Below are 72089 nucleotides of genomic sequence, written 5' to 3'. Positions count from 1 at the left end.
AGTGAATGCTACAACCCAATTGTGCTCACATCTATGACATCACAGATAGCTCTGAACTGCATATCTATTTATTCCCTTCACTTCACAAGCAAAATCGCAGTATAAAAAGCGGCATTGTGCAATGGATGACTAGAGTACAGCTCTCTTAAAGCAGCCATCTGGTGAATTTTGTCACAATATATCTCAAAACCTAAAGTTATCATGAGCAGCACTGTGCTGTACATCTACCATTCCCCTCCCTTAAGACATCACAGGCAGCATTGTACTCTGCATTTAGAGAATTCCCATTTATGACAACACAGCACCCTTGTGTGCCTATTGGAGCCATCCTGTGACATCACCGGAAGAACTGCACAGTGCAGCTTGTGAAGCCCCCATTTGTACATGTCGGGCAGCATTGTCCTTTCCACAGTGCCTTTCCCTTAAGTCATTACAGGCAGCATCTTCTATAAGTCTACAGTACCTCTACCTTAAGCCATTATAGGCAGCATCGTCTATAAGTCTACAGAACCTCATCCTTAAGCCATCATAGTCAGCTTTGTCTATAAGTCTACAGTACCTCTACCTTAAGCCATCATAGGCAGCATGGTCTATAAGTCTACAGTCCCTCTACCTTAAGCCATCATAGGCAGCATCGTCTATAAGTCTACGGTACCTCTACCTTAAGCCATCATAGGCAGCATCGTCTATAAGTCTACAGTACCTCTACCTTAAGCCATCATAGGCAGCATCGTCTATAAGTCTACAGTACCTCATCCTTAAGCCATCATAGGCAGCATCGTCTATAAGTCTACAGTACCTCTCCCTTAAGCCATCATAGGCAGCATCGTCTATAAGTCTACAGTACCTCTACCTTAAGCCATCATAGGCAGCATCGTCTATAAGTCGACAGTACCTCTCCCTTAAGCCATCATAGGCAGCATTGTCTATAAGTCTACAGTACCTCTACCTTAAGCCATCATAGGCAGCAGCGTCTATAAGTCTACAGTACCTCTACCTTAATACGCAGCATCGTCTATATGTCTACAGTACCTCTACCTTAAGCCATCATAGGCAGCATTGTCTATAAGTCTACAGTACCTCTAACTTAAGCCATCATAGGCAGCATCGTCTATAAGTCTACAGTACCTCTACCTTAAGCCATCATAGGCAGCATCGTCTATAAGTCTACAGTACCTCTCCCTTAAGCCATCATAGGCAGCATCGTCTATAAGTCTACAGTACCTCTACCTTAAGCCATCATAGGCAGCATCGTCTATAAGTCTACGGTACCTCTACCTTAAGCCATCATAGGCAGCATCGTCTATAAGTCTACAGTACCTCTACCTTAAGCCATCATAGGCAGCATCGTCTATAAGTCTACAGTCCCTCTACCTTAAGCCATTATAGGCAGCATCGTCTAAAAGTCTACAGTACCTCATCCTTAAGCCATCATAGGCAGCATCGTCTATAAGTCTACAGTACCTCTACCTTAAGCCATCATAGGCAGCATCGTCTATAAGTCGACAGTCCCTCTACCTTAAGCCATTATAGGCAGCATCGTCTATAAGTCTACAGTACCTCATCCTTAAGCCATCATAGGCAGCATCGTCTATAAGTCTACAGTACCTCTACCTTAAGCCATCATAGGCAGCAGCGTCTATAAGTCTACAGTCCCTCTACCTTAAGCCATCATAGGCAGCATTGTCTATAAGTCTACAGTACCTCTACCTTAAGCCATCATAGGCAGCATCGTCTATAAGTCTACAGTACCTCTACCTTAAGCCATCATAGGCAGCATCGTCTATAAGTCTACAGTCCCTCATCCTTAAGCCATTATAGGCAGCATCGTCTATAAGTCTACAGTACCTCATCCTTAAGCCATCATAGGCAGCATCGTCTATAAGTCTACAGTACCTCTACCTTAAGCCATCATAGGCAGCATCGTCTATAAGTCTACAGTACCTCTACCTTAAGCCATCATAGGCAGCATTGTCTATAAGTCTACAGTACCTCTACCTTAAGCCATCATAGGCAGCATCGTCTATAAGTCTACAGTACCTCTACCTTAAGCCATCATAGGCAGCATCGTCTATAAGTCGACAGTCCCTCTACCTTAAGCCATTATAGGCAGCATCGTCTATAAGTCTACAGTACCTCATCCTTAAGCCATCATAGGCAGCATCGTCTATAAGTCTACAGTACCTCTACCTTAAGCCATCATAGGCAGCATCGTCTATAAGTCTACAGTCCCTCTACCTTAAGCCATTATAGGCAGCATCGTCTATAAGTCTACAGTACTTCATCCTTAAGCCATCATAGGCAGCATCGTCTTTAAGACTACAGTACCTCTACCTTAAGCCATCATAGGCAGCATTGTCTATAAGTCGACAGTCCCTCTACCTTAAGCCATTATAGGCAGCATTGTCTATAAGTCTACAGTACCTCATCCTTAAGCCATCATAGGCAGCATCGTCTATAAGTCTACAGTACCTCTACCTTAAGCCATCATAGGCAGCAGCGTCTATAAGTCTACAGTACCTCTACCTTAATAGGCAGCATCGTCTATATGTCTACAGTACCTCTACCTTAAGCCATCATAGGCAGCATCGTCTATAAGTCTACAGTACCTCTCCCTTAAGCCATCATAGGCAGCATCGTCTATAAGTCTACAGTACCTCTACCTTAAGCCATCATAGGCAGCATCGTCTATAAGTCTACGGTACCTCTACCTTAAGCCATCATAGGCAGCATCGTCTATAAGTCTACAGTACCTCTACCTTAAGCCATCATAGGCAGCATCGTCTATAAGTCTACAGTACCTCTACCTTAAGTCATCATAGGCAGCATCGTCTATAAGTCTACAGTACCTCTACCTTAAGCCATCATAGGCAGCATCGTCTATAAGTCTACAGTACCTCTCCCTTAAGCCATCATAGGCAGCAGCATCTATAAGTCTAAAGTACCTCTACCTTAATAGGCAGCATCGTCTATATGTGTACAGTACCTCTACCTTAAGCCATGATAGGCAGCATCGTCTATAAGTCTACAGTACCTCTACCTTAAGCCATCATAGGCAGCATCGTCTATATGTCTACAGTACCTCTACCTTAAGCCATCATAGGCAGCATCGTCTATAAGTCTACAGTACTTCTACCTTAAGCCATCATAGGCAGCATCGTCTATAAGTCTACAGTACCTCTACCTTAAGCCATCATAGGCAGCATCGTCTATAAGTCTACAGTACCTCTACCTTAAGCCATCATAGGCAGCATCGTCTATAAGTCTACAGTACCTCTACCTTAAGCCATTATAGGCAGCATCTTCTATAAGTCTACAGTACTTCTACCTTAAGCCATCATAGGCAGCGTTGTCTATAAGTCTACAGTACCTCTACCTTAAGCCATCATAGGCAGCATCGTCTATAAGTCTACAGTACTTCTACCTTAAGACATCATAGGCAGCATTGTCTATAAGTCTACAGTCCCTCTACCTTAAGCCATCATAGGCAGCATTGTCTATAAGTCTACAGTACCTCTACCTTAAGCCATCATAGGCAGCATCGTCTATAAGTCTACAGTCCCTCTACCTTAATCCATCATAGGCAGCATCGTCTATAAGTCTACAGTACCTCTACCTTAAGCCATCATAGGCAGCATCGTCTATAAGTCTACAGTACCTCTACCTTAAGCCATCATAGGCAGCATCGTCTATAAGTCTACAGTACCTCTACCTTAAGCCATCATAGGCAGCATCGTCTATAAGTCTACAGTACCTCTCCCTTAAGCCATCATAGGCAGCATCGTCTATAAGTCTACGGTACCTCTACCTTAAGCCATCATAGGCAGCATCGTCTATAAGTCTACGGTACCTCTACCTTAAGCCATCATAGGCAGCATCGTCTATAAGTCTACAGTACCTCTACCTTAAGTCATCATAGGCAGCATCGTCTATAAGTCTACAGTACCTCTACCTTAAGCCATCATAGGCAGCATTGTCTATAAGTCTACAGTACCTCTCCCTTAAGCCATCATAGGCAGCAGCATCTATAAGTCTAAAGTACCTCTACCTTAATAGGCAGCATCGTCTATAAGTCTACAGTACCTCTACCTTAAGCCATCATAGGCAGCATCGTCTATAAGTCTACAGTACCTCTACCTTAAGCCATTATAGGCAGCATCATCTATAAGTCTACAGTACCTCTCCCTTAAGCCATCATAGGCAGCAGCATCTACAAGTGTAAAGTACCTCTACCTTAATAGGCAGCATCGTCTATAAGTCTACAGTACCTCTACCTTAAGCCATCATAGGCAGCATCGTCTATAAGTCTACAGTACCTCATCCTTAAGCCATCATAGGCAGCATCGTCTATAAGTCTACAGTACCTCTACCTTAAGCCATCATAGGCAGCATTGTCTATAAGTCTACAGTACCTCTACCTTAAGCCATCATAGGCAGCATCGTCTATAAGTCTACAGTACTTCTACCTTAAGCCATCATAGGCAGCATTGTCTATAAGTCTACAGTCCCTCTACCTTAAGCCATCATAGGCAGCATCGTCTATAAGTCTACAGTACCTCTACCTTAAGCCATCATAGGCAGCATCGTCTATAAGTCTACAGTCCCTCTACCTTAATCCATCATAGGCAGCATCGTCTATAAGTCTACAGTACCTCTACCTTAAGCCATCATAGGCAGCATCGTCTATAAGTCTACGGTACCTCTACCTTAAGCCATCATAGGCAGCATTGTCTATAAGTCTACAGTACCTCTCCCTTAAGCCATCATAGGCAGCATCGTCTATAAGTCTACAGTACCTCTCCCTTAAGCCATCATAGGCAGCATTGTCTATAAGTCTACAGTACCTCTACCTTAAGCCATCATAGGCAGCATCGTCTATAAGTCTACAGTACCTCTCCCTTAAGCCATCATAGGCAGCATCGACTATAAGTCTACAGTACCTCTACCTTAAGCCATCATAGGCAGCATCGTCTATAAGTCTACGGTACCTCTACCTTAAGCCATCATAGGCAGCATCGTCTATAAGTCTACAGTACCTCTACCTTAAGCCATCATAGGCAGCAACGTCTATAAGTCTACAGTCCTTCTCTCTTAAGTTATTCCAGATGGCATTGTCTATAAATTGACAGTGCCTCTCTCGCAAGTCATCCCAGGCGGTATTGTCCATGAGGCTAGAGTGTCTATACCTTGAGTCGTCACAGGCAGCATCGTCTATAAGTCTACAGTGCCTTGCCCTGAAATCACCACAGGCGGCATAAGTCCACAGTGTGTCTCCCTTAAGCCATCCCAGGCAGTAGTGTGTTGAACTTCCACAGTGCCCCTCCCTTAAGTCATTACAGGGATCCTTGTCAGTACATCTACAGTCCTCTCCCCTAAGGGATCAGACGCTGTATCATGCTGGACATTTACAGTGCATCTCCCATAAGTCATCACAGGCAGCATCATCGAAAAGTCTACCGTAAAGTAATCAAAGGCGCTGCATGCCGTACGTCTACAACGCCCCTCCCTGAAATTTTCACAGGCTGCATTGCACAACACGGTACATTTAGCGACACCCCCTTTATGCATCACAAACAGCATTGTACTGTGTATCTATTGTACCCCTCATATGACATCACCGGAAGCACTGTATTGGAAGCCTATGAAGTCCATCACAAGCACCATCGTTCTGTACATCTGTTGTACGAACCCCTCCTATGACATCACCGGAAGCACTGAACGTACGACTAGTGAAGCCCCCTTTTTGTGACATCACAAGCAGCTTTATTCTGTAGATCCTTTCTATCTCTACTACAGTGCTTAATTTGAGCCAGTGGTTTCCGGTGCTGGCACTGGCACTTAATTGTCAACACCGACTCTTGTGACAGTCTGCCATAAGGTGCGCTGTCTGGCTAATTTAGAGATTACCACAACAAGAGGCAATTATTAATGTAATATACAATAAAAACAACCATTTCCTGCCGCCCAAGCCATTCTTATAACTTTGGAGGCCTGAAATACTGACTAATTGTCACACCTGTAGAAGTGGGATGGTTGGTAGTTGTTTTGGTACTATCATTGGCAGGACTGACAGGGGTAATGTGTGGTGAGAGCTGCAGTGGCCTCCTGACGAGAGCCTATTATTTTACAAATTAAGCACTGCTACTATATGACATCACACGAAGCCCCCCTTTCTGACGTCACAGCGGCATGCTTCTGCTGGCCCGTGGCGCCCCTCCCTCGCTGGATCACGAGCCCCGCCGCTGGCACGTTCCTGTGTTTTATTCCACCGCAGTAGTTCGTCACCCGTACATCATCGGAATCCGAGGGAGTGGCGGAAGGCGATAAAGGCCGTCCGTGGCAGTGCGGTCGTCCTTATCTCGGCTCGTGACCTCAGGCGCTGTTGAGAAACAGGGCAGTGACTTTCAGAGGTGCGATATCTTGCGAAACCAGGGCTGGCAGGAAGCGCGGACCTGCGAAAAGGAATAGAAACCGGATTGGAACTTGTGTGTGGCAATTCGAAGGATTGCAGGCGTAATTCACGCAATAATATAAACGCGTTTGCAGCGGAAACTCCTGGCGGTGCGCGTCTGTTGCTAAAGACCCTGGGTCCTTTCATCGCTGTAACAGGATAACAGAGCTCGATTCACGAAACACTTACGGTCATGAATCTACGTTTATAGCTGAAATTGCCAACATTTACAAATAATTTACAAAAAGAATCATGGCAGGCGTAAATGGTTTTACGACTGCGGAATTCCTTCTCACGAGTGTGGAGAAATCTACAGTAGAAATGTCATGTATGGCGCTAAGCCTGGTTATGTGTGTGAATTTGTGTACCTCCAGTACTTGTATGTGTCTCCAGGGCCGGATTTAGCGCTGGTGGCGCCCTGTGCGACAATGTCTGTTGGCACCCCCCCTCCCCACACACACACACAATGGCCACCTCTGCCACAGATTCCCTCACCATCTCCCTTTAACAGCGCCCCTCAAGTCTCCAGAACCACTGTCTCTCAGATTAATTCCGTTTTATAGCACTACTCATACCAGTGGAAGGTGTCAGAGCACTTTACACCACACACACATTGCACAGAGACAATCATAGGTGTGTAAATCAGTGTATAGAATTGTTACATCAGACAGGACTACAAGGTGTCGTGTATGAGTAACATGTCATTAATACTGGTAGGCAATACAGTTTACGAGTCCTTATTCTGGAAAAACACAAATTCAGAATTTAAAATGTAACATCATTGTTAAGGGTTCTCTTTAATAACAAGAATTGTTTTCTACCCAAATGAACCCTTTTAGCAAGATTAGGATAATGAAAGACTGGGCAAAAAAACATATAGCTCTAACATATATCTTACAGTTTACACACAGCTCTTTGAGGACAGTTAATAGCTCAATGTCCTAGATTACGATTTTGATTTACAAACGACAAGTAACAAAAGGAGCTCTCTTACAGAAGCAGTAACCCTTAGGGGAGAGGAGTTGGCCTAACGACTAGGGCACTCGGCCTCGGACCTGGGAACTGGGTTCCGAGTCTCGGTAATGTCACTGAACATCCTGTGATTCTGGGCAAATCACTTAATCTCCCCGTGCCTAACAAAGAATGAATGTGTGTCCTCATGTAATGTAACTGGTGCTATGTAAAGCGCTCTGATACCTGATTGGATTCGGGTCAAGTTCACGCTATATAAAACTCTGCAAAAAAAAAAAAAACCCACAGACCTATTTACATGCACTTAGTTATCTGCATGGTACATGTTCTTAGCAGCAGGCATTTTAACCCTCTGTGCTATCTTTGGATGAGTCAAAACTTCCGCTAGACAAACCTCAGGTCTCTTTCCAGGAAGATGATAAATCACTGGAGTTATTTTGATGTTTTAATTGATGCCTACAAAAATTGCTGGAGGCCAGGAACGCGCCAGCAGGTTGGTACTTTTAAAACGATAATATTACTTGTGAACATGACGCCCCCACCCCAAGTCAGTGCCCGGTGCGGTGGCACCTCTGGCACCGCCTTAGAGCCGGCCCAGTGTGTCTCTGTAGAGGAAAAAAGGCAATAAGTATGAATACACACACCAGGCTGCGCCTCGATACCCTCACGGTTGATAAGTAGCGCTCTACAAATCTACACAAGGCTGACTTTAACACTGGTGGCGCCCTGTGAGACAATGTTTGTTGGTGCCCCCCAATGACCAAATCTACCACAGATTCTCTCACTACCACCTTTTAACAATGCTCCTCAAGTATCTATAACCACTCTATCTTGGACTGATTTAGTTTTATAGCGCCACTCATACCGGTGTAGGCTGTCAGAGCATTTTAAATCAAACACACATTGGCACAGAGGCAATCATACGTGTGTAAATCAGTGTACAGGAATGTTACTTAAGACAGAGGACTACGAGGTGTAGGAGTCACATGTCAACTATTTTGGTAGGTAGTACAGTTTAAGAGTCCTTGGTCTGGAGAAGCACAAAATAAGAATTTAAAAACATAACATAATTGTTAGGGGTTCTCTTTAATAATAAGAATTGATTTGTACCCAACTGAACCCTTTTTCCAAGTTTAGGATAATGAAAGACAGGGCAAAAATACATATAGATCTAATATATATCTTGGGGTTTGCATGCAGCTCTTTGATGACAGTTAATAGCTCACTATGCTATATTAGGATTTTAATTTGTAAACTGCAAGAAACTAAAGGATCCCTGGGACACAAGCAGTAACCCACTGACCTATTTACATTATATGCACTTTGTGAACTGCATGGTACACATTCTTTGCAGCAGGCATATTAACCCACTGCACTACCTTACGATGAGTTAAAACTTCCACTAGACAAACCTCTGATCTCTCTCCAGCAGGAACATTAATCACTTGACGTTTTTATTGATGGCTGAAAATTGCTGGAAACAAGGAATGCGGCAGCAGGTGCTTTTAAAACGAAAATATACTTGCAAACAGGGCACCCCCCACCCCAAGTCAGCACCAGGTGCGGTGGCACCGATCGCACCGCCCTCGAGCCGGCCCTGAATCTACAAATTGAGTTCTAAAAGTGGATTTGTTTGCTGGCGCTGCTTTCCAGGTGTATTACTACTGGGACTGTTTTGTGAATTGCAAAAAAGTGTAAATATGCGTTCTAACTTAGGTGTAAATCTCTGCACCTACTTGTACAATATTTGGGGGGAAAGGGAACCATAGTATCTGTTTATCTCGAACTTTGAGTCAATCAGCCCCATATCCAACTCAAGACCGGTGGGCGACAAAATGTTCACTGTACCAGAGCACAGCCCTTGAGAACTAGATGTGCAGTGTGGTTCATGCTACCTGCATATTTGTGACATATCTATGCAGCGGACATTCATTGAGCCATTGAGCTGTTCCCCAGACGGTATCTCACCGCCTCCAGACCCCCGGCCACCTGGCACTGCAACCACCACGAACAATAAGGTATTTCCCATTGTCGTTACCGCCCATCTCATGAGCCACTGTGCCCAACTGCACAGTCTCACCACCGTGACCCCCACGCTACGGGCACCGTCTACAAAACGGATGATCAAGGTCTAGAAACACCGGGCCCCGACCCATCTAGGCTCCCGGTCTCTAACGTTCCACCCCACCGGCACAACCAATTGTTGTTAAAATTTTCATGATGCTCAGGCAAACAGCATTTTTGTCCTGATGATGATCCCGGTATTGATGTAAATGGGATCGAAACGTCGTCGACTGCTCAAACACCGTGCACACAAACTACTTATATACCATGTGTAACGGTTGTGTTAGTTATCACGCTTTTTTCATTGCTCTGATCATACAACAAGCATTCCATTGTTTTGCCTGAAAAGTGTCCTTTGTTTTGCTGTACTTGTACACCTTGTCACTACTTGCTTTACTTTTATGTCATTGGATACAGGACTATATCCCACTGTACATTGTTTTGCGTTTTGACACTTATTATTAATCTTGATTAAATCGTACTATCCGGCTGGATAGAAACTATATAGAGACGATTCTGCTCTATATTCATTTCCCTGCTTGAACATTCTTACACCAAGGACCATTGTCCTCTTTAAAAAAATATCTATGCTGGGAAACATACTGTAAATGAAAAACTAACTGTTTTGTGAAAATTAAAGCGCTGCAGCACTATTTTTTGTTCTATTTTGGAATAATGCAACAAAAGTTGTTGAAAAATCCCTCATGTAAAATTTCACGCGGATGTCTCAAAACAGAAAACTTCACAAATGACCAAAGGTGCCAAGTTTTCAATAGTCCTTTGTGAAGCGGCAGAGCTGATGGTTGTTGGCGGATCAGAGGGATTGATGGAATATGTTCAAGGCCGCTGGGGCTATGCAACTCTGCCGCCGCAGCATCTTCAGCCCAGGTGTGGATTTGAAGCAGAATCCATAATCTGATTAGGGGACTCGGATACCCCCAGTCTGGCCCACGCCCCAACACAACCCAAACAAGGCACCAACAGAACTCACATAGATCATGAACTTGGTGGAACAGTTTCATCTTAGCCATGTCAAAACATACTCATGTTTAAAACAGATTCACGTAAGGGACATACTTATGGTCAACTACTTGCAACACATCACAAGGAATTAGGCCCTCGGGGTAAGAAAACCCTACACAATGAACGGTGCAGTATATGGACTCATGAAAATCAACAACACCAGAGACCTTCCGCAATCCCAAACGCCATTGGCTCACACAGGTGTTACCACCTGCATCAGAGGGGGCGGTCTGCCTCATTGTACCCATGTCCTCTTACCAGGGCATTGCCCCCCAAACACCAAGCTAATTGTTTTCGTTCTGGCCTCCGCCGCGGTGCTCTGCTCCCGGAAACTGCAAAGGCCAGGGGAAAGGGCACCTATATACCCCCTGCCCATTGCGGTGGCGGAAGTGATGTGTATCCTGCGCAACTACATTTCCCGTCGCCCGGGAAGTGAAGTAGTAATTGTCTGGCACGTTGTCAGATTGAGGCAGGGCACGGGCCACAGTTGCCCCGGGTCATAAACGTTGCGCCCCCCCTATGGGGAGGACGCTCAGTCCAGTATAACTTTCAGATGTTAACAAAAAAAATGAAGGCCCTTTGCATGGGTTGACCAGTCACCTCTCAGATGCTTATTGCTGTATTTGGTTGTTGAATTAGTACTATTAAGGTGAAACCTTTGCCCAGATAGCGTTAACAAGTGTCAAAATAACAAAATACTAATAAAATACTATTACAAAATGTGCCGCACAATGCCACATAATTTGCCTTTTCTTGCTGCATAATTTAGTCAGTCGGCTACATAATTTGCTCCAATCCTGCCGCATAATTCCACTGGTCTTGAATATATTTTTTGATTGCAGCCTTGATATGGGTTTGCACCATTGTTTCAATTTCCACAATAAAAAAAGATGAGGAGGTACAATTGCTTCAAAACATAGTTACATAGTTACATAGTTACATAGTTACAACAGTTTAGATAAGTAGTTACTGGAGATACATGAGTTACAAAGGCATGGCTCAGGTATGGGGGAAGAGATGCCGCTAGAGTCCCCTAAATGCCACATGGATGCACAGACAGCTGAAATGCACTCAATCTAAACAACTGAAACTCCAAAGTTTAACATTAGCATAAACACTAATTAATTCGGTGTGCACCTGAAGTGAAGGTACAGCCCACCTCCTACTTGAAAAGTGGAAAAACTAAGACATGGTCATAGCCTTCAAGGGCACCACTCTAAGACACTCCAATGGATGCTGAGGCATCAAGAGGGCTTGAATCTTGCTTGGATGGAAGGAGTCAGTCAGCTGGAGTAAAACCGGAGACGATGTAGCATACCGTATGTAGGCCTGGGCGGTGGACTCCGCTCCGTACACGGAGTTTGTGGAGTTTTCTGCACTCCGCAATCTGCAGCTCGCGGAGTGCAGAAAACTCCACTCCGCGTAGTTCAGCAGAGTTTTTTCCTGCTCGTGCTTGCCACTGGTAAGTTGGTAAGTTCGGGCGGCAGGAAGATCAGCTGCACTCCGCCACTTGTGAAACTCCGCTCAGTTTTTTTGTCACTACGCAGAACTTCGCAAACTCCGCCCAGGCCTAGCCGTATGCTGCAAGAGTTGGGAAAGTAATCGCAGTAGTTGCAATAGGAGGGTGATGTGGGCAGAGTCAACACTTTTTAGGTCTGGATTGACAGCACAGTTCTCTCAAGACCTTTTGCGACCAATAGAAGAGCTTCAAGAAGCACTACTGGAGAGGGTTTTTGGCTCCTCCTACATGTAAACTACGGTATTTGATTGGGCAGAAGATGTATGCTTACGCAGAATAAAGAGGGCTTGTATTATACAACAAGACCGATATACAAAGGGTTTTTGAGTTTGTTAACCCTCCGATTCAATAAAAGGGTATGTGATTGCAAAAACCTGTTTACATAAGTATAAAACGCATTTTGCATTTTGCAAAAGCTATTCCATATTGCAAAACTGGGTTTATAAATGATTGATTACCCAATCACAATTTGGAGAGGACATGTAAGGGGCGGCCCATACAAACTGTAATTTGATGAGCTATGTATCAATGGATGTGCCTCTAATTCTGGTCGCAAACCATTGATCAGATACCAACGCCCAAGCTGGGATGGTAAGTGATTCGCAAATGGGGAGCGGTCCCCTTGGACCCCCTTCCTCTTTAGAAAAGACAGTGGCAAATCGCCCCAAAGTTTTTATTTTTAGACTGGAAAGCTTGTTAACGGTTATGAGATTTCATGGAACAGCACAGGCTCTTGTAAACAGAGCTGCAGTCCTATTAACAGAGCAGTATCACCTTTCTTAGCTGCAGCACTTTAAGTGGGGCAGCAAGGTCACTGCCCATCAGGGCTGTTATATAATAATAGGACACTACAGCACTTCTCTCCAGGGCTGCTATAAGTTAATCGGACAATACCCACACTTCTCTCATGAGCCGCTATACATTAATCGAACAGTACCCACACTTCTCTCCAGGGCTGCTAGACATTATTCGGACAGTGCCCACACTTCTCTCCGTGGCTGCTAGATATTAATCGAACAGTACCCACACTTCTCTGCAAGGTTGCTATATGTTAATCGGACAGTACCCACACTTCTCTCCAGGGCTGCCAGACATTATTCGGACAGTACCCACACTTCTCAACATGGCTGCCATACGTTAATCGGACAGTACCCACACTTCTCTCCAGGGCTGCTAGACATTATTCGGACAGTACCCACACTTCTCTCCAGGGCTGCTAGACATTATTCGGACAGTACCCACACTTCTCTCCAGGGCTGCTAGACATTATTCGGACAGTACCCACACTTCTCTCCAAGGCTGCTAGACATTATTCGGACAGTACCCACACTTCTCTTCGGGTCCCCTATACGTTAATCAGACAGTACCCACACTTCTCTCCAGGCTGCAATACGTTAATCGGACAGTACTATTACTTTACTCCTGAGCTCATACACGTTAAGGGAGTAGTACCACCACTTCTCTTGTGTACTGCTGCACTTTAGTGGAGCAGTACCAACACTCCTCTTCAGGACGGCTTCTAATATCTATGGTACAGACCAGTATTTCTCTCAAGGGCTAACACACTTCGAATAGCAGACCTCCTTTGCTCTTTATAGGACAACTGGCAATCCCTCACAAGAGTACAACCAAAGCATTACTTCTAGTCACACTTACAACGCTACCCTCCTATTGGTGGACAGTACTGACACTTGCCAGCAAGAGGTGCTGTTATTCGAAATACTGGTGCTTCTAGGCACCGCTGCAGTGCCTTTTCATGGGATAGTACTGATACTCAGCAGGGCTGTTGTGTGTCTAGTCGGGCAGTACTGACACTTCTCAGCAGGGCTGCTGTGAGCGGTACTGACACTTGTCAGTAGCAGGTGCTGTGCTGTTATGGGAAGTACTCCTGCTTCAATGCATGGCTGATATGCCTTCCTATAGGTAGGACAGTACTGACACTTGTCAGCAGGAAGTGCTGACTTCTAAGACAGTACTGACACTTGTCAGCAGGACATGCAGTGCTGTTAGTGGAAGTACTGGGGCTTTAAGGCCAAGCTGATGTGCCTTTTCAGGGGACAGTACTGACACTTCTCAGCAGGGCTGCTGTGCTGCTAATCGGACAGTACTGACACTTCTCAGAAGGGCTGCTGTGCTTTTAATGGGACAGTATTGACACTTCTCAGTAGGAAGTGCTGTGCTTGCAGTGCTGTTATTGTAAGGACTGGTGCTTCTAGGCACCGCTGGTGTGCCTTTTCATGGGGCAGTACTGACACTTCTCAGCAGGGCTGCTGCACTTCTAATCGGACAGTACTGACACTTCTCAGCAGGGCTGCTGTGCTTTTAATGGGACAGTATTGACACTTCTCAGTAGGAAGTGCTGTGCTTGCAGTGCTGTTATTGTAAGTACTGGTGCTTCTAGGCACCGCTGGTGTGCCTTTTCATGGGGCAGTACTGACACTTCTCAGCAGGGCTGCTGCGCTTCTAATTGAACAGTACTGACACTTGTCAGCAGGAGGTGCTGTGCTGTTGTGGGCAGTGGTCGAAGTGGGCGGGATCGGGAGGGCACGGCGTGCCCCTACTTCTTTAATTATATGCAATCCGTTCCCCTACTTTTTAATTTAGGACGGCAGAAATAGCCAAGGTATAGGCTCGGCGTTCGTTTCCATTCCGGGACAGGGGGGAGGGCATAGAAGGAGAAGGGCTCTGTCTTTTCCTCTTGCCCAGAGACGAGGACGAGGACAGTAAGTGTTCACTTCTCCTTTGCCACTGCCCCCCCCCCTGTTTTTCTTTCTCTTCTTCCCTCTCTTTCTGTCTATTGCGCTCCTCCTCACTTGCTGAAACCTGTGACTTCAAGAAACGGCTCCTACCCTCTCTTTTCCTTTATTTGTTCTCCTGTAAAATGGATCCAAAAACACTTATGCTGGAAATGTCTATTCCCAAAGTGCATCCTCTGGGACGAGAGAAAAAAGAGTTCAAAAGATGAAAAATAACTAGCTAACTAAATAAAGCTAGACAGAGTGGTCACAAAGTGGCCAGAATGGTGTTATTGACAACCACACACATTAGTGCCAATTTACAGAGTTTGCCAGTGAAGCACTACTTTCGTTTTCTGCTCTTTCTTTGAACAGCGTTGTTTTCCCAGGTGAGGAAGAGCGCCATTCCTGGAGGTACTGCAATACCTGGTTGATGGGTCGATTGTAAAACATTTAATATGATTATTGTCAGCTGTATTCCTTATTTTTGTGTATAAAGTGTGTACTGCTGCTCTCTATTCATGAATGTGGTCTTTTTAATCCATACTGTTAACGTTTTGTAAGGATATAAGCAATGGACATTGAAACTGGTCCTTTTCGGGCCCTGTAATCCCTTCCTTAACTTTTCAGGCTAAACACTCATTGATTTCTGAACAGTGAGTGTAAAAGCGTTAAGGAAACCATGTTGTTTCAGCTTACATTTCACATGCTTTACTTCATTTTTCATTCCCTATGAGTGTTTGCTTTTTCCAGGATGTTATGTTTTTTTTCTGGCAGCATATTACTATTGTCTAGTGCATCATTTGAATTGTGTTGCATCCAGGTGTTTATAGCGGGGCACAACTGGGTGCAGCTGACGGCAGTACATGATTCTCTCAGTGGGGCAGTATGGTGTTCAGTGGGGGAGAGGATATAGCACTATGGCCAGAGGTGTCGAATTTGGAACTGAGGAACCAGGTTCAGCCTTCATGACGAGTTTACTAGACCACTTTCCTGAGGGAGCACATTCCCATGCTAGACCTTAGAAGGCCCCACTAGACCTTAGAAGCCCGGGTGTCTTTGCACCAGCAGGTGGACCCTAGCGGTGTCAAGTGTGGGTTAACGTTTAAGTCCTGTCCACCACAATCGATACTGAAGTTCACCACCAGTCTTGCTGGCAGGCCTACGACGCAGCACACCCTGGAGTGACAGTGAATCGGTCACTGAGATCACAAGATCCTTGAGGCCAGTCCGTCTCATCCATTGATACCTCCGTTGGCCTCATTTTAGCAGTAGTAGCTGCAACTCACCATGGATCGACAATGCAGGGTTTGCAAGTACACCAAACTAAGTTCGCAAACTTCACGGTCTCCCTGCTTCACGCACAAGCACTTTTAACATGTGCTGCCTGCTTTGGGGCCAATGGAATTATGCAGCAATGGAGGACAAAATCATGCTGCAGTGTTGACTAAATTTTGCAGCAAAAAATAGACTGCAGCGTAATGCTGTAAATTTTCTGATGCTTTATTTTGACATTCTTACACATACTAACAGTCTCTGCAAAGATTTTCCCTGATTAGTACCAGTGTAACATATATATGCAGCAGTGAGAAAGGTGACCAGTTGACCTTTGCAAATGGCCATCCACTTTGCAGTAACACAAGTCAATTTTTTTTAGTAATTGTTGATCCGTTTGAGCTACAAACAATTTATAGGTATAAATCAGCAGATTATGCTGCAGATTATGTATTATGTGGCAAATACGGCACAGCCATAGTCATGTGGAAAACATTTGCGAACTAGGATATTTTGCCATTCATGTTTGAACTGCTCTTGTGCAAAAAGGGAGAAGTGCTGATGACAGAAACACCATGGCTCGGAGACAAATGGCCTGTGATTCCACTTTTAAGCGTATTTGGGATATTCTGTGATTGGAAACATATCCCACTTTGTGAATGTATTTTAATGTCAATAAATCATATTAACCCTTAAATAAACATGTGTATCCATAGGTTGAATTAACGTAATAAGCTACAACTAGCCAGTAAAATGCCACACAAATAATACAAATTGGGATGTGTTGCTCTTTCTGGCCACACCTCTGACTCGGCCCACTGACCTAATTCTTGGGTTATTCCCGCCCTCCGATTCTCCGCCCACAGTTCCCCTACTTTTTTTCCCCCTCTTCGACCACTGGTTGTGGGGGGCACTTATGCTTCGGCTGACAGGCCTTTTTATTGGTGGGTCAGCACTGACACTTGTCAGCAGGAGGTTATTGAAACAGCAGTGCTGTTATTGGAAGCACGGGAGCTTCTAGGCGCTGCTAATGTTCCTTTTCATGGATAATACTGACTAGGGACGGTCCTTTCTGTGGTTCATAGCTTTGGTTGGAGGCTGACCGTTCTCTAGTGCCCTAACGCCTCTAGTTCCCTCCCCGGGCCAGACCCTGGGTGTAACTGTGGTTCTTTAGTACTGACAAGTCTCAGCGGGGCGGCTGCGCTTCCAGTCGTACAATTCTGCCCCTTATCTGCAGGTTTGCTGTACTTTTTGACGCGGACAGCACTTCTTCTGTCAAAAAAACCGCAAGGACACGCGGGATTTTTTTTAACATCAACACGACGTCCCAACTAATCTTAAAACACACCAAAGAGTATGTTTATATGTATTATGGGATAGCATAGCAGTATCATTCTTCAGATAGCACAGCCGTGGCATGCACTGACCGGCAAAGCGTGTCCCAACCAAGTGGTCTAAAAATAGCACCGCTCAGATATGCCCTCGCCCGTCACCTCCAAAGAACACACGTGCACAAACATACACACATACGTGTATCGGTGAAGCTTTCCCTTCATTCGCTCCCCAGAAAAGAAGCACAGGTGTCGCACACGCCCGCTCTATGCCAGCCAATCAGAGCGCTCCAGGGGTGGGACTAGGGGCGGGGCCAACCCCCTCCTCCTCAGGTAAGGTGCATCGCCAGGTGGGTCGTATAAAGGAGTCTTGGGGCGGGAGGGGCCATTCGAGGGTCAGGATCTGAGGCCAACGGCTGCCGGAATATAACGGATACTTGAGCGTCTGTAGATCCAGAAAGAAAAGACCCCATAATTCAGATCGCTGTCGGCATTATTTGGGGGGGATTCATTGACTTTCAGCGGTCACTGCTTGGACTTCAAGGCGCGCACATCCGCGGGACCGTCTGTACCCTAAGGAGAGACAGCTTCTGGGATCGGCTGTACCCCAAGGAGAGAGCTTCGGGGATCGGCTGTACCCCAAGGAGAGAGCTTCGGGGATCGCAACAGACTGCTCCGATTGTACCGCAAGCAGAGGACATCGGGGTACCACCTGCAACTCCTGAGGATGGCGCCTCGAAGGCCGCGATTGGCCCATTTAGTGCTCCTGGTTCTGCTCAGTTTGGGTGAGTGACGTAGCTGTTAGTGCCGATTTTTCTCGACACACTTTCGGGGGGCTGCATTTTTGGGGAGAGCGTGAATGCATAAGAGCCTTTCTATGGCAAGGCGATGGATGTGATCCATGTCAATTTTAATGAAAAAGCACATTTATGCCTCCTTGTCAGCACCACCCCCCCCCCCCACTTTTCTCCTTCCACGAGAACTGCTTCTGTCTCCCCCCTCATATTCTCCGATAGCTAGTATTTATTATGTTTTTCTCCTTTATTCGTCCATTTAATTATTTTTGTGGGATTTATATATCTGTTATTCCTTCTCACTTCTGATCTTTTCCCTTCGCCTCGAAGTACATGTATTCCGGTAGTTTCCGCTCTTTTTACTTTAATACCCCCCCCCCCCCCCCCCCCCCCCCGATTATTTTGTTCCTCTTCTCCCTAAATTTGCTCTGCCAACCGTTAGTAATGTCTCCCCTCTCCTGCCTTTCTCTCTCCAACCTATTACTCGCGGCGCCAACTCGTTTTGCTCCACGTTGGCACACTTCATATGTGATGTGGCGCCCCCTGCCTGATGGTGCTTGAACCGGGGACTGTTACTCGCTGCCTGGCTCTTTCATTTGACCCCTTGGGATTGTCGGCAATGTTTGTAATCTTACGGTTTTCGAGATCTCGGGTCCGAGCTACCCTGGTTTATCGACTAAGTGCACAAAGAATTGTCGCTTCTTTTTAAGTGTTTAGTTCGGCTTCTTGGCGCTCTTGAATGTTCCGTATTGGGTCCTATGACGAGTCTATCCACCTGACCGCTCCCTGTTCTGTCCGCCTAACTGACCTCTCTCTCCCCCTGCGGCCTCTGTTCTGTCCGCCTCAGTGACCCCTCCCTGCGGCCCTCTCGTCTGCCCGCCTCAGTGACCACTCCCTGCGGCCCCTGTTAATAGTTTAATGATTAACTCGGCTCCGCCGCTGCCCCTTGGGGCCATACTGGGCACACAGCGCGCGCTTTGGGAACCCTAGCGGGCGGTGGGGTACGTGTCCCGGTGGGGGTTAAGTGGGGAGCCTGCTGTGTACCCCAAAGCTTCCCGCCAAGATGCGGATCCTACTTAAGGAGGGTAGGGGCCAGGCTGGCAATGGGCAGACCCCCTTGGCACGGCGCCCGCCGTTTCTCTCTATATGCATACTTGGCACTAGAGGACAGCTGCCACTTTTCGCGGGCAGTGTCGGCTTGCCCATCTGTAATTGCTTACTCTGTTAACATGTGTGCGAGGGGCAAATGCCCCCCACCCCCAAACCAGGTACACCTGGTTTCACTCTTCTATTGTCAAGTGCCTGGCATGTATCCCCCCCCCCCCCCCCAGCACTCATCGTGCGTCTTCCATACAAACAGAGCCGTTACCGCCACACTGTACAATGAATTTCCAGTGGCCGTTCACCTGGATAGCCAGTGAGGCGAGACTACAAGCTTCGAGGCGCTACATGGGGGGGCCCAGATACTCACCCAAGTCTAGTGGCGCGCGGTGCTCTTGAGGCCGGCAGTCCAGGCACCAAACCAACTCAGTCAGATGCCATCCATGCCCACGACGTGACTGGCTTTACCCCAGCCCTACCAGGCGCAGCTGCCTGGGCGAAACTTTGAGAACGGCAGCAATATTTCTGAAAATGTCCCTTTAGTGTCATGAAGCTTATTTTTAGCGAGCGCACTGCTCTCCCTAAAAAACATAAAACTCCCACGGTACCACTAGGAATCCGTGGGCACAGGAACCTGTTTAACTGGCCTGGCCCCCTCGCTAGAGTTCTGAGTAAATTGGCAACAGCGGATTTTGCTTTTTGGTCTTGGATCAATATTGGATTTTTCTGTGAGTAAATGAGTGTTTGATTTTAAGTCCATATTGGACCCTGGATTCTTATTTGAGAGGTCCATCTTCTGTGGGTTCAGTTGAACTCGGGGTCACGAGTCTGTATGTTGTAGTATTTTATCTGTCTTGTGATTGGCGGCTAACTGACCCATGCTGAAACGTTTCTACACGCTTTCATTTTCTTGGCAATACTGGCCGGATTCTTCAAAGGAATTTTCCCACATGGTGGTGGTTGGCGCATTGTTTTGAGTTGAGGTTTTTGTAGGTTAAAAAATAAAGGGTCTTCTGTTTGGGGTCCTCGTCCAATATATATTTCTACTATGTTAAAGGTGTCTGCTATGTACCACGTTCCTTCCCAGGGCGTGGCAACGGATATGGGCGCAGGCTGGTAATTGCTGCTTTCTTGCGATTCGTAGTTTGGAAGTTCCGCATGGCTGACATTATGACAATGGTCAACATTTGGCTATTTCTAAAATGTCTGTTTAGATCTTACTAATTGTTAGGAAGTTGATTTAGCCATATTCAGATTTTTATTTTATATATTCATTTTTAGAGATCGTGCTGCACCCTCACAGTTTCTGCCTTGTGTTAAAAAAAAAAGTTTATATGTAGAGCTCACCACTGTTAATGGCCTCCTAGCACATTTCTAGTTGGGTCTTTATGCCGACCTGATTATCCCATCAAACAATTGTGAGTTTGTCGTTTTGGTCTGTGTTTAGTCGAGAGTATGTTTAATGTGTAGCTTAGAAGTGGTTTTTGTAAGTTATTGTCACGATACAATAAATTTGGTCTTAGAAGTTATGTGCTGAGTTTCATGGATGGGTGCCGTGCTTAATTTTTGCCGGAGTCCAAAGCTCTGCTCAGAAGCCTGCGGCCGGTGCAATTAAATGTTGGCGCGCCCAATACCAAAGCGGCATAGTCTTGAATCTACCCCAGACACTTTATTTTCCGTCTCTTGCTCTTGGGAAATGTCTAATGCTGGTCCCCAAAAATGAGTTCCGCTGGGTCCCACCGACTCAAATTAAGCACTGGGTGAGTGTATTTTCTCTGTCCAGTACAAGTGGGGTAAATGGTGATGGAGCAGGGATGTATGCATAAGAATATTCTTAAGTGATGCTGATTCGCTTAATGGGGGCAACTTTTTATTTTGGTGCCAGGCCTCCTTTCTGCCCACATTCGACCCTGGTACACTGTGCAGCAGGTGCCCATGCTCCTGGGTTACACCATAACTCGAATTTACAGAAAGGCAAGTTTGACTGTCTGGAATTCTTTTTCTTTCAGTCTATTACAACAGATTTATCACCGGATAGATGTGAGGAAATATGTCCCCTCAGACCTGAAATGGGTAATTGAACCGTTGAACTGAGAGGGCACTCGCTGGTCATCCGCAAGGATCCAACGCCCCTATGACCAGCTAGAAGTCACAAGCTTCTCATCTGGTGTCTTGCCTGTCTTGGGTGGTTTCCAACCAGATCCCCGCCGCCCAGTCTTAACACATCGTCTTACGTAGTCAATGCCCCATCTCAAAGGGTGGAGGGAACACAGTGCCTGGCATACCGGTACACAATTAGCCCCGATGCATTATGGTAAACGGAGTGCATGATAACTCACTTCAGTTGAGTCTATCGTACTCGCCGTTGTTGCAACCAGTGCTGGGTATCTCTAGACTTGTTTCAGGATATTTTCCTTTCTTAAGTAAGGAGAATCTCCCTAAATTTGGGGTTCTTGGCAATGCTGCAGAGTCTTGAGTTTTTGTATAACTCCCGTAGAACAGGTGTATCCAGTGAGCTCATACATCACAAGTGTGGGGAATCTGTTGGCGCTAAGTACTATTCCTAAATACTTCTCCCCAAGGTTCAGGACCCCCTTTGGATCAAAAATAGTTTTTGGGGTGAGGTGGTCTCACCCAGGTAATGTGGCATGCCTTCACTGTTGGGTACCTCATCCCACCCTGGTAAGATGGTACTACCATGACCGACTCCACCCCATTTAATGGGAGAGATCTTAAGATCTATTCTTTTCCTGGATATTACAGAGATCCAGTTTAAGTTAAAAATACTTTGAGGTATACCCCAGCTATATCCTTTTTTATGTGCTACCTAAGGTATGACCTACTGTGAATAAACACATTTCTGGATGTTATGGGGTACCACGGCCCCATCATCCTTTGAAAGTGCTGACATGTTTCTGCACGCTCGAAGAGCCGGTTAACTGGTCAGGAGCATTCACTGGCCAAAAAGGATAAAGGAGTGGCTCAGGAGGAAGTGTGGTGTCTACCAATGAGCTCATCAGCCAAAAACTGCGGTGAGCCAATCACAGGTGGGGCGAACGGAAGTACACTGCCTAGCATACCATTCACCCAGATGCATTGTGGTGAATACAGTGCAACAACACACATCAAGCCCACAATGTACTATGCCACACATCTGTGCCAGCATATAATGCCACTCCTGTCACGACTGACAAAACCATACGGTTGGCAGATACCTACGCAGACCCCGGATCGGGTAACACGCGCCTAAGTCACTCTGGATTTTGTTGGCAGTGAGTTGTTCTCCTGCTGGCCAGTTCAAACCAGAGTAGCCCCATAATTCCTGCTGCAAGTCACTCGGAGCAAGGACCCCGTGACTCGCAAGGTCGCTAAACACCAAAGAGATGGCTGCTGCCGCCTCCTATGACTGACTGACCTCATGCAGCCTCGGTTCAATTATAGATCCTACAGTAGCAAGAGTGATTATGGGGTGAGAACACAAATTAATAATTGTCCTTGCTGGGTAGGAAACTGCAGCATACAAATACGACCCCCCCCCCCCCCCCAATTGTATTGTAATTGCATTTATATAGTGCTTACTACCACTGACGAGGCATCAAAGCGCTTTTTTGGCAAGTAGCACGCTGCTCCGAAACCCATAAAGGATTAGTGGTGAATTAGTATGGTGAAATATGAAAGTAATTTGAGGGGTGGATATGTTAGTCAGTTATTTGGATATTGCTACTCTAGGAAGCTGGGTAAGGCTGAAACAGTCTATCTTGCTTTGAAGTAGCGTTCAGGCTTGGTTTGACCTCTTGTGGGCAAATCCAGACCTGGGCCCAAGCCTCTCACAATGTTTTGTGGGGCCTGGATCTCTACCGTCGTGCGGGGCCCCTCTGTTGCATTAGGGACTTGTTCAAAGGTGAAGATATGTCCCTGGACATATTTCAGGGCAACACCAGTATATGGTTACTTCTAGTTGTGCAGTGACGGGAATTATGCCTACCCTGTGGAAAGTGTTTTTTATTTGAACACAGAACTTGGTTTTTTTCCACATCAGATATTTGCTGAGTGCAAGAGAGGGAAACAAAACCGAGTGGAAAGACGGAGAAGAAAAAAGACGGCAAGACCGGCAGGAACAGAAAGCAGGAACCTGCAAGTGCAAGAAAACTGGGCAGGGAGTGTCTGGCAGTGGATAAGACAACCAGTCTCGCTGTTCGGCGCGCCGAGGTTTAACTCAATCAGCCGCAAGGTTTCTAAGCAGAGCGTTGGTCACCGGCACTCTTTATTTCACAAATTAAGCGCTGCGTGTGGGGGGACTGTACCTCGTCCGTCGCACAAGTGCGCTGCCCTTCGCATCAGTAAAAATCTTTAGCGTGCTCTCATTTCCCTAAAACTCTTTCCGCCACAGGCCTTATTATCCGTCAGTGCCTGGTGGCGTCAAGCGCTTGACTGATTTCCATGCCTCCTTGCTCCGGGGTGGGGGGCAGCTCTTTTTCCCAGCTCGGCCCGCAGTATTTGCATGCCGCATAAGCAGGCAAACAGGTGAGATGTTTGCCCTTCCACTATCACTCGAATATGCATTTTCCACAGACCCAAGCGGTTTTGTCCCGGGCAAAATACATGCCGGCCCTTAGAGTGGCGCTGGACAAACTGGAACAAAATGGAGGGCGGTATAATGGAAACTTCCATTAGAAGTCCAAAGAGTTCCTCTGAATATTTTGTAAACAGTGATAAGCGCGTTTTTAAGATGGCGTCCTCCGATTAAATGTCAGCACTGTGTGCGCAGGGATGGCAATTGAAGCCCAGTTTGTAACCCATATTTACATGCAACTCGTAATGAGGGCTATTGAGTTTTTAATAACTATTCTTTAAAAGAAAAAAAACGCTAGTTGTCATAGGTCTACAAATTACATTTGAGCATTTGCGTCTCGCACAGATATGGGCGCCTTCTATGGATTGTAAATGCACATTTTTGATGCTGGGAATATAACGTTCTAGTAGAGTTAGCGTTTTGTTTTTTTAATAGTCCTCCACCCCAACCTTTCTCAGGAATACTTTGGTCGCCATGGGCAGAGACGTTTTAATGCAGGGGCAAAGTGGGCTCTGGCCCAGGGCCCCAGCCTTTCAGGGGGCCCCCTGACAGCTCCATTCTCCAGAGTTTTGCCCTAATGAACTTGACTATTTCTTAAACAGATTGATTGAAATACTATTTTCCTTTAATTTATTTTTTATGTACCTGATTTGTGAGAGTCTAGTACAGCCATTTTGCAGAGAAATGTTGTGTTTATGTTTCATGCAATATACATAAAAAAAGTTTCTTTCAGATCAAAACAGGGCCTAACATCTGAGAAATGGGAGAGCGTCACAGAGATTATTTGCAGTAATATTGGTGAGCTGCTGCTGTGCTACAATATTGAAAACACATAACTATCCCTGAATAGTAGATATAAACACAGTTAGGGCCTTATTTATGAGAAGTGATGCATTGCTGTGTGAAAACAGGGATGCGCCACTTCTTAGTGCGCCCTCCTTGCGACATGATGGATATTTACTGCATGATGCATCATGTCGCAAGGATTACAGATACTTCAGTATTTCTGACGTATCTGTAGGCGCAAAAGTGATGCATTGCTGGGGTCCGAAAATAGACGCAACTCCAGCAATGTGTCCTTTCACATGTGGCAAGCCCCATGTGAAAGGGCCTGCATCAGTCTTACGCCTGCTGTGAGGCAGGTGTAAGATATTGACGCAATGGCGTCCTAGAAGTGGCGCACTGATTTCTCATGGATTTTAATGCGCCACTTCAAAGGGTCTTTTTGCGGGGGAACACCCACCCTGCATACATTATACTTGGCACAGGTATAATGTGGTGCATGGGTTTACAAAGTGACGCATCTGCCTAGATGCGTCACTTTGTAAATAGCAAAAAACACACAATGGATGGACGGAATGCAGAACAAATCAAAACATTCACCCCCAGTCAAGAGATCTGGGTTAAATCCATCATTCTTTTGCTCACCATGCCACCCCAGTTTAGACCTGACTATTTGCAAATCAGTCTTGACCCTGTGCCTCATAGGAACAGTCCAGCCCGAACTGCCAAGCCAGGTCCTCCCTGGACCGGAAACAAGCATCCTAGGACCGGTTTCGGGGTTTCACCCCTCTTCAGCCAGGATAGCTTGATTCCAGTGGCATAGTGAGCCCAGGACTCACGTCTAAGCATACCTGGCGCACTTAGGGCGAGAAAGCAAAAAACACACAATAGATGGACGGAATGCAGAACAAATCAAAACATTCACCCCCAGTCAAGAGATCTGGGTTAAATCCATCATTCTTTTGCTCACCATGCCACCCCAGTTTAGACCTGGCTATATGCAAATCAGTCTTGACCCTGTGTCTCATGGGAACAGTCCAGCCCGAACTGCCAAGCCAGGTCCTCCCTGGACCGGAAACAAGCATCCTAGGACCGGTTTCGGGGTTTCACCCCTCTTCAGCCAGGATAGCTTGATTCCAGTGGCATAGTGAGCCCAGGACTCAGCACTTTGTAAATAGGGCACAACATGGCACATTTTTTACGCTGCCAGTGCGTCATAAAAAAGTGATGCACCTGCGGCATAAAATTTAAGCAAGGCCTCATAAATAAAGCCCTTAGAATTTGGACGAGTGTTCCATTGCACTGCCAGGGACCTAATGAAATGAAATAGTGTATTTAATAAAGCACGCAGCCACTCATACTAGATTGTCCTGGCGCGTGACAGCGAGAGGAATACGTGCGTAAAAGACCCATCAGTTATTAAAAAGCCAGGTTTTTAAGTTCTTCCTGAAAGAGATAGGTCTATGGTTAGTCTCAGAGACTCAGGGAGTCTGTTCCACAATGTTGCACCTAGAAAGCCGAGGGATCTGCCTCCAGTGCGGGCACGGCATATTTTAGGCACGATGGTGCCAGGTTGACATTGGAAGATCTTAGGGGTCTAGATGTTGTGTAGCGATTAACGCGCTTATTTAGGTAGCCGGCTCCTAAGCCGTGGAAAGCTTTAAGGGAGATGGTCATCGCCTTGAAGTTGATCCGTTCTTTTATGCAGAACCAGTGTAGAGACTTAAGAATATGTGTCATACTAGATCTGGGTTTAGGTCTCAGGATGGCTCTGGCTGCCGCGTTTTGTACCACTTGTAGGAGCTGGATAAGGGATATGGGAAGACCGAGGTACAAGCTGTTGACATAGATAAGCTTTGATGTCAGCAGAGCCCGCATCACGATCTTTCTACTCTCGAATGGTAACAGTGGCAGGAATATTTTTAGCATCCGGAGTATGCCAAAGCAAGCACCAGTTAGATTTTAGATTTGAAAGCGCATGGAGAGTGTCTTGTCAATGACAATTCCTAAGTTTTTTACTTTCTCCTTTTCCGTGGGTGGGGGCGGCAGATCTTTTGACCACCAAGAGCTCCAGTCAGGCGTTTCGGGATTACCAAAGAAAATAACTTCAGTTTGGTCAGGATTGCACTTCAGCTGATTGGTCTTAAGCCAGTTAAAAACCTTTGTGGGGCAAGACCTAATCATTGCCCCGTCAAAGTTGGTTCCTTTTTCACATGTAAAAATCAGCTGAGTGTCATCAGCATAGGAAACAAGTTTGACGTCCTCTCCCTCTACCAGAAATGCAAGGGGATAGATATATATTAAAAAGGGTATGACTGAGAATGAAGCCCTGAGGGACACCTACATTCATGGCCCGAACAGGGTATGAGAAAGGGGGGAGCCAGATGTCCTGAGATCTATTTGCCAAGAAGGATGACATCCATGTTAAGGTGCCCCCCCCCCCCCGGCCGATGTTAGCAAGTCTCTCCAGGAGCCACTCATGTGGGACCGTATCGAAGGCCGCCGACAGATCGAGCAGTATCAGAACAGCATAGCCTCCCTGGTCCAGCTTACCCTTGAGAAATTTAGTCACTTCCAGCAGAGCAGACTCCGTACTTTAGTTAACCCTAAAACTGGATTGGAACTCACGAAGGAGCTTCCCATCTTCAATGCGTTTTTGGAGGGCCTTGTTTACATGCTTCTCTAATACTTTGGACAGGGCATGAAAAAGGGAGATTGGCCTGTAGTTGGGAGGGTCCGTCGGTTTGGCGTTAGCCTTTTTTATCAGAGGACGAATCTTAGCATTCTTCCATAATTTCGGCATGTTGCCCGAGGAGAGGGAAGCATTAAAGAGCTGGTTTACTGTGGGGTTTATTGTGGGAGCTAATAGATTGAGGATATTCGCTAGACATGGGTCGGTAGGAGAGCCAGACTTAATGCTTTGGAGAAGGGTCAGTGACTCTTCAAGCTGAAACTCAGGGAAAGTTAGTAATTATGGAGGATCCAAGAGGAGAAATTTGCTATTAGAACTAAGGTAGAAGGTCAGTTCTTCCTCTGAGATGTTAGTGAAGGCTTGTTGGATCACGGAGATCGTTTTGTGGAAGAATTGAGCTATTTGCTTAGACCATTCTTGCGATCATGGCCCTTCCTTTGTGCCGGCTTTCACGGGGTAAAGGATTTAACCATGCTAAAGATTTCCTTACACTTATTTTGAGCATTTTCTATCTTGGTTTGAAAGAAGTGTTTGTTGGCTGCCTTCACGAGAATGTAATGAGCTTTTAAGGTGTCTTTATACACCTTCCTGTTCTCAGGTAGATAGGATTTACGCCATTTCCTTTATATTTTTTTACAATTTCTTTGCTAGATCTGAGGGAACCGTTAAACCATGGAGCTGGTGGGGCCGACCTCTTTGAGAAGCAGGAAACAACTGGTACCGCTGCACCAATGTTGGTTCGGAGCCATGAATCTATTGCGAGGGCGTCCGAGTCGGGGCAGCCAGACAGCTCCAGTGAGGAACGACCAAGGGTGTCTGCTAACATTGGGATGGATATTTTATGGAACGTCCTGTAATTAGGGACCCTCTCCCCTGAGGTAGTCAAAGGGGCTGTGGCAGAGTTGGGAATAACTAATTTTAATAGGAGGTGGTCAGACCAGGTAATGGGAAGAGGTAGGCTTACTGATATATCAAAGTTGTGAAAGATTTGGTCTAGGGTATGGCCCTTCTCATGGGTGGCCGAAGAAATAGAGGAAGCATGTTGCTGGCCTGCAGCGTCTCCAACAAGGAAATTGTTTGAGGGTCTTTTCCATTGTCCATTTGTATATTAAATCTCCCAGAATAAGGCAGTTGTTGTATTTTAAGCCCAGGGAGGTGGTGGCTGTATTAAACGTGGTAATAACATTTTCAAATGCACCGGGAGGTCTGTAAATCAGAAAACCAGCTATGCTATGATGGGGGGATAAGGTACAGTGGAAGCCTGAGGACTCTGCGTCCTCGATGTTTTCCATCAGGATGGGAGAGCAGTCTAGTTTTTGATTGAAAATGATGGCGACACCGCCCCCCTTCCCACTCGGTCGGTCCCTCCTAAGGATTTTATAACCCGAGGTGATAGTAGGATTGGAGGCTTCAGACAGCCAGGTCTCAGTGAGAAATAAAAGATCAGGCTGTTATTCTAAAAGTAGGTCATAAATGTGTGGTTCATGCATTTGCATAGAGCGACAATTTAAAAGGGTGGCCTTTAAGTCCTCTGTTTTCTTATTGTTTTTACACTTACTGTTGTATGGGATGATCTTGGGTGCGTGTTTCCTGGTCTAGAGGAGAGAACAGTTGCACTTATTGCATCGAACGTCTACCTCCAAGCTCGGATCAGCCGGTGTACACTGACATAAGGTTAGCCGCCTAAGGCTAAGCAGTTTTTCCCTATTGTAATATAGTGGAAGAAACTTACCGGAGGGAAACTGGGCAACATGGCCGTCCATTTGCATTGGTAATATATAGGCTAATGCCTATGATGCAAAGTGGATCGCTAACACAGCTGAGGAAGTAGGAACTGCGTGGGCGGAAGTGAAGAGCACGATAGTACAGCCCTCCTCACAATCGGCGTATCAGCCGCGGCGGATTAGGACTGGAGGAAAAGCAAGATGCGAATCGGAGCAGCTAAGGAGGTGTAGGCAAGCAGAATCATGTAAAGTGCAAGTGCACATAGGAAGGAGAAATTGTTAAAAAGCACAGAGTAATTCAGCCACACATATACAATTTAAAAGTATTTAAAACCTAGTAGCAGGGCATGAAACACTAAATCCTACTGCTGTCAGCTGTATGCGTCCGTTTGCATCGGAAATATATAGGCTAATGCCTATGATGCAAACTGGATCGCTAATACAGCTGAGGAAGCGGAAACATGGGATCAAATTAGTTCATAAATTCAAAGTTGTTCTGAACAGGGGCCCCCAAAATATGATTGGCCCAGGGCCCCCAAAATCCTTAAGATGTCCCTGGCCATGGGCACCTCTGGGCATGGGTGTCCAGTGTAGGTCAGATTGACTCCATCCGTGCCAGGTGACGGAACAAGTCCCATGACCTGAACTACTTAAACAAAATTATCACATCGTATTAAATGTGTTCGTTCGATTGGATCAATGGAAGTGACCCAGGCCTACTACTCCCAGAATGCATTGTTTAGTTATTTAAAAACTCGGGACAAGTACAGTGTCCGTTACCACGGGGAGCTGCCCAGTAACCAAACGTGAGTGGACCCGGATGAACTGCTTCAAATTTCTTTTTTATGCTGTATTAAAACAATGGGCTGTAGGAGGAGCCATCTTCCAAATTGGTGGTTGAATTTAGAAGACCTGCATTCGATATTTGATTATATGAAAAACTACATGCAGTGCCCCAGGCAAGGGTCTTTGTGATGCCCCCCCCCCGTGGGCACTGAGGCAGTATGGGTACTGTCTGGTATAAAATGGGCGTATCTGCCAGGAATACTATTCTGCTGGTGGGCACAGTGGAACATGGGTTCTGGGGAAGAAAAAGCTGCAATGTCCAGCCGGAGACCTCATGGTCTTGTCAATGAAGGGGGGCATACGGGGAGAATTCTTGGCCTGCTGCTCTGTAACTAGATGAACCACAGGACGGTGGGCAGGCAGTGTGCCCAGGGGGTTTTGTCTGTTTAAGTGCCCAGTGTAAGTGTGGCATGCGATGTATGAAGGGAAATGGGTAGACTTCTGTAGCTGGGCTGTCAGGAACGGTAGGGAATGCTACATTGCATCGGGACTCGTATAGCGCTTCTTAAAGCGCTTCAACTATGTCGTGTCCAGATGCACTACAGGGGAGTTGTAGAAAATGCACCTGTCAGTTGTGTTCAGGATTACCAAGGATAGTGGCAAATGGGCATTAGTGCAAGTGAGCGAAACGTAATCACATTTAAGAATTGGGCTTACACGGGTTGCTTCCTGGAGACCCACGTGCCCACCCACCAAGACCTCTGTGCTGCAATTAAGTCGAAACACAAACACCGCTGTGTTGGAGATTTCATGTAACCACGTGTTTACATTCAATTCCCAGAATGCAATTCCCAGAATGCAATGCACTGTGCGGTTGGGGCCACCCAAAGTGCCCATATGAGGATTATTTTTTTATTTACCTTTCTTTTTCCCGGAAGGGGAAATCGATAGCCGGAAGAGTCTGCATTATCCTCCTCAATAACGTGCTCTGATTGGTCTCCACCCTGCCATTCCCTTCTCCAGTTCCGGCGGCTGACACGCTTGACCGAGGCCCTTGAAAACCAAGCGGCTGCTTGGGTTACCCTGACCTGCCCGGTGAGGCTGCGAGACCGGCCGGCGTGGGAGACCTTTGTTTTGAATCTGGACATGTTGAAGATTTATATAGCGCTTTCCATGTTCACTACGTGGCTTATTGCGCGTAGTTCATCACGTTGATTTGCAGCTATTTTTATGTGGGTGAAAGCCCGGGCAAAATTTTTTTTTTTTGCGAAATTTGTCCCATATAACACTTTCATCGTTTTAATCATTTTTTTTTTTTAATGGGGTTATTCCTCCGCGCCCCCCCCGTATCAGCTTCACCTGCCGAATTTCCATGTCCCCCGGACTCGCATTCTGAGCAGACTAATGACTTGTTTTACCACTTTAAAAGCATCTGTGAAACAGAGCTGATGACCCCGGGCCCTTGTATTTACATGGGACCCTCCGCCTAAAAACTGTGTTGTGGGCGCACCCTGACCCCTCGCCCGCCCTTCCCGCTGCCGGGTGAGGGCGGGGTCCGAGGGATCTGTGTACGAGCTTGTGACCAGAGAATCCATTATCCTGGGGAGATTCTATCTTTACATGGCGCTTTGCTAAATGTCCTCCCAATGCAAAGGGGGAGTGCCTCTACCGACCTCCAGGTCTTGTTTCTCCCCCAATCTCGGGGCTACAGGGTGAGTGGGGCTCCCGGGCCCGTAAACTCAGACATCGAGGCTGGCTTAAGCTGCAGGAAGTAGCAGAGATGGAGGTCTTGGCAACGTGGGCGGAGAAGATGATACATTTCTTGCGGCGGGGAACGTATGGGGCCCGAGTTTTATTTATCGTGGCTATAAATGTACATGTCTACATACAAAGTCGGATTTAAACATTTTTATTTTAAATAAACCTGTAAATATAAGTGTGTGTGTGTGTGTGTGTGTGTATATATATATATATATATATATATATATATATATATACGCACCTATTCTCCTAATTCGCATGTAGCTTAGCCATCTCAGTATTAAGCTACCTGACTGAAACCTTCTCAGCCCTAGCATCTGCACCTTCCACCCCAGTCGAGGTCATCCTTGGGCTCGTGAGACCAAGCTGTAAGCACCGCCATGGAGAAGTCCCACCCAAACAAATTCAACCAGCATGACTTCTCGTAATTGTTTATGGCTTATTGTGGTCGAGTATTTCCTTCTATGGTGGAGAATTACCAAATCTGGGGCTAGAGCCTACCGCAACTTCCATGATTGTTCCACAGCTGTGTCAAACCTAGACCGCAGATGCCATACCAAAAGCAAGATGATGGACTGAGTGCTGAAACCTTTCAGTCACTCACCCCCAGTTAAGAGATCTGGGTTTAATCCACTGTTCTTTCGCTCACTGCGCCACCCCAGTTTGGACCCAGTCCTATGTAAACCAGTCATGAACCTCCGCCCCCAAGGGAACAGTCCAGCCCGAACTACCAGGCCAGGTCCTCCAGGAACCAGCAACAAGCATCTTGGCACCAGTTATGGAGTATCGCCCCTCTTCTAGGCTAGCTTGAATCCAGTGGCACAGCGAGCAAGGGACTAGTGTCTGGGCACAGATACCATGCACCTGAAGCGAATCACGCACAGCATCTGATATGAGATATTGGTGTAAATCGGGACGTCCATAACATTTATAGCACGCCGATGGCCATCTTCCTGTGCTCTTAATCTTACTCTTAAGCAATTTACCAGAGGGAGGAAACCTATGGTGAAAGAACAAACCAAGTGGTTATTTGCCATCCGATATCAAACGGTGGTGTCTGAGAAGAAACCCAAATTGGCTACAGAGTTGGTTCCTTATGCTAACAAGATATTAAAGGCCCATCACGACTGGAGGTAGAGCTGGACTGGTTTATGATCTGGATTCTAGGTAGGCAAAAGGGAGTGATGCTGGACAGAGGTAACCAGTGTGGCGGATGGCCGTGTCACGGATAAGCTCAAGATACAGTAGTCGGTCCTTTTGCCAGTAGCTGGCATGGTGTGATATACGAACAGAACCATTTGTCCTTAGTCATATCCGACTATGCTGAAGGAGGTAAACCCTAGCTAACTTGCCCCGGAGAGCCTGAGGTTCCTGCCCAATTTAGTTAGGAGCGTCCACCGTGCTGAGTACTTGAGTGTTAAACGTTGTGCCATAACACCCCCCCCCCCCCATTCGTCTGAGTAGGACCCCCCCCCCCCTTTCTTTACTTGACTGCTCAGTACAGAAGCCTGTATTGTGTCTTCTGGACTCGCACCTTTAATATCCCTTCTATGACTTCTCCAAAAGCTCTTCTTGCCCTAAGCCCCTTTAGCATAGGTCCATCAATGGGTCTTTAGTGATGTCTTCCAACATCTTCGCTAGGCCATTGTTTGAAACCAGGTGACACGTTTCCTGATGGCCATGTTCACCAAATGAGGGTATAACCTTTCGACTAAGGCATCGAAGGAATAGCGCTTGCGGGGACCCGAGTCCTAATCTCGCACCCCTCTAATTAGGGTGCCCTCACCCACAGTCCCTGTACTTGACGAGCTGAAGGAACACACTGGTTGTTCAAGGAACCAATCTAGGAGGGCAAGCGGCCAGAGTGCCAAGTCGAGCGATTCAAAGTTGAGGCAGCTCTCGCCTGAGGCCTGAATTAGGAGGTGAGTTTTCAAGCTCCTAAACGTGTCCTTTTCTGGACTTGATTCATTTTACCCCAGGGTTACAATCTGTTGGTTTGTCATTTCATGTGTGTGTGATATATGCACCAACAGTTGGAGTCCCACACTCATCGTGTCAATTACATTTATTCTGCGAGGCAGCATTGCACAACTCTCCGTAGGCACAGCGTTACTTTGCACCAATCTCCTTGCACGTTTCGGGCATGTCACCCTTGTTGACAGGAATGGTCGAGTGAGGGGATGCAGCGAACACAGGTGAGTTGTTAGTGTATTGAATCAAGTCCCGCCTACAGGGCGTGTTCGCTCAGTGCATGATGGTATATGGAGTTTTCCACAGTTAAACCTTTAGTAGGATCGCTGCTGTCTCCCATCAAAATCAATAAAATACCACAGTGGGTTGCCACATCACTTCAGAGTCGAGTGCCACGCCGTTTCACCCTCACAGAACAGACACGTTGCTCCTTCAGTGCTGCACTTGTTTTAGCACCAGACCTGCTCATCCGCAGGGGGGTTCCCCGCAACCAGGATAGACCGCATATATTCCATATGAAAAGCACCAACAGTTGGAGACCCACACTCGTCATGTCCATTATATTGACATACTTACAACTCACCTGCGTTCGCTGCATCCCCTCACTCGACCATTCCTGTGAACAAGGGCGACACGCGTTTTGGGCGTAAGGAGATTGGTGCCAAGTTATGCTGTGCCTACAGAGAGTTGTGCTATGCTGCCTCGCAGAATAAATATAATTGAAACGATGCGTGGTCTCTAACTGTTGGTGCTTTTTCATATGGTATGTATATGTATATGTATATATATATTATTATTACATGGATTTCTGTGTACTGAATGGGTTTACACATTTGCTTTAAAGGTTGAGCGTATTGGTGGGTTCGGGAGGTTCTTGCGTCTATTATATTAGATGCATTCCACAAGCACCTTCCATGTTTCTATGCATTTGGATTGAGTTGCAACATATTATCATGTACCTGACAGTGCTTCTCTCACCTGTATGAGAACTTCCGCACGTAGTGGTCTGAGCCCTGACATGTTAAGATGCACATGTTCTTACAATGTCATAGTAAGTAGGCTAGCCCTTGACACAATCACATTAAGTTGGATCTATATATGTGAGTTAATGTTTTAATTTTTTTGTCATCTGCTCCTGGCATTTACCTTGTTCAGAACCTACAGTTTTCCTGAAATTGAGGTCATGGGGAAAACAGTTTGATTTACAGATTCCTGCATCTCTAACGATGAGCATCAGACCTTCCAGAATGCACCTTGTTTGATTTATGTGTGTCTGTCTTGGTTTTGAGACATTGTGATATCAATTACCGTGCAGCCCCTCTAACAAATTCAGAGTATATACACTTTTTTCGCATTGTGTAAGGCCAGGATTGAAAAAAGATTACTTTGTCTTTTCAGGGTGTGTTTGTGGACAGACAAGTACAGCCATTACTGAAGTATCTACTACCAATGTGACCAGCCAATCACACACTGTGACAGAGAGCAGCACAGAGTCCGTGCGTACTATCGCAATAACCAGCCACCCACAGAATGAGACTGAAAACAGCACTGAGTCCATGCCTATGACAACGAGCAGCCACCCACCCAATGGGATGGAGAACAGCACAGAGTCCATGCCTACTATGACCAGCCACACACACAATATGACGGAGAACAGCACAGAGTCAATGCTTACTATGACCACGACCAGCCACCCACAGAATGGGACAGAGAACAGCACCGAGTCCATGCTTACTATGACCACGACCAGCCACCCACAGAATGGGACAGAGAACAGCACCGAGTCCATGCTTACTATGACCACGACCATCCACCCACAGAATGGGACAGAGAACAGCACTGAGTCCATGCTTACTATGACCACGACCATCCACCCACAGAATGGGACCGAGAACAGCACCGAGTCCATGCTTACTATGACCACGACCAGCCACCCACAGAATGGGACCGAGAACAGCACCGAGTCCATGCTTACTATGACCACGACCAGCCACCCACAGAATGGGACTGAGAACAGCACCGAGTCCATGCTTACTATGACCACGACCAGCCACCCACAGAATGGGACTGAGAGCAGCACAGAGTCCATGCCTACTATGACCAGCCACACACACAATATGACAGAGAACAGCACAGAGTCAATGCTTACTATGACGACCAGCCACCCACAGAATGGGACAGAGAACAGCACCGAGTCCATGCTTACTATGACAACTACCATCCACCCACAGAATGGGACTGAGAACAGCACCGAGTCCATGCTTACTATGACCACGACCAGCCACCCACAGAATGGGACAGAGAACAGCACCGAGTCCATGCTTACTATGACAACTACCATCCACCCACAGAATGGGACAGAGAACAGCACCGAGTCCATGCTTACTATGACAACTACCATCCACCCACAGAATGGGACTGAGAACAGCACCGAGTCCATGCTTACTATGACAACTACCACCCACCCACAGAATGTGACTGAGAACAGCACAGAGTCTATGCCTACTATCACAATGACCAGCAAACCACACACTGTGACTGAGCAGAGCACGGCGGCAACCACTTCCCCTGGAGCGGCTCCACTCGCACTCTACAATCTTACTATTCATATAACTAATGTAGAGTATACTACGGAGTTGTCAAACGCGTCTTCACCTGAATTCAAGAATAGGAGTGATCAGGTCAAACAATGGGTAAGTGAATGGGATGACCTGTCCCAATTCTATCATTTTAAATTTCCCAATTGATGGTTTACCACTATGCTTATGAGAATGGAACCTATGTAAAGAACTGTCTGAAAGAAATGTCTATTAAACTTTTTGCAATTTAACAAACTGGTTCAGCTGCTAGCTCGGTTAGAAGCCTTTGAGTCACAAAATCCCAAATGTTATGTTCGACAGTCACTTATAAACGTTCTACTAGTTGGCATTTACTACTGGGCGCAAACATGCTTTTAAGGACTTGAACAGTAATCGGTTATGAGGAATATTGGCAGGCTTGTGAGAATGGTGTCAGTGGGGCACCCTGGATGATGTCCTGAATGATGATTATTCTAGGCCACCTACAAATGGGTGACTTGTGTGTGTGTGTGTGTGTGTGTGTGTGTATGTATGTGTGTATATATATATATATATATATATATATATATATATATATATATACAAAAGGCACATGCCTGACCGGAGGACTACCTCTTTGCCAAATTTCAAGTATTTCTGTTCAGCCGTTCGGGCTGTACCTTCGACTAAAGGTCCTATGGGGGAAAACTCGTTTTGGGACCCCCCCTTTTTTCTCAGCCCCTGCTTGACGAATCACCCCAAGACTTTCAGGGTAGGAGCTGAGCGGAGTGCCCCATTAGTTTTGAAAATTTCACGAAGATAAGTCAACCGGTGCCAAAGTTATTCAAAATCGAATTTTCAGATTTCCTATGGGAACTCGGTCCTAACTATAACTATCTAGTGGCGACCGCCAGTAGATTTTATATATTCTCATCTCTGCAGGGACGTACAGGCATGTATTTTGAGTGATTCAAATAGACAACGTGGGTGAAACTCGAATTTTGGGGCTGTTTTTCACCAAGGGTATTTGAGTGACCTCAAATAGACTGAGCGAGGCTTGAGTGGTTTGTGGTGTCATTCAGAACCCCAGGGATTTGTAGCTTCTCAGTTATGGGGCTTTCAGTACATTTATTTTGGGAAAATAGACGGTTGCAATAATCTCAGGTTTGTTGGAGCTATGGTTCTGGCACTGGCAGCCAGAGACACACAATTGTGATATCTATTTCTTTTTTGTAAATGTTGTTTAAACTGTCTTGAGTTTTAAGAAATGGGTCTCTCGCCAGTAATAAACCTCACTAGATCTTTGTTTTTCTACATATCAACAGTGTGACCATTTCTACAACTGCAGTGGTTGTCCTACAGCATCTGCCTACCGTGGTGTGGACGTGGTAGGGTTCAGGTAAGGAGTGATGGTGACCAGTCGTGAGTGTGATGAGCGTTGATGTTGGTGGTGTCCAGAAATGGTGCTGCAGAATGTGGCGCGCGTGGGAAGTTGGCACTTATGAACACTCAGATGAGCAATGATTAGGCTAAACTGACTATTTCATGAGACCCTTTCGGAACTACCCTTTTAACGTATAAATTGCCACAGAAGTATGTTTAAAGGTGCAATTGCCATACATTCCCAGTAGAGTCCTGCGATGTGGTTGGTTAGCATATCTTTGTGGGGCAAGCTCTGAGAACCATTCATTTATACTTTTCTGTTCTGACTTGGCCACAGTCTGAGTTCCTGGGAGCTTTGTGTCACTCTGGCATGCCGGCCGCCCACCATTATCTGATTCGTAGTCTGAAAAAAAGCCAGGGCCTTTCTTTAGTTTTTATTCAATTTCATGAGTCTGCATGCCCTTCTCAATGCATGTTGGTGCATGCTCGCCCTCCCGCATGTCAATACCTATTGTGTGGCATGCCCTTTGCGGGTGTGTGTATGAGCATGCATTCTGCGTCCATTTGTGCAAACTCTGCACCTGTCCGCTTAACAACCATATGTCAGTTGGTCACCACGTCTGAAGATACACTGCTAGGGACCAAGATGTTTCCAGTGTTCTGTGGGAGTGCTCTGTGTACATGATCTGGTGTGCATGTCCTGGGGGTCGTGTCTGGTGACTGCTTACACTGATGTTTTGCCTTCCAGCAATGGGTCCATCATTGCACACACCGTTCTCAACTTTTCTTCATCGGACAACATTACCCTTGCGGCTGTGCAGGAGGCGGTGGCCAATGCTACGAATAGCCCAGTATTCGACTTGGAGACATCTGAAGTCAATGGTGAGACTGCATGCCTTGAATCTGGGACTGGGGTAGGGGTTAACCAAGGAATTCACTGATGGTGACCAGCTAACACCTAGATACACCAAGGTCCCAAACCAGGACTGACCAACATGTGCACTCGGACCTAGTTGAGGGTACTGTCTGAATACGTATCTCACATCTGAGACACTGTAAGCCGATGATACAGACGTGACCCTGAACTTGATTAGACTGTACTTGAGGCACACATGGATTCCTACACCTGGGACTGGTTATGAATGTTTAATTTTCAGTTCTCAAGCTTTCGTTTGAGTAGCGACTTTTCCCACATAGTAACTAACGAACAGTGGTGTAACATAAGCCCCCGAGCTCTAGAAACTTTGCAAGGGGACCTCCCTCAAGTTTTGTTACGCCACTGAGCATGTGGGATTCTTTCTCAAGTCTAGTTTGGTGTGAGTATGCACCTCTCACAGCTAGGAATTGGCATGAATGATCTATTATCATGTTTGGATTTTATTGCGAGTACTCATTTCTGACACCTTAGAATAGACATGAGCCATTCTCCTGCCTGGGCCTTGGTGTGAGTACACCATTCTCACACCCAGCAACTGAATGTGCAGATCTGCTCCTTCGAGATCAAACTCACTCCTTGCTGTACACCTGCGTCTCGGTGTGCATCATCCCACACCCATGATGCAGGGGTACCTCATTCATCATTGCTTGCATGTAAATATGAATTTACTCTTCTGTGCAGCTGGGAATCTAGCTTTGTATTTTTTGATGTAAACCATTGGTCTTCAGTCGTGTAATCTCACACAGCTTGCTGATCTGAATGTACCTTGTTTTCTCTGTTTAATACAGTGACACAGATTACACCCCAGGATACCGCCACCACAGCTGCTCCTGTGACCTCCAGCACCATGACGCTTAGCTCCCAGGTGTCCATGATCACCACCTCCGGGTCAGTCCCTAAGACGGAGGATTCAGTTCCCACCGATTCTGCGACCACTGCGCATCCCACAGGGTCCTCCACTACTGCTCATTCTTTCAGTCCTTTTACAACCCATGAAACCTCCCCGACTTCTGCTGCCAGCGTTGCTACAGAAGGACCAACATCTACTGGGACATTAGGCACAGGATCCACAACAGAGACCGTCTCTCCAGGCACCGCTCTCACAGGAACTTCCAGTCCGGCCACAGGGACTGTATTACCCCCAGCCAGCCATTCCACCATATCCACAGCCTCTTCCTCTTCAACCACCCATCCCACAGGAACTTCCAGTCAGGCCACAGGGACTGCCTTGCCCCCAGCCGGCCATTCCACCATATCCACAGCTTCTTCCTCTTCGACCACCCCTTCCACAGGAACATCAACTGCGAAGGGAACACCCAGTGACACTACTAACAAAACTCCAAGCACTTCAAAGCCTACAGATGCATCAATTTCCAGCACAAAACCAGCAAGCTCTTCTAGCCATGTTTCACAGTCCTCCTCAACAGCCACGCCAACAACCTCCACAACAACCTCCACAACGCAGTCACCAGCCAAAGTGATCTACTTAAGTTTTCGCATGACAGATCCACTGTTTAGTAATGACTTGAATGACCCCAACTCGCAAGCCTACAAGGACATGGTGACAAAAGTGAAAAACGTGGTAAGAAGCCTAAATTCTTATTTTTAAGTATTTAAGCAATGATGTATGGCAGATTTAAGGTCTGAAAGTGTGCCAAAGAAGTCTCCATCTACAATTGCACAGTATCTCCTGGCATCCCTCACTTTGTATATTGTACTTGTTGGTTAGATAAATGGTTCTCTTTTGTTCTTTACAGGCATGGTATAGATCAGATGTTGGTGGGTCTTCCAGTAACTTGATGTGGGTGGATAAATAGGTTTCGGTTTCGAGCATCCATCAGCTGGAAAGCTTCCTATTGCAAAGATAGGAACTCGCAGCCAAGCAAAATGATTGCTGTAGGTCTAGGGATCGTGGCCAAAGTGCCCACCCCCAACAGTGTGCTCACCAGAGGTTCACTGCCTATAATTGGGGTAAAAAATAATCCAACCCAGATTTAGCCTGTCTTTGTGGAATGTCTGATGCCAAGGTGTTTACCTTTCCTTCTATCCAACCATAAACCTACCCTGCAAAATATGACCACTAAACAAGAACTCCACCAACCTTTGTTTCTCAACACCAGCACCACTTTGGAAATACTTTGCACCGGGTATGGGTGGGTGACTAAAAGAGATGCTTTCTTTGGGGGGGGGGCTGCCCCCGCCCCTGCTCCTGCCAGAATTTTAAAACCTACAAACTGTATTGCCTGTGCCACCATCCCACAGCCCAGCCTGTCTGGTCCACCTCTGTTGGCCAGAGGCCTTGACTCTGAAGCCCCCTGCATCAGTGTCACTAGTTGAAGTAGGCCATTTCCTGAAACTTGCCAGAGTTATTTCTGCTGTTTAATTCCGTGATGGAAGTATTCAAGGACCAATGTCCTGGGGACCTGGTTTTACTTGTCATGACCACATAGTGTTTAGCAGGCTTAAATTGACAGTTCAGTATTCTAGCCAGTCGTACAGTGATAGCCTCATCCTAATGTCCTACGATGCCCGCTGGGTGACACCTAATCTAGCGATCCCACATTACGTGCATCATGGGAAGAAAACAATTGTTTGCATGTTGTGTAAGTGCAAACACGTACTTTGTTACAGGATACACCTAGATCTTTGTATTTTTTGGCACCAGAAAACGTTCATTTGTCTGCTTTGTCATGCAGTACAAAAATTTGCTTATGTGTGAATTAGTTTTGAAGATGGTAGCCTTGTGGCAATTTTCATTGTGCCACTTTTTTTTTTTGGTGGAGTTTTAATTTTTTTTAAACTTTTTTTTTTTTCCTTTTTATTTTCTAGTTCGCTTTTTACACCATGCAATTTTTTTCCGGCCAAAATATGCTGCTAACTTGCAGATTCTGAAAATGGTTTTAAGTGATCTGGGGGCATATGTAGCAAATTCTCTATTTGCGATTCTCAAATAGCTTTTTTTTAATTTTTTTTTTTTGAGAATCGCTATTTGGGAATCTCAAACGAGATGAAAGTAAACATTCGCAAATGGTTAGCGATTCTTTGGCATTCCTTAATTGCGACTAGCAAATTGCGAATCGCAATTAATGAATACCTTCCCATTCATTTCTATGGGCCAGGTGGCCCATAGGAATGAATGGGAAGACCTTATCAATTAGCGATTTGCAATTAGAGAATCGCAAATTGAGAATTGCAAGGGTGTCATAAGGACACCCTGATGCACCCCTGAAATGAGCATGTGTGCGCATGTGGCTCACATAATGTGCACCACAGGGCACTTTGAAAAATGCCAAAGTGCTTCTTTCAAAGAAATCGCAAATTACCACCAACTTGAAGTTGGTGGTAATTTGCGATTTCTTAAGGAGAAATCGCACAACTTGGGTGCTTGTTACATCGCATTTAAGGAATCGCAATTTGCAATTCCTTAAATGCAATCGCAAAATGGAGAATCACAAATTTGCGATGGCCTTTTGCATCCCAAAAGGCCTTTTCCCGTTCGCAAACGGGCCGATTCTGAGAATCGGCACGTTTGCGAACGGGAGAAGGGTTTGATACATATGACCCCTAGATTCTTGTGTAGCAAGTCGATTTGAAGGTAAAATACCTAGATTTCAGTAAAACTTGTCAGAATTTTAAAGAAAAGGGAATAGTAAACTTGGTTTCTCATGAGAACTTGTGGGGATAAGGTGTACAGGAAAAAGGTTCAATCCACGTAATTGATTTCAGATGTATCTTTGCCAAGCTCTAATAGTTGTGTCTTGTGGCGATTGACTATGGATACTGGGCTGGAGAAAGAAGCGTGAACTAGGGCCAACGCACTTCTCCAAAGACATCTGTCGCAATAGTGTTGCGGCGAACTGGAAGTACATTGGGTCATGTTAGCCTGAACTAAACCGGAAACTCAACAAAGGAGCTTTTAGGAGCCCTCCTTGTTTACCACACCGGATTGGGAGAGGAAGCAAACTGAACTACTTTTATCTCTAGATGGTCCTGATAAAAATGTTGTTTAATGTTCAGTAATACAACCCATAAAACAAAAATCCCAACTGCTGCTGTGCCAAAATCACTTTCAGCACTTGGAACCAGTGGTGGATAGTAGTATTTGAACTGAGCTGTGACGCACATGGAGGGAGTACCCCGGCAGTGAGTACTGACTGTTCCTCTCCCAAACGGACAACTGCATGCCTCCCCTCCCCACTGGTGAATGTACCAATTTTCATGGCACCAGGTTCCTGTTCTCTATCTTCCAACCAACGAACCCTACCTATGTATCCCACTCACGCCTGATTCTGTTCACCTACCCCTCAATCATGCTGTCCCCTGAGCACCCGCCCGCCATCTCCACCAATTGCCTTTCCTACTTATTCCCTAGCTCCTAGTTGGATGCCATGCCCAGGCTGTCCTCCATGCATCACTTATCCAGCTAGGGAGACCAACCCAACTACAGAGATCCTCCTCCCACCCCTTTTGTCCTATCTTTCCGCCTTTCGATCTGTACCTCTTAGCGCTTTGAAGGAACTAATATTGGAAAAAGCTCAATGCTAATGTTTTTTTCCCAGCGCACAGCAAACCTCTCGGCTAGCAAACACCAGAAGGCAGTCACTGACAGCCAAGGCCAACTCAGAGTGCCGCATTAAATCTTTTAGGGGTTGCACTGACTGGCGCCCACCAATACTAGGTCTGGCGCGAACACCTGACCCACTTCTATAATTACCAACAAAGAGCAAACAGAATTGTTCAGGATCCTACACAGGCAAAGCATCCATTTGAGGGACTGAAGTTAGCAAGGCTGCCAGACCTTAGAAAGCATGGTGTTGCAAGCACATTTGGCAAGAAAGCTTTTCAAAACCACAGCAGATGCAACTACAAGCCAAAGCTTTACGAGGCCAAGCAAAGAACCTGGAAAGTGAAGCTCGCGCAGTGCCAGCAGAAGAATGCGACGGATCCCGTCCAGCTACTACCCAGGGTCATCCATTTCATTTTCACAGCTAGAAAATTGTATTTGCTTGCTTTATTCCTGGGCTTTCAATTAAAAAAAATATGAGGGACTGAAAATTGTTGCAAAAATGTATCCTTAAAAAAAAAACAACAAAGTTGTGGCTAAAAATGAATTAAATGTTGGGTCTTTTGGGCGCAAGTCTACTGGCAGTGGGGGCAAGGAAGCATGGCTTTTAGTATTAAGGAAGGGTAGTGTTAAGGGGTAGAAAGGCTTGTGTAGGGATGGGTAGCATTAAGGAGGGTGTTTTTGTTGTGCTGATTTTATTTTGGCTTTTTTTTTTTTTTAGCACGCGTTTTGAGAGTATTGAAATCATAAATATTTTTGTATGGTTCAATGAAAGTTGGCAATTAGAGGAAGTAAAGGCTACTTGGAAAAGAGTCGTTTTTAAGCATATGAAGGGGTTTTAGGGTTCAGGAAAGAGTCTAAGTGGATGTGTTTTTGGGGGGAGGGGAGACTTAAGAAAGGTCCAGGGCTGGCTTTAACACTGAAGGCACCTGTTGCAACAATCTTTTTGCCCCCCATGACCTCCTTTTCTATGGATTCCCTGACTACCACCCTCTTACAGTGCCCCATCTCTATCCATAGCCCCTCTCACATGCATTTCATTTGTTTTATAGCGCTACTCATACCAGTGTAATGTATCGGAGCACTTTCCATCACACACAGACCACGAATCATACGTGTTTAAATAAGTATATTGGAAATTGTACATAAGACAAGGAGGATTACCAGATGTAGGAATCCCATGTCATCCATATTAGCAGGCAGTATATTTTCAGAGTGTTTGGTCTGGAGAAGCACAAACTCTGGATTCAAAATGTACCACAGTGGTTGAGTTTTGGCTTTAATAAGAATGTATTCCTATCAAAACTAACCCTCCTTAGCAACAATAGGATAATGAAAGACTGGGCGGAAAAACATATGGTTCCAACCCTATGCCTCGCAGTTTGCATGTCGCTCTTTGACAGTTCATAGGTCACTGTGCTATATTAGGATTGTAATTTATGAACTACAAGTAACAAAAGGATCTCTGTGACAAAAGCAGTAACCACGGAATTATCTACATAAAATACAGTTCTGTGATCTGCACAGTATAAGTTCTTTGCAGCAGGTATATCCGAACTGCCACTAGACAAAACTTAATCTCTCTCCAGCAGGCGTATAATTACCAGAGTTATCTTGACATTTTTATTGTTGCCTGAGAACTGTCTGCCACACAAGGAACTCTGCAGTGGGTGCTTTTACTTTGAAACCCATTAGTTATTTCTAAGCCCAGCCCCCCCACCATTACCCCAGAAGTCCGCACGAGGTGTGGCTGCAACAGTCGCACCGCCCTACAGCTGGCCCTGCTGAGGGCCTCTGAAGATTTATGGAAGGAATATATAGTATTGAGGGGTAGTTTGGAGTATTAAGGGTTTAGGGCTAAAGAGCAGGACAGGGGGGCTGAAGGCCACTAGAGTACAGTTAGATACATTTAAGAGTACATGTAATAAATTGACTTTACATTTGTTTTTTTTTTTATAGGTCATGGGTAATAAGGAAGGCTATGCCAATACTAGGATAATTTCTCCTCCACTCTAATGTGGTTGACATTTTAAAAGACGTCTTCATTACATACATCTGTGTCGTCCTGCTGTCCTGTGGACTGGAAATGTTCATTTTAACTAGATTAGGGATTAAAACTTGCAGGACAAGGCCTATTAAATGCTAGTAAGGATTCTGCCAGTAAGTTCACATGTCCACATTCGGGGCCACCGTCGTGTCCAGTAAACTGAAAATAAAGAGGTTTGGGGGGGGGGGGGGGGTCTGCTTCTGTCTAGCAGTAGCCATTTCCGGGAACTCTGTGGCATGTTGGTAATGTCCTGTCTATTTTTCAGTGCCAGGACGTCTACGGTTGCGATACTTGTTCGACTCGAGACACCTACGAGGGAGTCACCGTGCTGGACTTCAGGTATAGAACGCAACTGCAGTGCGCATGCGCTATTCCGTGAGGTGTGCATTTGGTTAGTTAGGTGGGGTACACGAGCTCGAAAGGTGCTTTACACAGACGGGCGTAACGAGGAAACCTCAGTAGCACCGCTGGGTCTCTGGCTAGTTGCAAATCTGAATAATTTTAGGCTCCTGACAGGCCTGTCCAGGAATTTTGTTGTCTTCCTAGGTCGATTATTTTTTTTTTGTTTTGGTGCCAAAATGAACCTCCTTGGAAAGCGTGGCAATAACTAGGACTGATGTTGCCACATTTTGTGGTTTGAGAGGTTGTGTCCCCCTAGTGCTGGTGTTAACGTGCATAAACCTGATGCATCTCCATCTTAAAGCTGAACACTGAGGTGCAGTATGATATAGCATCTGCTATGAAGCGCCAAGAAACCCCTTGGTAGATGCAGCTTTACAAACGCATAATGCTGCTCAGGGGGTCACCCTCCTTGTTTGGCACCTCACACCCGCTCTGCCCTCTCCCTTGTTTTGACAAACAAAAAATGCCATAGTACTTGCATAAAGCGCTATATATCGAGGCGCTATATACTTTTAATCCATCACAACAGCTAGTTCACAGCCATCTGGCCAGTGACAGTAAACCCTGACTTTTGTGGGGGCAGTGATGCGCGTGCTTAGCAGTACATATGGTCTGTTGAAAGGAGGATGGACTTGACTTGGAGGAATTATGCCGCTGTGTGGAGGGATGGGATGTTGCTGTGGGAGAGCTGGATAGCCCCAAAGAGCAGTCTTCAGGGAGTGTATATAATCTGGTGGTGCTATGGTGGCCCTGCACACGCTCAGTCTGGGTGTGGGCTGTGCTAATTTGTGGGTGTATGGTGCTGAGAGAGCAGGACTATACTGGGGATCTAAACTACTCTTTGCTTTCAAGGTCTGGCTCTGTGATCGCCGACAACCGGCTCAACTTTAAAGGAAATGGCATAACGCCAACCGAAGCGGAATCCCTGTTCAATGACAAGCTGCAGCCAACTGGCTCCATCGGTGGCACTCCGATCAACAGTGTGACAGGTGAGGTCTAGACTGGGTGTACTTCCTAGTTACCTGCGTGAGGATGTGCTTCAATTTAGGTCTACCTGCCAGGACCCAGTCCTGAGACCGAAATGTGACGCAGCCACGCGTGGCCTTTCTTTCCTATGTTTGTTCTTTTAGTCTCCCTTTTTAGGTCTCGCCTGACCCAGCGCATGCGCTGGTCTGGCGAGACTTATTGAGAGGGCTCCAAAAAGTGCTACCAGGCCGGCCTAGAGCCACAGTGCATGGGCGTGCGCGCGCCGCACTTTACCGCCGCGCTTTACCGCCATTACTTTCGGTTTCACGGCCGCTTTGATGTTTGATCGTGATCGCGATGGCGAGCGCTTTTCACTTTCGCGGCCGCTTTGCATAGCCAATAGGGCTCGCTTTTGGGACCTTATAAGTATTTAGTTATGCAACTGTTGCATGGCTAAACACTTATATGGTCCCAAAGGCGAGACCTATTGGCTATGCCAATGCTTGTTTTTTTCTGCTTTTGTATTTTATTGTTTTTAGTTTTTTTGTTTTTTTTTTATTCAAGTAGGAGTCCATGGGTTTATCAAGGCTGGCACCCTGGTGGGGTGTTTGCCGTGCCAATTGTGTCTTGGCCACTGAAGGTTACTCGTATAAACTGGACCTAGCCGACTCATTGGACAGAGACTTCAGTAGTCACAATGTGTCAGTCTTTGAGATTTTAGATGGCTTCTAATTTGTGAAGTGTTGCCCATCACTAGACCGGTTTGTCTCCGGGATATCCTGAGATTAAGAGCGCTATCTCGAAGAGACCAGACCTGAAACTATCTTCATACCAGAACTGTGCTTGCAGCTCTAAGCCAATACCCTAATGGGGGTCAACCAACTGGGAGGTCAGGGTGTTGGGGGGGTCACCCCTTTACTCGTCCTACTCTGGCACAGGAGTTTTCAGTTCAATACCCCCTCCCTCCGTGACTGAGTCTGTTGGTTAAACTTGGACCGTGCTTTGCCATATTTGATTGTTTTGTTTCTTTCTCCGTCTGGTTGGGGTAGAATATTAGGTACATGCCGGCAGGTTCCTTTAGAAGAATGAGAAATCCTGCACATGAGTCATGCGCTAACACTGCCCAGGCTGAAGTAATCGCTGCAAATAATTAATCGTTGTTCCCCCCCCCATTTTCTTTCCAGCGAGCAGAAATGAAATCTCCAGCCCTACGACCGGTGGGAGCCCTGTGCCTGGCTGGGGAATAGCACTGCTGGTTCTGGTCTGCTTCCTGGTGCTTCTGGCTATCATATGCATCTTCGTCTTGGTAAGAGGTCCATGTAGCTGAGCTGGCAGCCATAGTGGTGGGGCAGAGGTCTGCCACAGGTGGGGGTGACCTGCTGAGGTCCAATAAGGACCGAAGCAATTTGAGAAGAGAAAAGGCTAATGGGTTGAAATGGGGGGGCTTTTAGCTTGCAATAACCATGCCTGAGCCACTTGGCAGGTGGATTGATTACATTTGGAATGGTGGAGTGGGGTTTAGACGGTGTGTGTAGGGTCGACGGTCTGTTTTGAGAAGGTACCTGAGATCCCGTAGAAGAGGGTGGCCAATGGCATTTGGGTCGGAGAGGACAAACGAGGCTTAAGCCACGGGATGGCTGTGGGTCTACCCAGCAGAGGATATAAAGAAGGTACTTGAGCCCACGCTGGTCTCAACCTCCAGTATTTAGAATAAATAGTTTTCCCTGCTAGTTCTGGGTGTCTACCACTTACCAATAATAGTTATTTCTTTGTTTGACAACTTCTTGGGCTTTAAGAACAAGTGTGACCTAGTACACTTGATGGCCTCTTTAATGGTTGAGAAGCTTCACCGGTTCCTCTTGAACTTCCAACTTTGGATTCATTGGATGATCACGTTCTAAAACTTGCCACCAAGACTGAACGTGTCATTGGTGTAGATATGAGGTACCAGAAGACAGAATGAATCTGTTGGAGTGTGCGATAGTAAAGGCATATACGCCAAAGCCATTTATTTCCAGCAAGGGGAAAGTTATAGACCTGTGACCCGAAGGTAGGCTACTATGAGCGGGAAACGGCAGCACTCCCTTTTCAATGTTTTTCAACTTCCTCCTTTCCTATCAAGACCCTTGATGGGGGTCCGGCTTCCTGTTCTCTAGACGCCCCATTCATTCACTTGTATGCAAAAAACTACTGTAGCTCCATTCTTCTTTTCCTCCTCTACTTAATTTATGGTCGATTTGACCCTCCGTATAGCCCCTTATTCTAGCCAATCTTGCCCAATGACGCAGAGATGGTTCCTTCCGTCACGCCTTCCCCTGAGCATCACTCACAGTACCTTCTTATGTTGCCAACCTCCTTGCCGTGTCCTCCACCTGATGTTACCTTTTCTCTGACATCTTGGTCTCTCCAACAGCTCCTCAAGTTTTGTCGGCGAAGTCAGAAAGGAGAGATGGAAATCTTCGCCTCGCGAGGGTCTTATCACCCCATGAATGAATATCCTGCTTACCAGACGCACGCGCGGTATGAAGTGCCTGGGAAGAAAGGCAGCTATGAGGTAAGAAGTATACCTTGACCAAAAACCTAATTACAGGGAACCTCTAACCAATGACTGTCAGCAAACCATCTAAAGGCCCATCTTTAGAGACCCGTTAATAACCAAACCCTTTGTCATTCTAAGATGCCTCAATGACCATAAAAGACGCACTAGTGGATCCTGGAGCCCTCCCTGGTCAATCAGGGCAGACTTTATCTATTCACTGCCCATTTCAGGAGCTGTAGGCCTCCAATGTTTCACATATCCATGCACCTATAGCTCATCCAGCCTCGGTGTTTGCATATTCTGAGTTGTATTCCTAATTTTACAATGGACTGACTGGGACTACAAGCTCCAAACTACGAAGCAAAAGTATGGATATGCTACGTGCCCATAAACCTGGGAAAATTTGGGAGCTTGAAGCGCATGTGCGCCCTCCCCGGGCCCGCCCCCCCCCCCCCCCAAAAAAAAAATGTTTGGTTTTTTTTCTCCCTCGCCAGGAAATCTGCTGCACAGCAGCCCTTGGCTCTAAATTCACTCCAGTTCCTGTTACTAATGAGTCTCTTTTTAATCGTGCAAGTCTGCAAGCAAGCTTTTATCCACAGTAGTATTCTTGTTTCCGTCATGTCTGCAATTGCACACAATTTTCCAGAGCGCGCTTTGTCTCTGGATCCTTCGTCTTTTCAACAGAAGGGTTATTTCCAAGCCTCCTTTTCAGGATACCTACTGACTATGTAAATGGGTTCTATTTAGATACACTGCTTGTAAAATATATCTTAAGTTGGATAGCCCTGCTTCAGCGAATACTGTCCGAGTTGAGGATTGCCTCCTACGACACTCGTAGAAGCCAATAGCAAAAGACACCATGGTCGGCTCCATCCAGAGCCACCCATTCACGTGGATGTTGAAAATGGACCTTCGAGGTCACATCAATCCATAAACAAGCTTTGTTAAAGACCACAGGACTGGTTGCATCCTGACAAACATTAAACTGCTGTAGTGGGGTGGGGGGGGGGGATGCATAATTTCTGCAAAATGTTTGGGCTGGGAGATTAAGTGATAGTTCTGAATACTTCTGAGATGTAAAATGGTCCCTAATGCATTGCAAGCACTACATTGATGGCGGAATGATTTACCAAGGAGCCAGTAACCTGAGATGAGAGTTAAATAATGTGTGGGCAGAGCAGGAACCCATTCTACAAATATTTTAAGGAATTGGTAACCTTGATTCTTGCAGACTGCTGTTCTGTTAAGCTAGACCTTAAAACAAACCGTCAGATGTGTTGTGTGAAGTTGACCGTGTCGTAAAGTTATAATCTTTGTGGATTTTGCATAATTTAACTGGTGGCCTTAGCTTCCTGCAAATACCTTTCTAGCTGTAGTCCAACTGTTTTCACAGTGTTCTTTGTAATTTATTGTTTTAAACCTTCTGGATTTTTATTTTTTTATGCACCTGTGCATGGGCTGAAGTGATGTTACTCCGCTTGGTCCAATCCTTGTCTAAGAGCCTCTGTACAGGGCTGGCTTTAGAGCAGTGTGGCACCAGTGGGTGCTGAACTGGAGGGGGCACAGACTTCTTTTTGGGGGGGGGGGCGGCTGTGTTTAGCAATAACTTACAATTTAAAAGCACCTGCTGCAGAGTTCCTTGTGCACCCAGCTTCCAGGCATCCATAAAAATGTCAAAACTTTTGTGATTAATACTCCTGCTGGAGAGAAAGATTTGAGTTTTGCCTAGATGCAGTTTTGACTCTCCATAAAGTAACGCAGAGGGTTAATATGCCTGCTGGAAAGACCAGATCTGCATTTTATGTGGATAGATGAGTGGATTAGTAAAACAAGTCTTTTCCAGCACTTTAAAACAAATAAAATGTATGCAAGAGCAGGTCTATGTAGAGATGGGCATATTTTTACCCGATGGTAGTGAGGGAATCCGAAGAGGTCATGGTGAAGGGGCGCCAAAGACTGTTGAACTGGGTTCCACCATTGCTAAAGTCTGCCCTGTTGCTGTGTACCCCCCCCCCCCCCCCCCCGGAAACGTCTAAGGACCTGGAGAAGGTCCCTGCTAGCTTTTACTTGGTGAAGGATATCGCTCTCCTCCACCGTTAATGTACTGTTTAACCTTCCACTTATTAATTATTAACCCAAAGTACCACGGCCATCAACTGGTGCGAAAATAACAGCTGAATAAATAGCGGGTACTGGAGGCGATGATCTGTTAATCCAGCTGCCCATACCTCAATGTGCTCAGCCTTTCACCACTCCCCAAGCCCCCTTCTCTCCTTCTGTTTCCTTCGCCCATCCTTCTCTTTTCACCCTCCTCCCAAATCCCTCCACCTTTCTACACACTGATCACTATATTAATAGACCACCCCTTCTTTGACCGGACTTTTCTCTAGGAGACTGGAGATATTTGGGGCAGCACTACTGGGCAGTTTCAGTGGTGGGTACTTCATCTTCTACTGACTGCCCTGGCTGTGATGGATGCAAGGATTAGCCACCAGTACTTGACCTGCCGATGATGGCTGCTGGCGAACAGCCTGGTCTCCACTAGGAAAGATGCAAAGATTTCTGTTTAGAGATTCAATTAAAAGGCAATAGTTATCCGTTTCTAGGTCCAGGCAGCTGAGTGGGTGCAGACTTCTGACACTTTGGAAAAAACAAGTTACTGTACAAAGTGTACATTTTTCTTCTCCCTGATTAGTTTGAGCAGTGGGTGGGGTTACTAGATGGACATCAGTGGCTAGTGCACTATTTAGATTCCCCGAATAGTCTCTAGTCATTTGCCTCATCTCAAAACGGACGAATAGCGGTCAAAAATTGAGGGCCTGATAAGTTGATGAAAATGCTAAGCCATCTTGGGGAAAACCTATTACTGATGCCTTGGTAATCCAAGTTTCAGTTTTTTTTTTTTTTTTCTTTTTTTGACCACATGTTGCATCCATGCATAAGCTTTTAAGGACCGGTTTAAAAGATACACAGGATAAGTAATGTGGAAAAACCCATAAAGGAACTAATCTTTTGTGGTAGTCCTGAGGTGCTCCAGACTCCCTCACAACCCACAAAGCATGACTGAACATGGTCTCTGGCCAAGAACAGGGAAGATATGGTCGGAGGACCCCTTGGCTTTGCTGATGTGTCCTCCTCTGGCACTTGTACCTTGCTCTGCAGCATCCCAGGTCTCTGGGGCAGGACATTGCGGAAGCCTACATTAGGAGCAGCTAGGTTAAATTTTGAGCCCTTGCTCCCCTCCAATCTTCCATCCTCTTCCAATTTTTTAGCTTTAAACAAACTGTACTTTAACTGGGGGGAGGTGCCAACCCTGTTTTTAACCCTAGATTTTCTCAGTCCCCCTTTCCACAGATCCTACTGGAAGGGCTGTCCCACAAAATGCGGGCCAGCACCGCTTTTCAAATCTCCACAGCGTTGCAGACCTTGGTGGGAGGGCGTCTTGTTGGTATCTGGAATGTATGGGGGTTTTTGGTGGTCTTGTGGACAATATAGAATTTCTTGGGTACCCGCTTCTTGTAATTTCTTTGTACTTGGTTACCGGCCTATCATAAGTAGGGGGTGTCCAGCCTATCCAAGTCATCCAGACACCATGTTTCTTGGGCTTTCATTTGACAGCGTGGGGCCGGAGAGCGCTGCAGTTTTGACACTTTGAAATTAAAAAGGGAAAGCTGAGGATTAGAAACTTGCTCTGACGACATGGAGACAAGGGGCAACTCTGGTGATAAGGCTTAGCATCCCATGTGACCCCCGGATGTTGCAAAACAAGTGCCAACATATCTCTGAATCACCCTCCCCTTGTGTCCATAGCTTAATGGGTTTTTGTCCTGAAGTAGAGCCATGGAAAAAGTTTTTATAATCTTGCTGCAGAGAAAGGGGCCTCATTCAATCCTTTTGCCTGTCGATAAGAAGTTTTATGGTTGACATAGTTCTTTTCACTCCTTCTACAGCTAGGCTGCTGGCTAGATCTTCTCTAGCAACATGCGGAGAGGGGGTGCTGCTAGCCGGGATACCATGCAGGGACCTGAGGCCGAGTCATCTGTTTGTCCGTAATAAAAAAAGAAAATCGAGGTCCACCGTCCTTCCCTCCCTGTCAGTTTTCCCCTGTTGGTCCCAGTTTTATCCTCTATTTTTGTTCCAGCAAATGCCATCATTAGACCCTTGTAGCTGGCCTAAGTTTTCTTATTTCTGTGTGCTGTTAAAATAAATACAATTATGAGTGCCATTGGGTTCCTAATTTGCTATCCCAGGTTTAGTTCTAAAATGTTCTGGGAACATGTAGGTTTCCCTGAGGTAATCTAGGGTGTGTGGCAAAATAGTAAATTAGGCTTTCAGCCTACATTCTAAGAGACATTTCCTCAATTGTTCTTGTACCAGAGGTGGAAGAAGGTTAACCAAAGCCAACATCTGTCCCTGGTAGCAGCAGGTCACTCACGGGATTCTGCTGGTTCTCTCCCAGACCTGGCATCTCTACCTGCTATCAGTGGGACTCTGCTGGTTCATGCCGAGATCTGGCATCTGTTCCTAGCTGGCGTGGAGCACACCTATGGCCGCCACCGGGCAGGGCACCTTCTCAGTTGCGCAGGCTGCAGTGTTTGTGGTTGATACCGAGCTATTTATTATACAGCTGGAACTGCTTCAAAGTAAATCTTGCAAAAGCAATTCAGAGTTAAACATTAACCACCTGACCTCATTGGGTACAATGCAGGTGCACTGCTGAGAGCGTTCAGGCAGGGCAGGCGTGTGTGCATGGCTCCCGCAGAGCGATAAGCAGGATCCTTTGGCGGAGGGTTGGGAAGTAAGGGAACACAGAAGGGCCTTAGCTGTGTCCAAACTTGTGGCTTTGTGGGCTTTTCAGAGACACTCCCTTGAGTTCACTGTCCATCGCAGCAGTCCAGCTCTGCATGTCCATCATACGTTGGGAGTGGCAGGGTTATCTAATGTCTGGCTATGGATACTGATTCTGAGGTTTTGGTGTCTGATCCTGATTTTAACCCTTCTCTTTGCTTCTCCTACAGTTGCAAGCCAATGGCTCTAATAGCCAGTATTCCTTCACAAACCCAGGCGTGGATACCAACAACCTGTAGGAACCTGCCAACACCCTCAGGAAGGCAGCCATCCTCCTGAGACTCGGCCATCGCACCCGTTGAACTTTGCTAAAGCTGCAGACTTGTACCCCACCTGGACCAAGTGTCCCAAATATAGCCCTTTTCCAAAGAACCATCCTGAAAATCCACTGTGCAGCAAGAATATTGGACAAGACCACCATCTGCCAAAGCAGCCGGACCCTTACTGAGTTCAAACTTGTTGCCAAGAGGTGGTGGAAGATATGAAGGCTGCGCTGGAAAAGCCAGGGACTGTTTCTGACATTTGCCTGATGCCCCTGACACCAAAGTTAACTCCTAAATTTTAGTGATGCGGGCAAATCTGCCTCTTAGGCACCACTGCCGGGACATTGCTCCTAGAGAGGGAAAAAGATGGCTTCAGATGATGGCAGTTAACTATTTCAAAGGCCTTGTTTGCAATTTTGTGTGTGGGGGGGGGGGAATTGAACATTTGGACTCTGTCTCTAGAATACTATTGTTTTAATTCTATACTGTTTGAGAAATGCTTGATTTGCACGAAGGCTGGCTCAAAATCTTGATACTAAGGAGCACGCCACCTCCAGAAAGGACCACATGTCACAGACCCACAGTGGGAGTGCCCGCCTGTTTCCACAGCACTGTGCCCCAGACAAGCAGAAAATTATGTTTGCTCTTATCCACAAAGGTGTTTTATCTCTTCTCTCTGTCCTTGAGAGGTTATGGGATGAGGGAATTGTCACCAGGAGTTGCGTCGTCAGTCCAGAACGTCTTAAAAATTGACACCAAGACCGCATAATCTCTTTAGTCCTAGTCAGTAAGTTTTAAACATGGGGTGTATGTATGCGTCAAGGTGGAATTGTTCTGGCAGGCACATTGTGATTGGTTGAGAGGAATGGCTTTGTACCTGAGGGATTCATCATGGGACTCCAGTAAATGCTAAGGCTTGATCTGTTCTCTAAGCGGACATTCCCTATACACCATGATTCAGAAAAAGGATTGTTGCACAGAACTGAAAAGTTTGCTCCTCCCCATCCATGAAGTGCTTGAGGCCTCTTGTAACACTTTGGAAACAGCAGTCTGACCAAGCTCCTGTTCTCTACGGTAGGGGCCACGTGCATCTGTGGGAATATCTGGACTAATCAAACAGATGTTGTCTAGGCCCAACATTCAATAAATCCCTCATGATGCTGTGGGAGCCCTAAAATGTACTCCTGTCGTCAACCTAATAGACTGGGTGATGATATTGACAGACAAACTGATCTTTTAGGAGGAAACCTTGATAATGTCTCACACGAGTTTCAATATGTTCTTCTGTGGGATTAACTTTAGAGTCCTGTTGCTCCTCCTGGAAAAGCCTGTAAGGACCAAATGGAAACTTGAAGTCCCGTTGTATGTCTGAGGACAGAAGCTGAGCTGTCCGTAGTACTTGAAATGTGGCTGCTAGAGTTTGTGATTCATCAGATGTGACTCGTTGGAGATGGGATATAGGTTCACAAAACTAAGACCTAAAATCAGGGACCTTCTCCAGGAGCTCCTGAGACTTTGGTGTAAATATAGTGGATTTCAACAGTGGGAAGAAATTGTCAATCTAAGCTACAGAGGCGTGCCTTAGATCCCTAAAATGAAGCACAAACTCTTAGGAACCAAGACGTCCGTCCGACAACTAGTGCACAGATATCAGTAGCTGGAGCTTTGTAAATTCTAAGATTGTGTCATAAACATTGTGACACTTGGCTTCAGAAATGTGTATCCAATCCAAAATGTAGTACAGAAACAAATCTATGCTCTGAAGAAGGGATTACTGAACGCACGCATATATAACCGGGATGAAAGAAAAATCTAGACCTGCAAGCCTAACCTAGAAGTTTTGATAAACCAAGTGTTCAAATGAAGCAAGCAGGAAATTGCCAACAAAGTCTACATTCATTTCTGATAAAATTAAGCTTGCATCAAAAATCCTCGCCATGAGCACTAAAGTTCAACTGGATAGTAGGAATAAAAGAAAATAATTATTTTTGTACTCTAAGCCATACGACCTACAGCGTTTAATTTCCAAAGTGCTTGTCACACGTAGAAGGGCTTCTGATCTACATTTGCCTGTTGATCTATCATGGTTGGTTGGCCAAACTTTGCCAACAAGTAATGGCCTAATGTATGCAGGAGGTCTATTGTAAAATAAAGCTATTGCTATTCAGTTTATTAATTTGTAGTAGTATGCAATTCCAGGAGGAATGTGTTGGGTTGCAGAGGAGCCCCAAGGTATGTATCCTGGGACATATGAAGGCACCCATCTTGCTTCTAGATGCAGTTTTCTCATGATTTGCAAAAGTGTTATTATGGTAGCACCCGTGGCGAGATATATTGGACTACGCCGACTAGGCAAAGAAGGTGTATCTTTTATAGAAAGACTAGGGATGTTGGTGGGTTGGTAATGTGTGATCTGCCCTGCTTTCGTCCTCAAATAGGATGTAAATACTACACATTGATGCTACCAAACTGGAGACCATGCTTCTGTCCTTGTAGGGGGGTCCAGTTACTTCCGGAGAACCAGTACCAAGCCATTCCACCTCTCAGATCAAAGCGATCCTTGAGCCCACCCGAAAGGGACTGGGTTCTAATGCACATTTTCTGGGAAAGGGGTCCTTGTAACAACAAACGACTAATTTGTGGGTGGCTGTCCCGAACACTTTTGGGCATCATCTGCTATAGATTTACATCTCTTGGTTCCAGGAATTGGATTTTTAGTTCCGAGAGCAGTCACGACTGAATGTTTGTATCTTATTTATTTTATTGGTTGTCTGATTCATATGAAGTCTTGTTTTTATATTATCTAACCTTTCTATAAAGATATGATTGTATGTAAATATTTGTATATGGATCCAGAGATGTATATTACTTTACTTGTATAATAGGAAACGTGCCATTTGCTTGAGCAGCTGTGCCCGAGCAGTGTTGATTTATTGTTGTTTTTAGCTGCTGAGTTACATATTTATAAGGTTCCGTTCTGTGCCTTTTTGTTCCTCAATAAAATATTCGAAGAAGAAGTTGGCGCTCAGCATTATGTTTCTTGGAATCCCTTGGGTGTTTTGTGGAGGCAGCAAACAGCAGTTGCATATGGGCATGTCTTGTCCCCACCTTAAATGAGGGCGGGTGGTAGATAAGTGGTTGCTATGAAATGGTGAATGGAATGTAAAATGGATTTTTTAAAAAATCAATGAAGTTGCTGTGAACGTGTGGGTGTTTTTATTTCTTCCCCCTCCCCCCCCCCCCCCCCCCCCCCCCCCATGACCTTTATAGCAATGTAGGCAATCGTACCCGGCTGAGCATGACCGTTTATAGACTGTTGCAAGATATAGGCAGGCCCAAGAGAATAATGCAGCAGGGGAGGACCAAATTATGTAGCGCGTTCGCTAAATTGTGGCCAGAAAAGGCAAATTATGCAGCACATTTTGTGAACGTGTTTTTTTTTTTTTTTTTTTTAATTATAACCGTGTCAGGGCAAACATTATGCTTCATTAGTAACAGTTTAACATGCGAATACGCCAATTAGCAACTTAAAGGTCACCAGTCAACTTTTGCGAAGGGCCTTCCAATGTACACCAAGTGGCATCACTGCATTTTTTTTTATTGTTTTTGTTTTTTTTTTAGAATTTTTTGATTCGTTCGACCAAGAAACCGTTTTTTTAAATGAGAACCTGCAAAATATGAAGCAGATGAGTTTGTGGCAAACTGATAATTATAGACCAAATCTATTGGCCAGCATTTTGGCCCTTCTTATCTGTTTTTTGTCTACAGATGGTTACTCGGCCACATCAATTTCCTCTCCAGATAAGCCACTGCCCGTTCAGATCTACCAACTTTTTGTCATACCTGTCCATTCTGCCCTTTTTCTGATGGCCAAGACTCAGAGAACCTATTTCTCCCATTGTCTAACAAGAGCGCCACAAACCCAAAGGTAAGAATGCAAAATGGGCCAACATGGGTTGGATGTTAAAATAACATCATCTTGTGGGTGCAGCTGACCTTTCACACCTGACATCGCTGCACCTGCTGCACTAAGGTAAACTATGCCCCGGGCATTACTGTTCACATAATGCCCGCCCTGACACTGCCCATGTCCCTCAATCCTGCCTAGGACCAGCCAGCTTCAATGTAACTTCAAGAAAACCACCAGGCCCCACGCGCATCTATTCACCAAAATGCCTGGGGTGGCAGAAGCGACATCACATGCAATTTGACATTTACTTTCATCCACACATATACACTGCCGAACAAACTCACTCGCCCACAAGCAAGCACACAACATACATTTTAAAGCATTTTTTTTTGCTTGCGTCAAGTGACCAGGAGAGTCCTATTCCAGCCAACTGTACTCCCTTTATCACACCAATAGTGAATCGTGTTATATTCTTCATTAGAAGTGTAATAAACAAATTGACAAACTCGACCCCTGGCCTCACCTTTCCCCTTTCTTAAAGACCATGCCAGGGGTGGCATGGGGCAAGCCAGGGGTCACAGCTGCGACCCCGGACAGCTTCTAAACCACGTCCATGCCAGGCCCATCTCAATGTACCTAAAGTAAACCCTTCTACTTCCTAACCCCCTACAGCCTGTCCAGCTTGCCCTTCTCTCACAGGATAGGCGCTCTTCAGGGGCATCCAATGCGCCTAATGAACTAGCTGTAGGTGCTTGGGACCCCTACAGTTTAGTCTACAAATGGAACCTGAACAGATTTGGGCCATTTGTATATAAATATTGGCACATGCTTTACATGCGTGCCAGCGCAATCTGTTTTACCAGTATGGCTGCACAAGCGTGTGCTACCCCTCCTGTAATACTAAAGTTCCCCAGGGTTGTGAAAAGTAGGCCCACACTCCTATTTTGCCTGGGGAGCTTATGAGAATACGGCCTCTGATGTCCTAAAATGCGGGATCGGCTGGTTTTCCCATTTCTGGGATACAATCTTATTCTCCTGGTGCCTGTTAAATGCAATACTTGCACCACAAATACAGATAAATATGTAAAATCTCTTAATAGCTTACCGTATGCAAGAAGCACAAGTCCAGACCATTCCAAGATCACCGCTAGCAAACTACACCTCCAGTAGTTGACTGGTTGGCCGAGGCAGCAAGAAAATGCTCCAGGTTTTGCGTAGTTGATCATAAATGGTATGGTGATTTATATTGCATCCTTGCCAACATTCTGCGATCTAAAAAAAAAAAGTTTGATTTTTCAAGTTTTAAAACTTCTGATTAGCATCATGACATCAAGGGAAATTATCCTGCATGCTCTGGGACCCAAGCAAGGTCACTGCTCCATGTGGCTTCTGACCAAAGTATGGCATTTTAGAAATAAGACCCCAGTCCCTACTGATGCCTTGTTCCAGTTCTGAGATTTTGTTTTACAAATCAAAGTTTTCAGGCATGTTAACTGAATGGGATAACAGACTACAACTCCCAAAATGCATCAACTTGATAAATGAAGCCCAAAACACAACAGCAATGCATCCTCAGTGACATTAAAGAATATGTTGGTCTTAGAAATAAAAACCGTAGCAAATAGGAGTCCTTTGTGCGCTGTGGCCAGTCTTACGATTAATAACCTCTCTTAGCCAAGATAAGGGTGCAGTGCACTGACGTCACTGCGAAGCGAGCAATTCAGAGCACTACAATTCTTTGTAATTAATTTCCTGATCGGGAAGCTTGGACTCGCCTCTTTTCAGAGCTAATCCCCAGCTTCCTCAAAAGCGGCAGCAGGCATTTAATCCACCTGTGCAAGACCATGCAAAAGATAGTGTCTATTTACCAAACCGTGGAAAACCCCACACCTACAATGCATTTTCCATATGCCAAAGCACATTTTAGTAAATAGTCTAAAGTGCTTAATTTGTACAGGTGCGGAGCACTGGAAGTCCTTTTTGGGCGCAATCATCCGGGTTAGCTCAGTACAAGGTAGAGCGACACAGGAAAGGGTAAGTGAAGGAAAAAGGTGCTGCCTCTGAAGTAGGAGAAATGGGGTCAGTCAGGACACCAGGTCCTTTTTGAATTGGGGACAGTCACAGGACAGGACCTCACAAGGTAGGGGTGTGGGAATAGTAGGTCGTGCTAGGTATGGTATAAGTTTTAAATAATGTAGGAGACAGTCCGGAGAGGTATGCAATGAGTCTTTGCATACCAGATTTATATTTATAAGATTGCTTGGCCAACTAGGCATGATTCCATGTCGAGAACTGGCCATGAAACCTGTCCGCTTTAGGTCTTGTGTTAGTCAAGACCTTTTGATTTTACTAAAGATATATATATCTATATATATATATATATATATATATATATACACACACACACACAACAGGTAGCCCTAATGGAAGAGCCCACAAGTTGTTCCATTATCGCGGTTTTTATTCAGAAAGACAGCTGCAACAAGTGAAACGGACAAGCTGCATCTCAATTCACGTGCCAGACGCGTTTCGGGTAAGTTCTCCCTTCATCAATGGCAAAGTGTTGTATACATCGTAGTACAAAAGGGGGTGGTGATGGACGGAGCATCAGAACCAATCAAACACTCACACCCAGTCAACAGATCTGGGTTTGATCCATCACCGTTCTTTAGCCCACTCTGCCACCCCAGTTCAGACATGGCCATATGCAAATCAGTCTGACCCTGTGCCTCATGGGAACAGTCCAGCCCGAACTGCCAAGCCATGTCTTCCCTGGACCAGAAACAAGCTTCCTAGGACCGGTTTCTGGCATTTCAGCCGTCTTCAGCCAGGCTTGCTTGAATCCAGTGGCAAAGTGAGCAAGGGACTCACGTCTGAGCATACACTGCCAACTTATGGCGAGCAAAGCGGTACAAAAGGGGGTGGTGATGGACGGAGCATCAGAACCAATCAAACACTCACACCCAGTCAGGGTATGCTCAGACGTGAGTCCCTTGCTCACTTTGCCACTGGATTCAAGCAAGCCTGGCTGAAGACGGCTGAAATGCCAGAAACCGGTCCTAGGAAGCTTGTTTCTGGTCCAGGGAAGACATGGCTTGGCAGTTCGGGCTGGACTGTTCCCATGAGGCACAGGGTCAGACTGATTTGCATATGGCCATGTCTGAACTGGGGTGGCAGAGTGGGCTAAAGAATGGTGATGGATCAAACCCAGATCTGTTGACTGGGTGTGAGTGTTTAATTGGTTCTGATGCTCCGTCCATCACCACCCCCTTTTGTACTGCTTTGTATACATCGTGGCGGTTTGCGCACTGTATTTAAAGTCTATCGGACCAGCCAATGTGGGCGGGGCTCTTCACAAAGCCTTATGGTCCTTGTAGTGCAACAACCATAACCTCTCAAGTGAGTCCGCACTATATGTATGCAAGAGTATCCACAATAACACCCCAGTGGGTTGATGCACACGATCCGCTTTCCAGGTTGCATACCTTGCGCTGTACTTCACCAGGAAACTGCCTCCCTGCAATCGTGACGCCAACCAGGGCCTGCAAACGAGCGGTGGGGCTCTTACGAAACTGTCTGGCACGTGAATTGAGATGCAGCGTTGTCTGTTTCACTTGTTACAGCTGTCTTCGTGAATAAAAACCACAATAATGGAACAACTTGTGGGCTCTTCCATTGGGGCTACCTGTTGTGATTTATGTGAGCGGCTGAGCCCAGCCGCGGAAGAGCTCCACCTCTTGTTTGCGGGCCCTGGTTAGCGTCAACTGGCGTCACGATTGCAGGGAGGCAGTTTCCTGGTGAAGTACAGCGCAAGGTATGCAACCTTGAAAGCGGATTGTGTGCATCAACCCACTGGGGTGTTATTGTGGATACTCTTGCATACATGTAGTGCGGACTCACTTGAGATGTTATGGTTGTTGCACTACGAGGACCATAAGGCTTTGAAGAGCCCCGCCCACATGGGCTGGTCCGATAGACTTTAAATACAGTGCGCAAACTGCCACGATGTTATGTTATACAATACTTATAGTGCGCACTAATACTCACGAGTATCCTGGCGCGGAGGCTGAAAGCAAAACCCTGTGGGAAGGCCATTAGAGCGCACCTAAGAATAGAAAAGTTTTCAATTGTTTTTTGAAAAGCCCATGGTCTTGAATGACTCGAAGCTTCAAAGGCAAGGCATTCCAGGCGATGGCTGCTTTAACTGAAAGAGACTGGCCACCCAAACGAGCCCTGCGAAAGCGAGATCAACAGCCGTCGCAGGGAGGCGGACCGCAGCACTCTATTTGGGGATGTATACAACACTTTGCCATTGATGAAGGGAGAACTTACCCAAAACGCGTCTGGCACGTGAATTGAGATGCAGCGTGTCTGTTTCACTTGTTGCAGCTGTCTTCGTGAATAAAAACCATGATAATGGAACAACTTGTGGGCTCTTCCATTGGGGCTACCTGTTGTGATTTTTATATATATATAATGGTTCTACACCACTTTACTCCACAAAAATCATTGCTTCGAAGCAGATGCGGCACAGCAATAGGACGTGGGTCAGAGAATCTGTTTGATTTTCATTTTTAAATTGCATTACATCCACCATCTGTGCAAAAAAAGTGCAGATTATGGCTAATGCGTTTTGGCGATTTGCCTTCAACTGGACCATAAGTATATACATGCATATTGGGGCTCTTAGCTAGCCCTCTGGAATTTTTTCCTCTTTTTGTGTCATTTGTCAATTTCTTCTGCCCAGTAAGGCATTAGTATTAGGTCTTGCATTAGCCAAAACCTTCTAATTTTACTAAAAGTGTGTGTGTGTGTATATATATATATATATATATATATATATATTCACTGAAAAAACCATAGGTTTCACACACGTTATAGTTAGGAATTAGCATTTAAAAAACCTTGCAAATTCACTGAAAAAACCATAGGGTTCACACACGTTATAGTTAGCTGTACATTTCACTCGTAAAAAACCAATGAAATTCCACGTTATAGTTAGTGCAGGCAACTATAACTAACGCGACCGCAATCCTCTGCTGATGATGTCAGATATTACATCACTGATGACATATGTGTCTTTATGAAAAATAAATATTTGTAATATATGTATAGCTAAAGATACAGTATTAGCATCAACCGAGGATTGCGGTCGCGTGAGTTATAGTTGCCTGCACTAACTAGAACGTGGAATTTCATTGGTTTTTTACGAGTGAAATGTACAGCTAACTATAAAATGTGTGAAACCTATGGTTTTTTCAGTGAATTTGCAAGGTTTTTTAAATGCTAATTCCTAACTATAACGTGTGTGAAACCTATGGTTTTTTCAGTGAATTTGTACTGTTTTTTAAATGCTAAGTTATGTATTTATTTTTAATTTTTGCACGCACGGTGCGCTTCGCGCACCGTGCGCGCGCTGTGGGCGCTCGGTGCACTTCGTGCACCGAGCACTCACATTGCGCATTTCGTACCGTGCGCGCCTCGCCATTTTTTTCAAAATATCAATTGTTTTTTTTTTCCCTTGGGGGTCCTTAGATCTATATATTAAATGTGATTGTTAATTTTTTTTTTTTTTTTTTACCGTACGCGTACGGTAAGCTTACCGTACGCGTACCCCGCGTTTTTTTTTAAAAATTATTAAATGTATTTTTCATACTTTTTGGTCCTTCGTGAACCCCCTGACGAACGCTAGGGGGTCTGCAACTCTCTTCGTTGCCCCCTTTTCATGTTATCAACCTTTTTTTTTCAGTGCGACAGACAGAAAATGGCGGCCGGTACTTCCTGGTTTCGACCGATTCGAATGTTTACTTTGATCTAACAACCAATCAGAATCGCGTACGGTGCCGTGCGCGAACGGTAAGCTTACTGTAAGGGCACGGAGCGCTGCCACAGATATATATATTGATTTAAATGCTATTTTCTCAGGAACTACTGAACAGATTTACACCAGACCTACAAAAGGCACTTCCTTGACCTGCGGACTACCTCTCTGTCAAATTACAAGTAATTCTGTTCAGCCGTTCTGGCTGTAGCTGTGTCTAAAGGTCCTATGGAAAAATGCATGGGGAAAACGCGTTTTGGGACCCCCCCTTTTTTTCTCAGCCCCCGCTTGACGAATCCCCCCGAGACTTTCAGGGTAGGAGCGGAGCGTAGCGCCCCATTAGTTTTGAAAATTTCGCGAGGATTCGTCGACCGGCGCCAAAGTTATTCCAAATAGAATGTTGCGGATTTCCTATGGAAACAGGGTCCTAACTATAACTACCTACTGGCGACCGCCAGTAGGTAATGTGTGTGTGCGCGTATATATATATATATATATATATATATATATATATACTTTTAGCAAGCCCACTTAATCTATTATTCATGGTGGTAGGCCAGTCTACTTTAGCCACTGGTTTACTTCATTATGTTTGGTAGCATTCCACCCTTTCACAAAGAGCACATCCACACACAAAGTAGTTCCCTTCAGTGCCAGGAACTACTAGGACAACTTCTACTTTTTGTCACCCAAAATATTTTTACTTACAGCCAGTGTTTATTTTTTATGTTGGTGGGGACCTTCCAGATCCCCAACAATAAAGTTTTACAAAAAGCATGGCTAAACAAAAGGACTGACTGCCCATGCCAAATGTTATGACCAGGCAGGATGGTCATCCAGTCATATTTTGATTTGTTAAGGGCAGAAGGACACATGTATGTTTTGATTGTGGCTAGGCTCGGAATTAACTAAAAAGACAAATTTCATTGGAAGAGTTTTTGTGGCATCAGGCAAATTTCAGTTCTGCCATTTTGTGTTCTCCTTTTCCTCTGCAACAAGGCTACCTATTGTAACATATGTGCAGATTACAGATGTGCCTTGCTTGTTTTTTCGGGCACATGTGACTTACTCATTGGGCTACAGCTGCTTGCATTGACCCTTCTGAAATACCTATTACACGAAATATAATTTCTAGCACACAACGTCAAGATGGCATTCCCTTGTTTTCATGGGATATTGCCCTACCTTGTGGATATACACAACAATTCAAAGTAAAAACCTAGACTTGGGGCAGCACATTACCCTGGGCAACTTGGCAGATATGCACTGCTGAGACCATGAAAGTCTGCCCTACCTGTACTCTGCGCCTCGAATCTTCTTGTGGGTCTTGGTCGTGGCGCTGTAACGTCAGCCGTTTTACACGAGCCTTGAAGTAGAACCAGCCCTACCCGGAGTTTTATATTTTTATTATTTTTGAATTTTTCGTGTATGCACGAAGCGGAGGACTAAGTCAAGTGAGGTGCAGGAGCGGTGGCATGACGGTAACATTAGGCATAATGGCAAATGCAAATTTGGTAAATTAATTGGAAAACAAACCCACAAAGCATGGGCGTCCGCAGAAATTTTTCCAGGGGGGGGGCGAACCTGGCAAATGAAGGGGCGTGGCTAATGTTAATCAATGGGGGCGGGGCTGAAATGGCAGACAATCAGGATCGGGTAATGTTCAGGCCAACCTGAGAAAAACAAGCATTGGCATAGCCAATAGGTCTCGCCTTTGGGACCTTATGACTGACTCACTGACTGAAGAACTTATATAGCTCACTTTTGCCGAGGCGTCTTGGCGCTGGGTAAGTATGATGCCGGCAGTATAAGTATTTAGTTCTGCAGCAGGTCCCAAAGGCGAGACCAATTGGCTATGCCAATGCTTGTTGTTGTATCTGGGCATGTTGAGAGGCTAGGGGACTGGGTCTCGATGTCTGGTTGGGAGCACAGCAATGACCTACTCAATTTGAATGCATAGGTAATACAACCGGAGGGGTGAAATGAAAGGTTCGCTACCAGGAATAACAGGAAGGTAGAAAGTTAGGCTGGTTACAAAGATAAGGAGGGGTAGAGACAGGCATGGTGGTGAGGGGAGAAACAGATGCATGCTAGGAGAGCGCTGTGAGGGAGTGAGGCGAAATGGGAAGAGGCACTGAAAGGTGGGTCGGGTAAAGACCGTAGTAAGGCAAACAGAAGGGTAGCGAGGGGTGAAGGGTAGACAAAGAAGAGAGGTGTAGAAGAAAAAGGTTCAGGAGCAGCGACAGGTAAATCAAAGCTGGAGAGGGGAGAATAACGCAGTCGTAGAACGTGAGGGGGCCAGGTAGAGAGAGGGAGAGGTGTGTCATAGACATGTAGAGACAGCTGAGGAAGAGGGAATAATAAAGACTGAGGTAGACAGGTGAGGTAGAGGGGTGCGTTGATATAATGGAAGTGCAGAGATGTGCCACAGATGTTACTGAAGAGGAAAAGAAGTAGAGATATTGAGAAAGATGTAAGGCACTAAAAGAAGTAAGGGGGTGAACAGAGGTAGAACGAGTGGAAGGGGAGAGAACACGTAGAAGATGAATGGCAGGGTAAAATGAGCGATCAGGCAGTGAGTGTGAGGAGTGGGATACAGAGGCATATGTGGCAGTGAGCGTGATGTGCGGGGTACAGAGGGATATGTTGTGGCAGTGTGCACAAGGTGCGGGGTACAGAGGGATATGTTGTGGCAGTGCGCACAAGGTGCGGGGTACAGAGGGATATGTTGTGGCAGTTAGTGCAAGGTGTGGGGTACAGAGGGATATGTTGTGGCAGTTAGCGCGAGGTGTGGGGTACAGAGGGATATAAGGCCGTAAGCGCGGGCAGGGCCGGCTTAAGCGCTCGTGGCGCCCAGTGCGACAATGCTTTTTGGCACCCCCAATGACCACCTCCACTACATGTTCTTCATAACCATCCTTTCACAGCGCCCCTCAAGCCTCCGTAACCATTCAGTCTCAGGTGCATTAAATTCATTTTATAGCGCCGCTCCTATCCGTGTAAGGTGTCAGAACACTTTACATTACACAGATTACATAGAGACAAACAATCATAAGTGTGTAAACAGTGCATAGGAAATGTTACATAAGAGAGAGGACAAGAAGGTGTAGGAGTCACAGGTCATCCGTACAGGTAGGCAGGATCGTTTCAGAGGGCTTGGCCAGGAGAATCAGAAACCTAGAATTTAAAACCTAGCACCATGGATGGGGGGTTCCCTTTATTATTAAGAATTGATTTCTACCCAAATTAACCCATTTTGCCACATTAGGATAATGAAAAGCTGGGGGGAAATCATAACGCTCTAGCCCATACCCTACAGTTTGCATGCATCTTTCATAACAGTTACTTGCTCACTGTTCCACATTAGGATTTTAACTCAAAGAGTTATCAACAATATGGTCTCTCTGACAAAAGTGTGACCCACTGACCTATTTACATTACATTATATGCACTTTGTGAGCTGCACGTTCTTTGCAGCAAGCATAGTAACCCTCTGCGCTACCTTAGGATGAGTAGAAACTTCCATTACACAAAACTTCGATCTCTCCCTCTCTAAGAAGTGCATTAATCACTGCAGTCATTTAGACATTTTTATTGGTGGCTGAAAATTTCTAGGAGTCCAGGAAAGAAGCAGGTGCTTTTAAAATCATATTAGCGCCCCCTACACAAAGTCAGCACCCGGGGCGGTGGCACCGGTCGCACCGCCCTAGAGCCGGTCCTGAGCGCGGGGAGTGGGGTACAGGGGGATATGAGGCAGTGGGGAGTGGGGTGCAGGGGGATAGGAGGCAGTGAAACACAGGGTCAGCATGTCCTGCCAGACATGATAGGGTGCATACTGGCAGATAGATATGTTATTGACACAAGTCTGTGTACGTTTTGGTGGGATCTGAAATCTGGGCTATGGCGCAACCTCAATTTTTGACTTGGGAGAATAATGCATCGACCCCCCCAGAACTTCATTCAGAAGACCTCTTGCTCTCAAGCTACACTGTGTTAAAAGCAGTGCTTCATTTGAGCCGGTGCTTTCCGGTGCTCAGCACCGGAACTTATTTCACAGGGCCGGGGCTATGATTTCTGAACCTGCAGGTGGTCGTCTCAATATTAATTATTCCATTCCAAAATATAAAGTATAACATACCTTGCCATGGTGACTGGCTGGTATGTGTTCACAGGCAGGCATACACCGGTTCAGGCAGGCATGATTGTGTATCACCACGTTAGTGATGATGTCATCACACCTGTCACGAATTCAATAAGTCATCGTCAAAAAATGGCTTGCGTTCGATTCCCAGAGTCTGTTGCACCCTGCCATTGCCTGAGCCTCCCATTGGCTAATTGTAGGTGGGGGCTAGCTCATGACGGATTTCAGGCAAGGAAGCTCCGAGAGCTCATTTGGAACTTGGGAGTGAGGTCGCGAGGAAGAATAAACTAAATTAAGTGTGCATTTTCAAATTGCTTCGTGACCAGAGTGGTATAGATGGCAGCCCTACATTGCTGCTATCCGCAATGTGCTCAATACGGCTGTGGCCGAGCACAACTTTTGTGCGCCATGGAGTCACCTGTTTGTGCGCTGCCCCCCAGCATGCTAATTGTTCAGCGCGTGAGTCCAGCAGGCGCCACAGCCATACACACCGGCATTGGCAGCATTACGGTCGGGGACAATGCTTGTGCTGTAGCAGTCAGGGTCACAGCAAGCTCAGCATTGGATGCCGATGCCGTTGTCACCCCTGGACCTACTAATTGCAGGAGGCACTAGCAGTGACCTAACCTGCTGTGCTGGAGCAGCCGCCTGTTCCGCAATGCACTGATTAATATGTGCAAAAAAGCATTTTATTTTGGTGTGCATTTCTTTTTTTTGCACTCGTGTCGTGTCGGTTTAGATAAAGAATTAAAATACATGTCACCTTGCCCTTCTTTAGGAATGACAAAATAGCAGGGACATGTACAGGCTAGAGACAGGGCTGAGAGCACTAGTAAAGATGAGAGAGAGCAAGAGCAAAGAGGGGAAAGAAACAAGGAGAAGAGAGGGATAAAACACAGCAGAGCAGAAGAAAAGGAGGAGAGCAAATCAGATACAGAGAGAAAGAGAAGGCAGACATGGTGCGCAGCAGACCCTGATAGAAGGGAGAAGATAGATTGAAAGGATGTAGAGGACAGGACATGGCAGAGAGAAAAAAAGAGCAGAGAAAGGATAAAACGGAGATACAGCTAATCACTGCTAGAAGAGTGAAAGTAAAGAGCCAAGATCGAGGGGAGAGAAAGCAGAATATGGATAAAAAGGAAGATGAAAACGGGCATGGGTAGAATGCATAAGGAATAGAGGGCAAATCAGAAATACAGGGAAGTAGGTAACACACCAGGTGTGACAAAGACGATAGAAAATGATTAGAGAGGTGAGAGGATAGACTCTTAGAGAAAAGACCTATGGGACAAACATCAGAGCATGGTTAGAAGATAGACTGAGGCAGTGCTAGTGTTGAAGGTGGGGCACACCAGAGATAGAAGTGGGCTATGGCCTCCTTGGAAACATTTTCGGCACCGGCACTTCTGCTTTTGCAAATTAAGCACTGGTTAAAAGCAGGTCTTTGTGTCCAGACCTAACCACTCGTGCTTGTGGCGCGCAGCTCAAACTGGCCATTGTCATTCTGTTTGTGATAATCAGCCACAGACAGCATGACAATGGGCGGGAGGGGCTGCGAGGAGGAGTGCGAGGCGCCCGATCAGGGAGTTGAGGCCTCTGGCATGGAACAGCTCTGCTCCCTGCAGGGCCCGTAATTACGGACAAAAGGCGTCCGTAAAAGCATGGATGGCCGCAAGGGGGGCAAGGAGGAGCACTCCGGGGGGGGGGGGCAAGCGCCCCTCCTTGCCCCCCCCCTGCGGACGCCCATGCCACAAAGGAAAATAGAACTCTGTGTACGCCATATTGGCAACGCAACATACCTTACTGGGAAGCCGGATGCTTTGAGCGTGCGCTGCGTGTGAACTTTGCGTCACAGGTGCGTCTCCCGCATGGCTCATGTACAGCCGCCATTGTGCTTCCTGGGTACGGACTGCTCGGTGGCAAACGGCTGTCACTAGCAGCTGTCAAAAACCTTCGGAAAAAGTAAGCGCAATTTTAAGGTCACAGATTCAAATTTCAGCTGGTGGGTAAAATGTGCGGGCATATTTTTAGAGATCTGCAGAAAAAACGGAATATATAATAACCTTTTGCGGCTGAATTAAAAAAAAAAAAAAAAATCTGTGGGAAATGGATTGAACAGGAGTGTATATGTGTATTTAAATTGCACATTATTGGATCTCTAGAAAGCTAGGTAACAAAACATGTAACATCTGTAGTCTCGCCCTTCCAACGCCACTCTGTACATGATTTCATGGTTCCTGCCCCCGAGCACCCTTCAGCTCACCATGTGTGATCTATTGTGCACGTGAGAGTGCCCCCTTGCTCACTACGTTCAATTTTAGAGGTCGATGGACCCTGAAGTGAGTGCAAGAGTGGGTGAAAGGGAAAGAGCAGCTTCGCTGCAAAAACTTCTCGTGCATGGCATAGTCAGTCCTGCCAATTTTCACGCATCAGACGTGACACTAACGCCTTTGTGTGGTGCTCCGCATTACCGCACTGAAATGCATTGTCACGCATAATGCACATGAGAGCTGTCACAGAAAGCGTGCTGTAAACAGTGTGTTGCATCTGTGCTTGCGCGGGCTGCTCTCCTGTATGCTTGGGAGCCTTCCTGGCAACGCAGGCTCAGCCTCCGAGAGTGACAGCCAGGGCTGCTACAACGTATCTTTTTTTCCTGCGGGGTGCGCTGCGGGGCTTCGAGTCACTAGACCGCCTGAGTGGCGCCATACCCCGGCCCAGCGTTCAGTGTAGCGCGTCACAGGAGGACGTCATGTCTGTTGCAGTCAGCGCTCTAGCGTATACCGCTAGAGCGAATATGTCACCAACGACGTGCGTACGCCACGACGGTGGCGTACGCGCGAGGTATAAATAAAGGGGGCGTGCCCGTCTGGGCACTCGCGCACCGACCCAGTAAGCTGAGTGGTCTGGCATTATTTCCGCGCTGCTGCTGCTAGGCCCGCACCGCACAGCCGCGCAACACTGGCGACGAGGCGGCCGGACCCGCCGCATGACCTGGTGCCGGCGCCACCTCCTGCTGAGCGCATCGCGGCAGACCCGCGATCGCGCACCTGCTCAACTGCACGTCCCTCGGGCCTGCCCCGCGGCCGCACCAGCTGTTCGCCCTCCCGACGCTTCCAGCCCTGACACGGCCTGCTCCTCGAGGTGAGCACGTGTGCACCCAACACTGCATACAGACAGTAGCGGATGAAGATTCCCACCTTACAGCCCTGCCTCAAGCCTCGTCTTACAGCCCTGCCTCAAGCCTGCATATCCATGCAGTTTCCTCTGACCAGGCTCACGTGCCAGCGCCTGCCATTGCCTGAGGCCCCGGCTGTGCTGCCCGTTGTCCGGCCTTTTGTACACCCGCTCCACCGCCCGGAGCCACCCTCCGCTGCTGTGCCATGGGGGATGACAACCCTCCACCGCCAAGCCACCCGTTCCACCCACCTACCGGCGTCCTGCCACCATTCAGCGAGACTGCTGACCCTGCGACAGCCGCACCACGCTGGCAGACATGGATCGGGCGGCTCAATAACTATTTCATCGGCTCCAGGGAGACGGATGGCGCGGTGAAGCGGTCCCTTCTTCTTCACTACGCAGGGGAGGAGGTATACCTGCTATTCAAACACCTCCCTAACACTGGTGGCGCAGACGACTACGACGCGGCCGTGACGGCCCTCAACACGCACTTTGACCCCCAGCTGAATCCGGATATCGAAGTCTTCAAAATGCGTCAGGCGAAGCAGAAAGAAGGGGAGTCGGTGGACGCATTTCATGCACGGCTGAGGGTGCTCGCGGACACCCACCTGGTCGGCGACCGAGCGAAGGAGGAAATCAGAGCGCAGCTCATTTACGGCATCCGAAATAAGAAGATGCGGAGCCTCATCCTCCGTCAACCGAACATTCCAATGGCTGACATCCTGGTGCTAGCTCGATCCCACGATCTGTCCGACGCACGGGCAGAAGAGATGGAACAGGCACTCACGCGAGGCGCGGGGCCAAGCGTGACCGTCAAAACGGAGCGCGCAGACGCAGTGCGGACGCACGAGAAGAAGCGTCGACCAGCAGCTAGACAGTCGCCCCCGACGCAGTGCGACTACTGCGGGTATGAAGAACATCAAGGAAAAACCTGCCCAGCAAAAGGGAAGACTTGCACCAACTGTGGCACCCTGAATC

The 72089-nt window shown here is 46.3% G+C and overlaps 1 protein-coding gene across 1 annotated transcript; it reads left to right on the top strand.

Annotated features, from left to right (window-relative positions):
* Positions 1-17696: 17696 nt before the first annotated feature.
* On the top strand, positions 17697-57079 carry MUC1 (mucin 1, cell surface associated). The gene is made up of 10 exons (XM_085639264.1): positions 17697-18155; positions 34954-36248; positions 37439-37512; positions 38245-38378; positions 39222-40015; positions 45310-45383; positions 46299-46435; positions 47597-47718; positions 48826-48966; positions 53970-57079. The coding sequence occupies exons 1-10, from the start codon at positions 18098-18100 to the stop codon at positions 54036-54038; spliced, it is 2898 nt and encodes a 965-aa protein (XP_085495390.1). The 5' UTR covers positions 17697-18097; the 3' UTR covers positions 54039-57079.
* Positions 57080-72089: the final 15010 nt, after the last annotated feature.

This window comes from Triturus cristatus, chromosome 12, assembly GCF_964204655.1.
Source record: "Triturus cristatus chromosome 12, aTriCri1.1, whole genome shotgun sequence".
NCBI classification, from domain to species: domain Eukaryota; kingdom Metazoa; phylum Chordata; class Amphibia; order Caudata; family Salamandridae; genus Triturus; species Triturus cristatus.
Note: the sequence above shows the minus strand (reverse complement) of the source record. Positions and strands in the feature narration are given on the sequence as shown.

Excerpts from the sequence above, each read along its gene's own strand:
- MUC1 (XM_085639264.1), top strand. The coding sequence starts at position 18,098 with ATGGCGCCTCGAAGGCCGCGATTGGCCCATTTAGTGCTCCTGGTTCTG. Across the intron at positions 37,513-38,244 it reads GTGGACGTGGTAGGGTTCAG|CAATGGGTCCATCATTGCAC; the intron begins GTAAGGAGTGAT and ends TTTGCCTTCCAG. Across the intron at positions 40,016-45,309 it reads TGACAAAAGTGAAAAACGTG|TGCCAGGACGTCTACGGTTG; the intron begins GTAAGAAGCCTA and ends TCTATTTTTCAG.